Here is a 68265-nt window from a genome sequence, read left to right as displayed (position 1 = left end):
TGGCAGACAGGAGCAGGTCCCTTGGGGCTGCCTGCCTGTCTGTCTGCCTGGCCCAGACAGGAGTCTCTTTTGTGCCTTCCACGGTGTCTGAAATCTGAGCCCATCAAGCTGAGATAGAATTCTGGTTGCTGTGCTCCTGGAGGAAGGTCTTACACCTCTCTGAGTTCACTGAGAAGATGCAGGCAATGTGTGTGTTAGCTTTAAAGGCTGCTGAGGACTTGGAGGGGCATGTTTCTTCTTGGATGCTTCAGGCCAAACATCCAAGAAGAGACACACCTGGGGACCAGGGTGGGCACTTTGGGAATAGAAATTTCACAGATGCATTAAGGGTCTTGGAATGAGGTCATGCTACATTTTCCGAATGGGTCTCCAGTTCAGTGACAGAGTCCTACTAGACAGAGGGGAGTCGGGCTACGATACCTGTATCTGCAGCTCTTGGGATGTAGGTATAAGATCAGGGGTTCAAGCTGGGAGGTGGTGGAGCACGCCTTTAATCCCAACACTTGGGAGGCAGAGGCAGGCGGATCTCTGTGAGTTCGAGACCAGCCTGGTCTACAAGAGCTAGTTCCAGGACAGGCTCCAAAACCACAGAGAAACCTTGTCTCGAAAATCAAAAAAAAAAAAAAAAAAAAAAAAAAAAAAAAAAAAAAAGCCCCCCCACCACCCAGAAATAAAAAAAACAAATTTTAAAAAAATAAACAAAAAAAAAAAAAAAAAAAAAAAAAAAAAAAAAAAAAAAAAAAAAAAGATCAGGGGTTCAGGCTGGAGGGATGGCTGAGCGGTTGAGAGCACTGATGCTCTTCCAGAGGTCCTGAGTTCAACTCCCAGCAACCACATGGTGGCTCACAACCATCTATAGTGGGATCCGGAATGCAAGCAGACATACAGGCAGAATACTCTATACATATAAATAAATAAAATCTTTTTTAAAAAAAACATCAGGGGTTCAAGGTCATTCTCAGCCATACAGTGAATCTGAGGCCATCCTGGGCTGCATGAGAAATGGTCCAAAAACCCCAAACAAGATACAAAAAAACTAGGGCCTTTGGAAATGATTTTGTTGGTAAATTCCTTCCTTGTCTTGCAAGTTCGAAGCCCCAAGTCTCATCCCATGAAAATAATGCTCATAAAAACGGTGATCTTCACCTGTGATCCCAGCTCTGGGAAGCAGGGGCATGAGAACCCTGTGGCTCACAGGACAGTCAGTCTAGCCAACTCAGGAGCTAGTTTAGTCAGAATACCTGTCTTAAAAAAGAAAAGATGGAGGGTCGGGGGACTGTATGCTTGGCCTGTAAGCTTGAGGACCTGAATTTGGATCTTCAGAGCCTGTGTGCAGATGGTGCTCCTGTGCCCGCCCCCGTGACCCCGTGACCTCACAGCAGGATGGAAAATAGAGGCAGGAAGACCCATGGGACCTTGAGGACCAGCTTGCCTGTGCTCAGGAAGTAAGAAACCCTACCTCAAGTGCTAGGGAAATGGAGAACCACACCCAAGCCTGGCTTCCGACAGCCACAAGTGCACACAGAGACATGTAGTTACACGGACACACAGAGACACACAGCACATATAAGCACCCATATACACACCAACAAAATGTCATAGACATCCTGATACAGGCATGCATATACAGAGACATACACACAGAGAGACACAAAAACACAATCACACACAGACACACATTCACAGACACATATAGACACAGAAACATGCAGATACACACACATGCATACATATCTACACACTTAAAGAATAAATCTTTTTAAAAAGTTTTTTTTTTTTCAGTAAAAGTGGCCAGGGACACCTTGGAAGGCCGAGGGACAGCCTGGTGCGAGGCAGGTGTAGCAGGAGAGCCCAGGACTCGAGACAGGCACCACTGGAGGGAGGAGCATCCATGTGTCCCTGCGCTTGCTTCCCTCATCGCTGCTGTTGTTCATGACTGCAGAGTGCTCCCACCCAGACGACCTCTGTTCAAGCCAGGCCCAGGGAGAGATGTGTTCATCCATTAAGTTCCACTCGAACCGTGTCACACAACCCCATGGAACACCAGGTCACACAAACGCAAGCGTGTCTGTGCATGCCTTTCCCAGAGGTTTCTGACAGTCACAATTTGGACACTGCCAGAGCTCTCCCTTTCAGGGCTAAATCAACACACTCTCACACACCGGGTTAAGAATCTGTTTGCTTACAGCCTTATCAGCAGAGTGTCTCTCAAACACTGGCTGTTGGCCAGCACGGCAGGTGCCCGTGGGCCCAGAGGAGAGAGCACAGCCAGGCAGCGCCTCCTCAGTTCAGCATGGCTCACTGGGTCTCTCCTCTCTAGCCACCTCCCCTTGGGTGGGCTGGTTTTCGTTCTTGGTTTCCTGGCACTTGCCATCTGCCTAGGAAATGGGTTACAGAGAGCTCCTTCCAGTTCGCTCTTCCTCTGAATTACTTATCATTTCTTCTCCTGGTCTTGCTATGAACTCCAAAGTGACCTAAAATTCACAGCTCTGTCTTAGTCTTCCTCCCCAAGACCAGGATTAGAATCCCGAGCTTTGTCTGCAGGCGGCAAATGCCCAGCTGTGCCCAGCTCCAGCCCAGATGCACGGCTTTGTGGGCACCTGTGTTTGTCTGTGGACGTGTGCTGTAACCCGGGTCAAGCATTATATGGCTAAATCCTGACTGTATCCTCAGGCTGGCGCTATGCTGCTTCCATTTGTTTGTAGACAGAGCAGCACCAACTCACTTCTCTGCCCCCTTCCAGGCGAATTTGGCCTCTCTGGAGGGAAACAGGCACGGTTGACATGTGCAACCATGTGGGAATCCAAGCATCTCCCAGAGTCCAAACCTAGTGCAGCCATGTGGGAAGCCAAGCATCTCCCGGAGTCCAAACCTAGTGCAGCCCCTCCAAGGTGTTGGTGGTCCACTTTTCTCTGGAGATGGGGTCTATGTTGTCCATGCTGGTTCCAAACTTCTCAGCTTCCTACTCCTTCTGCCTCCACCTCCAGAATGCTGGGATTAGACTTGTGCCACCACGAAGCTTTTATATGATGCTGGGGAGTCATTCAACGTCTATGGCCAGATCTTATCCCTGGATATATCTGTCTATAAGCATATATACATACAATGTTTGCATTGATGGGATAGATCCCAGGGCCTCACAGGTGCTAGGCAGGGCTTTACCACTGAACCACAATCCCAGTCCCTCACTGAGGCATTCCAGGTAGGGGCACTGCCACTGAGCCAAATTTGTCCCCAGCCACAGCTATTGCCTAGCCTCCAAAAATCTGTCATATTTGTTATAGGGATCAGCCTGCAAATCAATGTTGGGCTTCTTATGCGATTAGCAGAAATGTTCTGGCTTCTGTGATGGGTACCACCTGGAAAGAATGTCTTGTTTACAGCCCTTCCATAGCCCAGGCTGGCCTCAGACTCACTATACAGCCAGGGATGGTCTTGAACTCCTAATCTTTCTTCCTTCACCTCCCAAATGCTGGCTCACAGGAGTCACCTTGAGGCCTGATGTGGGAGTGTCATATCAATCTGTTGATTTCATTGGCTGAGCAATAAAAGAAACTGCTTGGCTGGCCCTGATAGGTTAGAACATAGATGGGAGGAGTAAACAGAATAGAATTCCGGGCGGAAGAGGAAGTGAGGTCAGACTCTGCTCTGCTCCCGGAGAGACCCGACAGCTCTGCTGGAGCAGAGACACCATGCTCAGCTCTCCCAGGCAGATGCACGCAATGAAGCTCCTCCAATCCCGGATGGATGTAGGCTAGAATCTTCCCAGTAAGCGCACCTTGGGGTGCTTACACACATCATTAGAAATGGGCTAGTCCAGGTGCGAGAATTAGCCTGTAAGGGTTAGAGTTCATGGGCCAAGCAGTTCTTAAATGAATACAGTTTGTGTGTTGTTATTTCGGGCATGAGCTAGCCAAGCGGCCGGGGTGTTGGGAACACAGCCCCGCCACCGCTCATATTTCAACAGAGGCCTTGCTGTGAAATATTCTTTCTGTACACCGTGTGAGTACCTGTCACTATGATTGGTTTAATAAACAAGCTGAACAGGATGAAGTTAGGCAGGAAAGCCAAATGATGGGGTGAGAAATAGCGGAGTCAGAGGAGTCGCCAGCAGACACAGGAGATGATTGTGCCATGTCACCACGCAGCAGAGAGTAAATAAGGAAATATGGGTTAACGTAAAATATAAGAGCTAGTCAGTAATAAACCTGAGCTATTGGCCAAGCATTTGTAATTAATATTAAGCCTCTGAGTGATTATTTGAGAGCAACTGCAGGACAGGAAAACTCTGTCGACAAAGCCTGGTTTTTGAGATGCTGGCAATAGAACCCGTGGCTTTGTGTATGGAAGGCCAGCACCCTATCCCCTAGCCCAGTCTTTGTGAGTCCCAGTGCACCAAGAGCCAACTAACTTCAGGACTCACCTGAACGTGAGAGAGCCGTGGGTTCTGAATTCCTCTGCAGACCAAGTGTGAAGGCACTTCCTGGTCCCACAGTAGCCAGCAGCCTGCGCAGGATTGTGAGCTCCATGGCAAACTAGGGCCACACAATGGGAAACCTTGTCGGTCAAGGATCAGTTTCAATTTCGGGGAGCCCAGCTCCCTCTTCCACTTATCTCAGGGAGCACAGTTGCATTTGGTTAGGATCTGCAGGCTTTCCTTGTCCAGGAGCCTTAACTACATGTTTCTTCGTGGCTTGCACCAGGGACTTGGTGTTCTACCTAGAGGTCTTCCTATCTCATCTTTAAAAAAAAAAAACCTACGGGGCCAAGGAGGTAACTCAGTGGTGAAGGCACTTTCTGCCAAGGCTGACTACCTGAGTTCCTCCTCTGGATCCACATGGTGGAAGGAGCAAAGTGGCTCCCACACATGTCTTCTGACCTGCACACACGTGCCGAGGCATGTTCGCACCCACTTCCCAAGGCAGAAGAAAATAATTTTATTACATTTTTTTGTGTATGTACGGATACACATCTGCCACTGGGAATTGAACTTAGGTCGACAGATTTGGCAGTGAGCACCTTAACCCATGGTACCATCTCGATGGTCCTTTTTTTTCCTTTCTATTTAGTCCTTGCTGACCTGAAATTCACTATGTAGATAAGACTACCTTCAGATTCCTGCTTAACTGTGCCTTCTGAGTACTAAGATTAAAGACACGTGCCCCATGACCAGTTTTTGTTGTTGTTGTTGTTGTTGTTTTTCGAGACAGGGTTTCTCTGTGGTTTTGGAGCCTGTCCTGGAACTAGCTCTTGTAGACCAGGCTGGTCTCGAACTCACAGAGATCCGCCTGCCTCTGCCTCCCAAGTGCTGGGATTAAAGGCTTGCGCCACCACCGCCCGGCTCCCATGACCAGTTTTTATATCTCATTTATTGACCCAAGGGCATCTTACTCTAGAAATGAGCTCATTCTTAAAACATTTTTTGTATGTGTGTGTAGATTGTATATATAGGTGGATGTGACTGAATACTGCATGTGTATGATCAGAGGCCTGAGGAGGGTGCTGGATTCCCCTGGAGCTGGAGTCATAGGCCATCGTGAGTCCTCTTGCAGGAGCAAGTGCATGCTCTTAAGCACTGAGCAATCTCTCCAACGAATGATTACACTGCCAATTGCTTGTGTGTTTTTTAAATATTTATTTATTTATTATGTATACAGTGTTCTGCCTGCATGTATGCCTGCAGGCCAGAAGAGGGCACCAAACTTCATTATAGACAGCTGTGAGCCACCATATGGTTGCTGGGAATTGAACTCAGGACATCTGGAAGAGCAGTGAGTGCTTTAACCTCTGAGCCATCTCTCCAGCCCGTGGTCTTTTAAAAAAAATTATTATGTATACAGTGTTCTGTCTGAATGTTTGCCTGCACACCAGAAAAGGGCATCATGAAATGCCCACCCCAACATGAATTATAGCTTACAAAAGCTGGGGACCAAGAGCTCTGCAGTCTGCAGGACTTGCAAGAGGTGGAAAGCATCCTTTCAAGCAGCTCAGCGTCTCTCTGCTTCTGCTTCTTTCAGGTGGCTTAGATTTTTAATTCAGGGTTTCTCTGTGTACCCCTGGCTGTTCTGGAGCTTGCTCTGTAGACCAGGCTGGCCTGGAACTCAGAAATCTTCCTGCCTCTGAATCCCAAGAGCTGGGATTAAAGGTGTGTGTCACCACGCCTATCCAACGGTCTTGCACATTCAGTGTGTGCCTAACTGTATGTGTGTACACCATGGGGGCTGCAGGAACTCATGGAAGTCAGAAGAGAACATTAGAACTCTTGGGACTGGAGTTACAGGCATGTAGAACTATCACATGCGTGCTGGGAACTAAAACCATGTCCTCTGTAAGAGCAGCATATGCTCTTAACTGCTGAGCCATCTTGCCAGTCACTTCTTTAGTCTGAGAGTAGCTTGTAGCCATCTTTACTGCTTATATAAGGTTGGGGAGGTAAGAACCTCGTGAATCTGATTAGTTTTGGGGACTTCCTGAAGCCTCTGAATTGCTCATTTCTTAGAACACCCTGTTTGTTTCTTTTCTTTCTTTTTTAAACTTTCTTTTATTATACACACACACATACAGTGTGATGACTATTCTTGGTTACTAACTTGAATACATCTGGAATTGACTAAGACCCAAGTGCCTGAGTTTACAACTGTGAGGGATTTTTTTTTTAATTAAATCACATGAAGTGGGAAGATCCACTTTTTTTTTTCTTTTTTTGAGACAGGATCTTTCTACATAGTTCCAGGAACTTGCTCTGTAGACCAGGTGGGCCTCAAAACCACAGAGATCTGCCTGCCTCTGCCTCCTAAGTGCTCATATTAAAGTGTACAACTCCACACCTGGTCGGGCAGTGGTGGTGCACACCTTTAATCCCAGCACTCGGGAGGCAGAGGCAGGCGGATCTCTGTGAGTTCGAGGCCAGCCTAGTCTACAAGAGCTAGTACCAGGACAGGCTCCAAAGTTATACAGAGAAACCCTGTCTCGAGAAACCAAAAAAGAAACAAACAAACAAACAAAAACCAATTCCACACCTGACTGGGAAGACCCATTTTTTAAAAAACTTTTTATTAATTTTTTTGTGGATTTCATATCACGCATCCCAATCCCTCTTACTTCTGCTCTTTGCCCTTGCAAACCCCCAAAAACCAAAATCTAAAAGTAAATCCAAAAAAAGAACCAAACAAACAACAAAAATAAAAAAAATTCTCGTCAAGGAAGCTGCAGTGTGGCCTAGTGAGTCACACAGTGCACCCTTTAGTCCACACATCTTTACTTGTGAGGGTCCATTGCAATGAGCCATTGGTCTGGTTCAAGGCCTCTGGCTTCTGCTACACCGTCAATACTGGGCCCTCACTGGGGCTCTTCTCGGACATCCTGTTGTTGCCCTGTGTCGTGGAGATCCTGTGGCTTTGAAGTAGGCTCGGCCCCTCCACATGCTCCAGAAGTTCATAGACGAGGTGGGTGTGGGGTGGACTTCCTGGAATCCTGGTTCTGGGCCTGGGTGGTAGTTGGATTAGAAGACCTGCTCTTTTTGTTGCTTTTTATTTTTAAAATTTATTTATTTTTTCAATTTTATGTGCATTGATGTTTTACCATGTGTGTCAGGTGTCGTGGAACTGGAGTTACAGACAGTTGTGAGCTGACATGTGGGTGCTCGGAATTGAACCTGGGTCCTCTGGAAGAGGAGTCAGTGCTCTTACCCACTGAGCTATCTCTTTTTTTTTTAAATATTTATTTATTTGTTATGTATACAATAGTCTATCAGTGTGTATGCCTGCAGGCCAGAAGAGGGCACTAGACCTTATTACAGATGGTTGTGAGCCACCATGTGGTTGCTGGGAATTGAACTCAGGACCTTTGGAAGAGCAGGCAATGCTCTTAACCACTGAGCCATCTCTCCAGCCCCTGAATTATCTCTTTAGGCCCCAGAAATTCCACTTTTATCCCAGTCTTCTGAGGCGTACACCGTTAGTCCACTTTTCCCCCCTTTTCAGACAAGGTTTCTCTGTGTATCCCTAGTCTTGGAACTTGCTCTGTAGACTAGACTGGCTTTGAACTCACAGAGATCCACCTCTGCATCTTGCCTCCTGAGTACTGGGAATAAAGGTGTGGTGTACCACCACCGCCCAGTTTAATCCTGATTTTTTGAGGTGGAAAATCCCCTTTAATCTGGGCCACACCTTCGGAAGGCCACCTATGTGAAGGACACTCACACAGGAAGAGGAAGCTCATTCTTTGCCTGTTTGCCCTCCCGTTTGCTGGCAAGTCCACTCCTTCACTGAGTGCATTAGAGCCTCCTGGAAACTGGAGTCCACTAAAGACCGGTTGAAACTGACAACTACTGGATTCTTGCACCTTTTGTTGGTAGACAGCATTGTTGGATTAGTTGGACCACTGCCTATAAGCCATTCTAATAAACCCATATTCATAAAAATCCAATTCATTCTGCTTGTTAGGGTTCTATTGCTGTGAAGAGACACCATGATCACGGCAACTCTTACAAAGGAAACGTTAATTGCGATGGCTCGCTTACAGTTCAGAGGTTCAGTCCATCATGGTGGGGAGCGTGGCAGCGTGCAGGCAGAGGTGGTGCTGGACTGAGACCGATACATCTTGCAGGCAACAGGAAATCAACTGCCACAGGTTGAAAACCCTGTCTCAGGGTGGTATCCTGAGTATATGAAACCTCAAAGGCCGCCCCCACAGTGACACACTTCCTCCAACAAAGCATAGCACTCCAACAAAGCCACACCTCCTAAGAGTACCACTCCCTATGAGATTATGGGGGACCAGTTACATTCAAACTACCACACTGCTCCTTTAGAGAACCCTAACACAGTCAGGGTCTCACGGTGTAGCTAGCCCTATCCTGATACTCCCCATGTAGATCAGGCTGGCCTTGAATTGAACCTGGAGATCTGCCTGCCTCTGCCTCTCACTTGCTGGGATGCTGGGATTAATGGTGTGCACCTGCACACCAGGTTATAAAATCATATTGCTTCACCTCTCTTTTAACATTCTGTGTCTTAAAAAGCTTTCCTCCAAGATACAAGGCTGTGATCTGCTACACAACAGCGTGCACATGCAGGAAGTGTGCGTGCGCAAACGAAGAGCAGAGAACAACATGGGCTGTCAGTGCCCGGGCACACCTTCACTGACTTGGCTGGCTACAGGTATGCACCAGCCTGCCAGCTTCTGTGGTTCTGGAGTTCTGCTCAGATCCTTGTATTTGCAAGGCAAGCAGTGTCCCCACCAAGACTTCTGCCTAGACCCTTTTTTCCAGGGATGGAGATAAACCCAGTCCTCAAGGATGCCAGGCAAGCACTCTGCCACTGACACAAGCTCCAGCCCCGTGGCTTCTCACCATTCTCTAATTGACACCTCCACCCTTTCCACTTCCTGTGAACTGGTGCCCTGGCTGTGTGGGCACTAGGGTTGAACCAGGTTGGTGTTCTAGTCAGCTGTGTCCCCAGAAAGTTTCTGTGAACTTCCTTCTTCAGTGCTGAGGAAATTCTGGCCTTGGTCCTGCCTATCTCAGGGTTCAGGGTCCTCTGTGAGTTGGGAACGGTAGGAAGTACAAATAAGGCTTCTAGATGCCTCTACACATGAGGAGTCTTCCTCTAAGCCAGAACCCTAAAGTCTTCACAGAAGCTGCAGTTAGGCATGAGTGAGACTCCTTTGCTGGAGTCTGCTTTTGTGACCCCTGGCCTGGATGTCTTTCAGTTCTTGGGGGGCTCTCAGGGCTGGGTCCAGCTGTTATTTCTAGATAGACTGGAGGAGCCATGTTCTAGGAAGTCATGGAGTAGCTTTTATTGAAGTTCACACATGGGAAAGCCTAATTAGGGATGCAGGCAGCTGGATGCTGCGTTTCCAGATGCAGGTGGAACACCTGTGCTGTTCATCTGTCACCAGGGAGACTGCTTCACTTGCCCGCGATGTTGCATTTTTGCAGATTTACCTGGCAACCGGGGCATCAGCCAGCTACGGGCATCCTCCTCTGTCTCTGCAATCTGCTTTGCCTGACCTGTTTTGTGGTGATGGAGACAGAGCTCAGAGCCTCAGCGACACATTCTACCACCAAACCACACCCCCAGCCTGAGCCTGTACTGGAGTTGAGTCATATCTAAACTCTTTATTGGTGGATTTTAGCCAGGTGCTCTATTGGTGAGCTACGTATCTTCCCACCTCTTTTCCTTCTTTTTAATTGTTAAAAACGTTTTAAGAGCAATTACAAGTTGGGTGTGGTGGGCACACACCTTTGATCTCAGCACTCAGGAGGCAGAGACTGGCAGATTCCTGAGTTCGAGACCAGCCTGGTCTACAAAGTGAGTTCTAGGACAGCCAGGGCTATACAGAGAAACCCTGTCTCAAAAAAAAAAAAAAAAAAAAAAAAAAAAAACAGAGAGAGAGAGAAACGTGCATGGATATTTTGCCTGCATGTTTGTCTGTGCAGCATGCAACATGTCCATGTCTGGTTCCCTCATCACATTCCCTGAAACTGGAGTTCCAGGTGGTTGTGTTATCTCTCCAGCCCTCTTTTTACTTTTGACAACTGGTCTCGTCAGTTGCCTAGTCTGGCCTAAACATTCGCTCTTCCTGCCTTAGACTACAGAGCAGCCCAGGCCTTCCTTCTACTAAGTTTTATGGTGCTTCTCCCTCTCCCCCCCCTTTTTTTTTTTTTTTTTTTTTGGTTTTTCGAGACAGGGTTTCTCTGTGGTTTTGGAGCCTGTCCTGGAACTAGCTCTTGTAGACCAGGCTGGTCTCGAACTCAAAGAGATCCGCCTGCCTCTGCCTCCCGAGTGCTGGGATTAAAGGTGTGCGCCACCACCGCCCGGCCAACACACCCATTATTTTGAGGGGTTCTTCTCCTCAGAGAACACTATTTACAGAAGTCTCTCTCTTCCTTCTCCCCTCTCTTCCATTGCTGGGGCAGCTACAGGACTTGTCTTATTTGTGACTGTTTATTGGCGTTCTGATATTATAGACAAGACAAAGGCAAGAAACTTATGTTTTACACTTCCAATTCAGGACCTTGCAGAGGAGAAGTATGGGAAACAGAGCTCAAAGAGGTGGAGCCATTTTGCCCATATATCACAGCAGAGCTAAATGAAGGCTCCAATTTCTAGATCTTTCTCCACCCTCAACTCCACGTGAAGTGGCAAAACTTAAAGGTGTGATGATAAACCCCTGTCAGTTAGTTCAAGGTCATCCTCAGCTCTAGAGGGGGTCTGAAGTCAACTGTGGGCTTCAGACCCCTGTCTAAAGAAAAAAAAAGACCATTTTTTGAGCTGGGACTTGCGGTATAGCTCAGCTCCAGCAATCATCCTGCCTCAGCCTGCAAAGTAGCTGTGTCTACAGGGCCACCTTACCCAACTTGGCCATTTTTGTACATTTTGAGGTAGACAATCAATACGTTATGCACAACTGGTATAGCAACATGATTACTATAAAGGAACTAACTAATCACTGTTACTCATGCTCTCCTGTGGAAAGAAAGAGCAGTTTGAATTTCATTTAGTAAAAAAATCTTGAGTCAGTAAACAAAAAATGTGGGCACAAGATGCAGCCCTGAGCTTGCAGGACTCACCCTAATCTCGGTGCCAGCAGAATGACTGCATTTAACATTTGACATTTTGTTCACCGCGGGTCTACTTTTTCCATTGGTCTTTTAAAATACTGCATTAGAATATTATCTTGATGATTAATTTCTGAGCTCGAGGAACTCACTCCCTCCAGGGCTGTTTCTGTTTTAACGTCCCGGCTGGAGCTGACCTATCTCTTGGGGAAACTGAGATCCGGAGCTGCCGGGCGCTCTGGGGACAGGCTTGTCGCTGACCTTTGCTTATCGTCCGTCCTCTCATTAAATCCCTGTCTGCCAGAGACCTTTCTGCCGCCTGCGTGGTCGAGATAGCGGCGCGGCCAGGCCGTGACATTTTAGAGGCTCCGACTCCCCTGCCTCGCCACCCTCTAAGGCTGGGAGAACGCGCCTGTAACGTCATCGAATTCCGAGTCCGGCCTCCGCCGCTGACGTCACAGAAGGGCAGCGCTGAGTCGCAGCGTTCCTTAGGGGACGTGAGCACGAGAGGCCAGAAAGAGGCCCAGCAAGGAGGAAGTCTTGCGGTTCCCATCAGTACGTAGGAGCAGAACTACAACTCCCGACGCTCCCTGCACCTGTGCAAGAAGGCGCGACAAACTTTTGGACGAGATTGCTATCTCCTTGGTCCAACCAGAAGGCCGACTTTAGAGCGTCATCCCACCCCTCTGTAATTCTCAGGGCTGCTTCCTCGCGCGAGTGACGGGCTTCGCTGCCTTCTAGGGTTCAGATTCCTCTGACGGACGTCCGAACCGAGGAATCCGAGCTCGGAGAAGTCCAGAGGGTGTTAAAAAGCGTGGACGGTAGCCAATAGCATTCTGCAACCGTCCGGCGCCGTCCAATCGCTGCTCTGGAGCCCCGCCCCGACGCGTGACGCAGTAGGGTGGGTAGCAACAGTTGCCCCGGTGAGGGAAACGGAGGCGCCATAGCCACGGTAGTCGTGGCGACCAAGCAACCCAGCAACGCCAGTCAACAACAACAACCGAGGCCGCCCCCCGCCCCCACGCCCCCGGCCCGGCCTGGGGACCCCGGCGCGCTCGGTCCCCTCTGCACAGCGCCCACGCACCTCCTCAAAGCCTTCCGCGGACACAAGTGCGGAGAAGCCGAGGTAACCGGGGCAGCGCCTGGCAAGCTGGGCGCGCCGGGGCGGGCAGTGGGGCCCGCGCGGCGCCTGTCGCTTGAGTACAGTCCTGAGGGAAGGGGCGGGCGGTCAAAATGGCGGCGCCGACTGTCGGGACCGTGGGGGAGGGGGCCGGGGTTCGGGCCCCGGCGACACTACCCGCCCCCGGTCCTGCAGTCCGGCCCCCGCGAGGGCGGGTGCTCGCAGGCCGCGGGCGAGTGGAGGTCGGGCGGCTGGGGCGGGGGGCAGGGGGGGCGCTTTTATGTGTCGGGAGGTGCGGCGAGGCGGGCCTATGGAGGCTGGACCAATGACGGCGTGCGGAGGCGGGGCCTGACCGGAGGTAGGCGGAGTCTAGCGTCCCTCCGCCCTCGGAGTCGGGTGCGGCCGCCGCCGCCAGGACAGTCCGTAGAGGAGAGGCCGCTTGGTAGCGTACCTGCCTAAGATTTAGAACTTGGCCGTTCAACGATTCCAGTTTAGGCCTTTGTTTTCCTTCCTATAAAATGGGGAGAAGTGTCGCCATCCCCTTCTTCATTATAGAAATTCCTAATTCCTTCTGGGCTCATCCTTGAATCTCTCATACACACACACACACACACACACACACACACACACGTCTACTGTTTCTCAGTAAGATTTGATAAATTGTTAGTATTGATTGCAGAATGACCTCCACTTCTAAACCCGGGAGGAGGTGGAGATGGTCAACTTCCAGTCAGACTGTCTTTAGCCTGGAGGATTTAGTTGTCAGAAGTTGAAGCTCCGGCTGGAGAGAAGTGATCTTAGACCACAAATTTAGAGGATCTGAAATTGTCTGCGGTGTCATCTCAGCTGTGCGGTGGCGCAGTTGTGGGGCTCGTGTTTCTGGAGACTGGATTTTTCTCCCTAGCCATTAAGGTCTTGTGGAAATAGCAGAGCCAATGGAGCTGTCGTAGATTCCTTAAGTCACATCTCCTGACCCGCCACATGTTTCTGTCAAGTCAATATCCAGAGCTCAGAGGTTATAAGGTGGTACCGTCCCACATGGGCAGGAGCAGATGCCATGTCAGAGCCAATGGGACACACAGTCAGTGCACGGCCTTTGCAGCTGCTTTTTCGGGGGTGGGTGCGGAAGTAGACCAGCCACGGCAATTCTTACTGGCTGTGTGCTTGTTCCTTGCTTTGCATTTCAGTTGGCACTGGTGTACACTGCAGCCAATAAGAAGACTGACTTTTCCATTGGAAATTAAGCAGGGAAGTGTGAGCTCCCTCTTAGGGGGACTTTTCCTAGTCTCTTCAAAGTTAAGATTGTGCACATTAACTTTCAGGAAGATGCTGGGGTTTGCTAGGTTGGTTTAAAAAAAAAAAGAAAAGTAAAAAAAAGTCTTCAGTTTTTCAAGACAGGGTTTCTCTGTGTAACAGCCCTAGCTGTCCTGGAACTGTAGACCAGGCCGCCCTGGAACTCACAGAGATCCTCTCCCTCCCAAGTGCTGGGATTAAAGGCGTGTGCCACCAAGGCCCAGCTTTGATTCTGGTTTCATCAACTGTTTGGACATCCTTCCCAGCTGTTCTCGCAGTTGTTGGTCCCGGAAGAGCCTTTTGACTGGGGAAGGCTGGTACTGCCTCAGTTTCTCTTTACCTAAAACTGTTTCTCTCTAGCTTTGTGTTCTTGGGTAAATAATGTCACATTTTTTAGACCTCCATGTGCCCTCATCTAGGGACACACCTCATTTGAGCTTCATAGATTACTGTATATGGATCCCATGAAATGTATCACACGTCAAATACAGAGTAGTGCTCAAATGATATCACTTCCTGTTTACCCTCGGAATTAGCTGGTGTTTTATTTTTATCGTTTTGTAAGAGAGAGAAGGCTGATGCTATGAGTTGGCAACAGGAAGCTGGAGACCAGGGATGCAGCTTTTTTTTTCTCTTTTCTCTTGGGGGATTGAACCTAAGTCACCCCCAAACTAGGAGATTGCTCTGCATTGTGCTATACACCCAGCCCTATTTTTTCTTTTTCAAGTTTTTAAATGTTTACTTTTTATTGATTTGTGTGTGCACACATGAGCACTCGCGTGTTAAAGCATGCACGTGCAGGCAGAGGACTGCCAGAGGGAACGAGTTCTGTCCTTTTACCAGGTAGATCCGTGGGCTTGAACGCGTCATCAGGCTTGATAGCAGGCCTTTACATGATAAGTCACCTTAATGGTCCATTTTACTTTATTTTGAGACATGGCCTTGCTGAGTTGACCAGGCAGGCCTTGAACTTGTGAGCCCCCTTGGTTAGCTTCCTGAGTAGCTGAGATGACCAGCCTGTGCCACCAGGCCAGACTAAGAGCTCCACGTTCTGTGAAATGTTGCCCATTTTGTTTGCACACGAGTGGCTTTTGTTTCTGAGAGTATCCAGGAAAAAAAAAGTGCTGTCTGAGTAGAGACCTTGGCTCAGCTGCAGCTCTCGAGGACTGAGCAGCGCTGTGGAGAAGATAGGAAGAGTATTTTTTAACAAGGACTCGCGTTTTTCCATGAGCCCTGAACTAGGGAGGGTCTCGTGTACAGTCCATCAGGGTCAGCTGGCACCTGCTATTGCAGAGACTGTAACCTCCACCCAGAAGTAAGCAGTCAGTGGAGTGCAGCCGGCCCGCCTTCCACGCTTGCTAGCCCTGTCTTTATTCAGCTGCATATGTCCAATACACCGTGACAGCTGAGTTCCTTGGGGGCTTGGAACTCAGTGTAGAACACCTGCCTAGTGAGTGTAAGACCCTGCCTTCCAGCCCTAGCACTGCAGAAAAGAAAAAAAAAAAGGTTGAACTCCCAACATAGGCCCATCAGTGCTCTAGGATTGGGGTAAAAGGGAACCCTTATGAGCTTACCCAGGAGGGAGGAGAAACTGGGGAGTAAACCAGTGGCTATACAGTGGAGAGAACATGGAAGGAGTACTGAGGTGGCGGACACACCGTGACCAGGGGAAGTGGTCTGAAGTTAAGGAGCTGGGATTGGGACAGGGTCAGAAGCAAGTATATAAGTTGGGGGTGGGTGCAAAGGCCGAGGCAGGAGGGAATGGGAGCATTATTAGACCAAGAGCCAGGGGACAGGACACACAGGGTCTGAGGGGACGGGTACTGAAGGCCCCACAGTCATGAGAAGGACCGTGAGTGGTATATGTTCTCTGAGGAGACATGGGACAGGCCAGGCGCTCAACGGATCCTGAGGACAGTGCTCCAGGGCTCCATGTGAAGGTGGAGAAGTGGCCAGCCCAGAAGATGTGTCAAATGCCAAGGGCGGGGTGCACCAGTGCTGACCTTTCCTACCGCCTTCCACACTGTTCCCTTACCAGTGCGGCTCCACAGAGGAGCTGAGTAGAAGACGCGTTCTCTCCCTTTCTTGTGAACCATTTGGTTCTGGAGTCTGACCTTTGTGACCTGCTCTACCGGCTGTTGCCTGTGTTTGATAATGGGTCTACTTCTCCTTACAGAGGCTAGGCTGCTTTCTGTGGCCTGGAACCTCCTGCCCTGCTGACTGTGTATGGGTGAGAGCTAAGAATGATTTTTTGGGATGACTGGAAAAATTCAAAAGAATACTTTATCATATGAATATTTTATAAATTTCATGACATGAAAAATCACAAAGTGCAAGTCTGTGTCTCCCGTCGCTTTTCTTGCCCCTCGTCTGCACATCTGCTCACCTGTTGTACCACCACTGTATTGGCAAAGTCAGGTGGATACCAACAGACACTGTCTGCCCACAGAACCAGTCACTCTCATCCCAGGGAATGGGTTCAGACGCTGGTTCAGCAGATCACTGACAGAAAGCAGGTGGGCTTCCTGCAGGTACCTTTTCCTTCTACTATCTTCCATGAAACACGTGCATGGGAAATGGGCATACCACATCTAGGTGTGTGATTCGTTCCCCTGCAGAGAGCCCCTAGCTTGACCCTTGCTCATGTGGGAGGGATGGGTGAGTCCTCAGAGAAGGCACCAGGAGCACGGACTTTTGCAACAGCCTCTGCAGCAGCCCAGGCAAGAGAGGTGGTCCTGGACATGGGGGACTAGCTAAAATATATTTGGGGCCACCCCAGACTCTGAGCAGTTAAACTCATGGATCTGCATGTTAGCCCCCTCCCCAGGGGCTGCTGTGAAGTGCATGCATAGCTGGGAATGAATGGTAGTGGCAGCTCACGTGATCATGTTGGATTTTTACAGTGATCCCGTGAACCCAGGTTACAGATGGACAGATGGGTAAACTAAGACACAGAAGACAGTCAGTAACAAATGTTTATGAAAAGGTTCACATGGGGCAGATGCTGATGGCTACAAACCCTGAGCCAGGTTGGCTCAGATGCAGCCCTTTAACAATGGCAGGAAGCTGGGGTCAGTGGAAGATGAGCTGCCCTCACTGTGGTGGACTATGGCCTCTTCCTTCCCTTGATGCCTAAGTCCTTGGCAGGGGTGGAGTAGGGTGGCATTGAGTCTGGTGGTGCTTGGGTCCTGTAGTCTGAATCAGTGTTCATCCTTTGGGCTCTCACAAGATGGCCCAGCACCAGGTAGTTCCAGGGCTACACTGGCTGTTGTGCGCGCGCGCGCGCGCACACACACACACACACACACACACACACACACACACACACAAGGAGTGGTGGAAGCCCTGTTCCTTGGAATCACTTTTGTCTCTGGGGACTGTGCTACAGATGTCCTTAGTGCTTTGCCCAGGCTTCCCTTCCTCTCTCTCTCTTCTGTTGTTTTATTGGGGTGGGGTGGGTGCTGTTGAGGGTAGAACCCAGGGCCTGTTGTGCAGGCATGGCCACAGCTCAACAGGGGGGACTGCTCTCCTCCACTCCACAGGCAAACAGTGGAGGAGCTCCCGCAAAGCCACCCAGTGCCTGAGTTTACCACCTGAGGGTGAAGCCCGGATCCCTGGAGAGGCAGGCGCGGGGAGAGAGAAGCATGTTGAGGCTGCGCTGTCAGTGGTCCCTGTTGGGTGCTAGGCTGACTCCCTGGATCTGGCTTAGGTCGGTAGCGGGACCTCTGGTGGAAAGCACAGGGAAGGTGTTGTCTACTGAGTGTTAGAAGTAATTAACGTCCAAGCTGGGGTTCTGGGCTAGTGTTCACTGGTGCTGAGAGCACCCAGCAGTGTTAGCACGAGCCTCAGGACTGAGTCAAGTTGGTGACGGACGGATACATGGGTTTGTAGTGCTAAGGCTGGGGCAGTAGCTCAGTCTGGCTCCCAGCCTTCCGCTTGGAGACCTCACTCTAGGTCAGCCTGCTGATAATGGCGTGTGTGGCACAGTGGTGCCAGAGGTCACGACCGAAGAGCCTCCCGGTTGGCAGGCTCCCAGCCTGGGTGTTGTGTGATTCAGAATCACAGCTAGCCTCCAGAGCACAGAGCAGGAAAATACTGGGAACGGGCACCCTCCCAAGGCATTGCCCATCTCATGCTAGGATAAGCCCAGTACCAGCCAGGAAAGCTGCACTGGCCAGCGAGACCAGCCACTCCTGCCTCAGAAGCATCCCCACCCTGAGCTTGCAGTTTCTGCCAGGACCTGTGAATGGCATCCTGCTGTTACACAGGGCTCTGAGAGGCAGATTTCTGTGTGTGTGTGTGTGTGTGTGTGTGTGTGTGTGTGTTTTGGTTTTTCGAGACAGGGTTTCTCTGTGGCTTTGGTTCCTGTCCTGGAACTAGCTCTGTAGACCAGGCTGGTCTCGAACTCACGGAGATCCGCCTGCCTCTGCCTCCCGAGTGCTGGGATTAAAGGCGTGCGCCACCACCGCCCGGCTAGATTTCTCTGTAACTTGCCTTTTTACCCAGGAGCTGTCAAGGGCTTAGCCTGCCCGCGGTTCAGACAGCCCTGCCACTTCCCTGCTGTGTGGCCTGGGGCCAGCACCTTATCCTCTCTGAACTTCAGCTCAGCTGGCAAACTCAGTCTGATTTACTGTGGTGGTTGCAGATCTAAAATGGGTGTGTGATGGATGTCAGCTTGACTGATCTGGAATGTGCATGTGCAGCAGGAGGCCAGGAGATGCCCAGTTAAAGGTAGTATAGTAGCAAATGCTATTCCAGAGGCTAGGCAGAGGGTTACAAACTCACGGTTAGCGTGGACTACACAGGGAGGGCCTGTTGCAAAGGACAAGTGCTAAAGATTGGATGGCTTCAGGGTAGAATGCTTATCGTGTGCAAGGTCCTGGGTCCTATCCTCAGACACCAAAAGAAAAGAGATCCTAGCACTAGGAAGGCAGAGCCAGGCAGATCTCTGTGAGTTCAAAGCCAGCCTGGTCTACTATGTGAGTTCAGCACAGCCAGGGTTACATAGTGAGATCCTGTCTCAAAGGGGAGAGGTGTTCACTGGGCTTGATGGTGAGGGGAATAACACAGGTGCTCTAGAGTGTAGCACGAGCAATAAAAACCCAGGGACAGATATTGGGGTTCAACCTGAAGGTCAGAAAAGCAAAACAGCCTGCCACTGGCTTTTACCTCTACCTCAGTCTGAAATGGCAATCCTGCCTCCAGGAATCTCAGAATGAGACTGAATGAGAGCTGTCTCCTCCCACTTTATATTCCTCTCTAGGGCTGGGATTAAAGGCATGCACCACTACCCCTGGTTTCTGTGGCAAACTAGTGTGGCTACTGGGATTAAAGGTGTGTGTCACTACTGTCTGGTCTGTAAAGCTGACTAGTGGGGCTGTTGTTTTACTCTCTGATCTTCAGGCAAGCTTTATTTATTAAAATACAAATGAAATATCACTACATTTCCCCTTTTTGTCTAAATAAAAAAGGCTATAACTAATATAAGTATAAGAAAACTATATACAATAAACACAATGACTATATACAATATACACAGGCAATAAATACATCAACAATGGCTAGGAAACAACAGCGCAGTTTCCGTCTACAGTAGAGGCCACTGACATTCCCAAGCCTGACCCAGGGACAGTCGTGCCATTTGTGGAGAGGAACACAGACTCTCTTGCAGTCTGGAGAGTTGTCCCAAGCATAACCTGAGGCACTGTGGGCATGCTCAGATGGCAGGGGGTGGAGGGCAAGGGCAACAGCCACAGCTCAGGATGAGGGCGGGGAATCCTGACTCTCTCCTCCCAGATCCCCTACAGGGATGGTCCATTGTATCTAGCCAGAGATTTAATCAAGTTAACCCAAAGACATCTCCAGGGAGCTGGGAGCTGGCCCTGTTTTCCACTGCTGGTAGATTAATTCTTTTCTTCTTTTGTTTTTTTTTTTTCTCTCTCCCCCACTTTTCTTCTCAAGGAAGAGGAAAACCGCCTTATTTATTATCACTCACTGTTGGCATGGCAACACAGTCCTATGTTACTGAGCTACAGGCAGCCCCACAAGCGACCCAGCCGCCACAAGCCCCACCCCAGGCCCTGCCCCAGCCACCACCCCCAGCAGCACCCCAGCCTCCTGCTGCAGCGACTCCCCAGCCCCAGTATGTCACCGAGCTGCAGAGCCCCCCACCGCAGACGCAGCCTCCGGGCAGCCAGAAGCAGTATGTGGCCGAGCTTCCAGCTGCCCCAGCGCCCTCACAGCCTGCCACGCCTGCCCCATCCCCTGTGGCTCAGCAGTACATCGTGGTCACCGTCTCGGGTAAGTTCACACCCACATTCATGGAGAACGCTTGGAAAATCTCTGGGAGGAGTTCTGAGGAGCATCCAGGGATCTTCTCTGGGGCTTCCTGTGGGATTTGGGGCATCTTTGGGCAAAGGCAGTCAGGTCAAGCAGAGATACTTCTGTATCCCACTGGGATGTTCCTGTTTTTAATCTGTCCCCAGAAAAGATGGGATGATGAAATTCAATTTGCACACACCTGCAAGAGTTGGGATGCCTACCAGCCCTGGGCCTCTCTGCCTAGGTTTTCTTGCTGATACAGGGACCATTATGGCTTCTCTGTCTAGGGCCATGTGAGAGGTGCTTAAAAGGCTGGTCTAGAGGGGTCCTTGAGAGGACTGTCTAGATGGCTGTGATGTGTTCCCTCTCCTTCCTGGGGGCCAAGCAAGCTCCTGTGTCCATGACCCTTGTACCATGGAGAAAGTCTAATGCCGCAGCATGAGAATGGGGAAAAGGGAAGGCTAGAATCAAGAGAAAACCCAACCACTGCAGGTGGCCCATCCTGGTCAGGCGCCCTAGGTCTGCTTTGTACGTCTGGGGTGTCACTACAGGTCCCCATCCTCTGTTCCTTTCCCCCTTCCCTTCTTGGGAAACAGGGGAAGGAGGAAGGTGCTGCACTCACACATGCCCAGTGTGTACTTTATCCTCCCTGCGCTCTTTCTGCAGTGCCTGAGCGTGCAGCTGACCTTAGTGGGATCAGGTACTGGCCCGGCTGCCCCAGCCTCTCCTGCAGAGTCCGCAGCTCCTGCCAGACATGACCCTTTGTACACATCCCTCCTGCAGCTAAGTTAGACAAACAGCATGTTCACCAGGACCCCTCAGGCTGCCCTCTGCCTGCACCTGCAGTCTGCTTCTCAGCCTCTTTTATACACAGATATTCTCAGAATACTAGCTCTTTCCCTCCTGCTTCCTCGTCCACACGCTCTAGCTGGGGTCCCCATCCTCTCACCACATCAGACTCATTAGTCACTCCGGACTCTTGTTATCCTTGGCCTCTCTAGGCAGTGACAGGCACGCCTACTCCTCTCCGACTGCAGACCTGCCCCGCACACCTGCCCAGATTTCACTCACTCCTCTCATCTTCTTGGTCGCCTCACCTCTCTGAGCCATAGGCAGATCTCAGGCTCAGGCTGGGCCCCTCTCTGCTCCAGCAATCATGCTCTCATGACCTGAGAGGTGTCATGGCTCCTATTCCCTTCCTTCTTCCCAGAGCTCCACAGACTCTAGACCAGTGCTCTACCAGTGAACTACACCCCCAGCCCTCTTTTTACTTTTTATTTTGAGACAGGGTCTCAGTAAGTAGCCCACACTGGTCCTGAAACTACTCTGTAACCCAGGCAGGCCTGAGCCTTGTCATCCTTTTGCCTGAGCCTCGTCAGAAGCTGATGGCAGGGTATGCCACCAGGTCCAACAGTGGCACAGCGAGGGAGGCCAGGCCACAGAGTGGCTTTTAGGTTAGACAGACCTAGGCCACTCTCACTAGCTGCGGGGTGGGGACGGCACGGCACGTGTCAGGCTAGGCTCCAGTATCTCTACAGTATCACTGCCAGGCTCTCACCCCTGGCTCAGACAGTGGCTTGTTGCCTGCTTTGCACAGTGGTCCTAGGGAATGTCTTCCCATGATCTCACTTCTGGCAGGAGAGAGCCCATCCCTACAAAGGACCCCCGCTGCCTCCTGAGCTCTGAGGAAGAGGAGAGGCTGCTACCTTCTAGCTTCTGTGTCAGGGTCTTCCTAATCCCTTTCCCAGGTTGCCCTTGTGAGACAGTCCTTTGAGGAAAGAGAAGCTGAAACAGGGAAGTACCTAGGCCAGCCCCTGGGCCAAGAGCAATCTGGGCTGACCAGGAATCCTGCAAGTTCACTGCAGGGGGAAGGCTGCCCCTTGCCCCTGGAAGCCAGAAGGCAGAAGTAAGCTGAGACCTCCAGCCTGGGCCTGCCATGCTCTGCCCTCAAGTGACTTTGGTGACAATAGGAAGGAAGCTCAGATTTCCCTGGCCAGCCGGTACACATCCATAATCCCTGTCCTCCCCTGAGAGGCCTCCAGAATTTAAGGTGGAAGGTGATGCAGTCTGGGAGGATGAGGCTGGACTCCTGCTTAGCCTGCAGGAGGCGCTGCAGCCACCCAGGCTTCTCTGCCTCCTTCAGCTCCTGTTTTTCCAGAGCTCAAGAGGGCTGTGCCCACAAGAGGGAAATAGGGCTGCTTGTCAGCATCTTCAGTGAAGATGGGGAAACTGAGGTCCAAGAAGACACAAGACCCTGGAACAGCAGGGGCCCAGAACCTTGCCCTGAACTTTCAGAAGAGAGGCAGATAGGTCTGTCTACCCTTGGGGGAGAGGGGCCTGGCTGGTGAGGATGCCAGGGTTCAGCCTCCTGAGCCTGCCTTCAGTTTCCTGAAGAGCTAGCTTGCTCTCTAAGCTGAGAGGTGGCCAGGTAGACAGGTGGGAGAGCCAGGTGCCTGGAGGAAGTAGTGACCACATGGACGAGACAGACTGAGCCAAGCAGGAGGTGAGCTCTGGCTCCTAACCGTAGCTTCCAGGGCCTCCATGCCTATGCACATGCCCAGAAGAGAGTCCCAGCTGTCCCTTGACTCCATCTTTTCCCTTACTCTCCTCCCAGCTCCCCTTCCAAAACACAACTAGGAAGCCCTTTGCCCATTCACCCTCCTGGTGTTGATGGGTAGGGGAAAGCCTGGGGCCGTAAGGGCCACCCCAAGGCAGGTGATGACAAGGTGGATAACTGGTTGGAGCAGATCCCCAGATGTGCAGCTGCGGGGGGTCTGGATCAATGTCCTGTGTAGCTTCCCACCCTGAGCAACAGCAAGTCCATGGGTCTCAGGTCAGCACCCATCCTTGGGCCAGGCCTGACTCCCTGTATTCCATACAGTGCAGGTATGTGGGGATGGGGAGCCTCTGACTCTAGGCCAGTTTAAATCTCATTCAGATAGGCTGAAGACGAGGTCCTTCTCAGGGGTCCAGAGACACCTAAAGCAGTTTTAAGGGAAGATTCCAGCAAAATCTAATTACTACTGCTTAGAATTGGTGTAGCTACCCGAGTAGATCTGGGGAGAGCCACAGGAAGTTTGTCCTGACAATGTCTCCACATCTGGCCACATCTGGTGCATACTCAGATGCTTTGAGGCAGACTGGGCCAATCTCCTGGCCTCACCAGGCCCCTTTCCTGTGTCCCTTATGGAGAATGAGCTCTATAATTGAAACCTCAACCTTGAAGTGTCTCTAAGGGCCCCAGCTTCCTAAGCCAGTCTGTGATCCTACCTAATAAGACCAGCAACTTGAGATTGGTATGTGGGGTTGGGCCATGTAGGCATTCAGGGAGACCTGGGAGCCAGGCCAGGCCCCCCAGCTGGGTGATACAAAGTCTCTGCCACATGCAAATGAGTGAGAAAGGCAAGTACTGGCTCCAAGGGCCCAGAATCTATTAGAGCAGCACCTGGTACACCAGAAACAGTATCAGTACCCACAGCCCTCTCTTTGATAACCCTTGTTGCCATGTAACCCTTCAGCCCTGTGGGGGGCTAGGTAACCTCTCTGGACTCCTACCCCTTGCCCACTGCCAGATCCCAGGAAGATAGACCTGAGGCCTTGGTTCCTTTAGGCTCTACTGGAGACTGAGAACATGGCCGCCCCAACCTGAACTGCTGAGGAACAAGCTAGGCAACATATAGGGGTAGGCCAGATGACAGCCCAGCTTGGGTGAGACTCTTAGCTAGTGTGTCCTCTCCACTTCCCTGCTGCCCCATGAATCACTTAGCAGTATGTGTACGAAACATGACCTGCCTCTGACTGATAGCATCCCTGGGTACCAGCCTTCCTTCTGCGCTGCCACAGCCCCCTCGCAGCTTGCACGAAGCAGATTGCTTACCTGAGGGCATGAAGGCGGTCTGAGCTCATGGCAGGGATTAGCTCCCCAAGGCTGCAGGTATAAAGCCACCTGCATGCTCTACTGCTCCCGCAGTGCTGGCCTCCTGGGCCTGCTGGACAGCAGGGTTGGGAGCAGGCAGGGGCACCATGTTCTATGATCCTCTCTTCTTGGCTGCCCGCCAACATAAGTACCTGCACTTTGGGCTCTAAGCGCCTTGCTACCTCCCCTCCATTTGGGTAGGGGAGGAAGGCTTGGGGCACTTTTGACCACCTGTCTCCTAAGAAGCCAGGAGAAGCCCAGTGCCTTGGCCCCTCCTGAGCTGTCAGGTTTTGAGCCAGGGAGAGGGGGTTTAGTCCACTCCCTGTCCATATCCATGGTTCTGTTTGTGTGGGAAACAGGCTCCTCAGACATACAACTTCAGAACAAAGAAAATCAGGGGCCTCACTCCAGATATCAAAGATCCTGGGTCCTCTGGGTCCTCATCCCATCCTGCCACGTTCCTCTGATGGATGCTAGGAAAGGCCAGGCCGTCAGAGAGACTTACCTAGATCTAATCTCCATGGGAAGTAGAAAAAGACCAGATCTCCCGAGTAAACTGGGAGCATGGGGGCCTTGGGGGAGGAGAGAGGCAGCGAGGGGAGCAGAGAAAAATGTAAAGCTCAATAAAAACCAATTAAAGAAAAGAAAAGACCAGGCTGGACTTGGAGAGGCCAGGTCCCATTGAGGGTGGACTACAGGCTGCATCGTCCTCTACTGCTGGACTCACTGTTGGAGAGGCAGAGGCAGCACTGACTTCCCAACCTCTTCCCACAGAAGGTGCCCTGCGAGCTAGTGAGACTGTGTCAGAGGCCAGCCCCAGTTCCACAGCAAGCCAGACCGGTGTCCCCACCCAGGTGGTACAGCAGGTGCAGGGCAGCCAGCAGGTAGGACATGGCCTTCGCTGGGGAGAGGGGAGGCAATCTCCCCATTTTTCCCGCCATGAACATCTGTTTACCTGTCTCATCAGGGTATGGCAGTAGCCACCCTCTTGGTAAGCAACCCTAGTTCAGCCCCTTTCTTCTGCCTCCACAGCGGCTGCTGGTCCAGGCCAGTGTGCAGGCCAAGCCAGGCCACGTGTCACCCCTGCAGCTTACCAACATCCAGGTGCCACAGCAGGTAAGGCTTCTGCTCTAGCCTCCCAGGGTAGAGAGCCAGTGCCCGGCTGCCAGCCTGCCTAGCTTTGGGCAGTGCTCTCTGCAGACAAGATCAGATACCCTAGGGGCTGATGTCCAAGCAGCCTCAGGAGTATTGTACTTATACTGAGAACTGGGGAGGATTGATAGCAGGGAACCTGTGGGTCCAGCCCCAGCCTCTCACAGTCAAGTCCAAGAAGGCCACAGTCTGGTACTGGGGCCTTTGACCATTTCTAGTTTGTCAGCTCCTATTTGAATTGTGCTAGAATACTGACGCTGCAGCCCAGCAGGGGGCATATTACATGTGCTCTACCACGAAGCCACACCCCAGCCCAGGAAAAATATGTGTTCCTCTCTCTCTCTTTTTTGTTTTAGGGGGGTGTTTTGAGATAGGGTCTCATGTGACCTGAAACTCTGTACGTTGTAGAGTATGACCTTGAACTCCTGATCTTAGGATTGCAGGCATGCACCCCACACTGGGCTCTAGATCACATTCCACTTGCCTTCTGAGCCAGGAACCAACTCTGGCTTGGCTGATTGGTTTCAGGGCTCAACAAGCCCTTCACCACACATGAGCTTGGGTGTCACCTGCTATAGAGTAGAGCCATAATTGTGCTGTGTTGGGATGAGGGGCAGTTCCTGAGCGCCTAGAACGTTCCTAGTGCTTAGGTGCTCAGTGAGGTTGCTAGGGACTGGCATGGGGCTCAGAGGTGGCAGTGGTGTCTGTGAGGTCCAGGTTCTATTCCTAGCACAGGAAAACAACACCAGAAGCTTGGCTGTGGCTGGTAATGCTGGTGACCATGCTTGTTTTTCTCCCGACTCCAGGCTCTCCCCACACAGCACCTGGTGGTGCAGAGCACAGCACCGGGCACAAAGGGTGGCCAGGTCTCCCTGACGGTGCACAGTGCCCAGCAGGTGCACTCCGCCCCTGAGGTAGGTGGTGCCACATTGACATCTTCCCCTGTTCTAGCCATGCACCCCATATTTGCCTCCTCTACTGGTTTTTGAGACAGATCTCACAATGTCATTCAGGCGGATACAAAACTCCTGGCTCTTTTGTTTGCTTGTTTGTTTGTTTGTTTTCTTTCTTTTTTTTTTTCTTTTTGGTTTTTTAAGACAGGGTTTCACTGTAGCTTTGGAGCCTGTCCTAGATCTAGCTCTTGTAGACCAGGCTGGCCTTGAACTCACAGAGATCCACCTGCCTCTGCCTCTGAGTGCTGGGATTAGATTAAAGGCTTGTGCCACCACCACCCGGCCTCAAAACTCCTATGTAGAGCAGGCTGACTCCTAACTTTGGATCCTCCTGTCTCAATCCTGATTGCTGGGTTGCAGGTGTACACCACAGTGCCTGGCCTCACATGAAGAACTGAATTTACTTGTAGCTCCTGAGTCCTAGCTCCCCTGCTCCATGGACCCTGGGTGGGATTATCTAGCCAGTGCCTGGCCCTGCAGCTGAGCTAAGGTTGAGAGAACTGTAGTCCAGAAAGAAAAGGAGTCTCCTCTTCCACCTTCAGGGTGGATAGAGTCCTTCATTGGGGCCTTGAAACACACACACACACCCCAGTAAGAGTTTGGAGGTCACAGGCTGGAGGCAGAGGCAGGTAGATCTCTGTTAGTTTGGGGCCAATTTGGTCTACACAGTGAGTGGTCTACACAGAGGTCACCAGTGCAGGCCAACAACTCCACCAGCAAGACAGCCTGACCTATTACATAGTGAGATGTCTTCAAAACAACAACCTAAAAAAAAAAAAAAGAATACAGGGCCAGATGCCAGGCTTAGCTGAGTCTTCTGGCCTTGCAGCCAGTATTTTCTGTGTCTAACAGAGCCTTGCATGTGTGGCCACATACTCACATTCGAGAGGCTGAAGCAGGAGGATTTCAGATGGGATGCTAACAAGTTTGATACCGAGACCCTGTCTCAGAAAAAGCTGATGAAATCCGCCATTCATCTGCACCCTCTTATCAGAATTACAGTTTATCCTAGCACTGCATGCCCCAGATCAACACAAGCCCACCCACTTGTGTGGCCCAGGGACATGGGGATCAGAAGTGCCCACTGCACTGCAGCACATGGTGGGGCAGATGTGACGGTAGAGACCACGTTGTTACTCCTGTACTGGAGGAAAGCTCCCAGCCCCTTCCTTCTCACCTTCTCTGCACCCCTTCTGATTATGGAAGCCACAAGTGGACTTTGATCCCCGTGGGAGGATTGGAAACCCTGCCGCTCCTCCCTACAGAGGCTTATGCTTACGGCTGCTGTGGGATGTTTCACCCTCTCCAAGGGGTCCTTCTCAGGCAGGTTTGTTAGGGCCTAGGTGCTCCAAATAGAACCCAGGCCAGCCCTGACACTGTTTCTGTTTGTTCTCTTACAGAGGTCACCAGTGCAGGCCAACAACTCCACCAGCAAGACAGCTGGGGCTCCTGCGGGCTCTGTGCAGCAACTACAGGTCCACAGCGTCCAGCAGAGCGTCCCTGTCACCCAAGAGGTGCCTGGCCAGGGCGGGTAGTAGCTAGGGCTAGGGGTTTAGGCCACGTAGCCATCTCTGTCTATGTTCCTGACCTGTTAGAGCCAAGCACATGGTCCAGTTCCAGCCTACCATGTGGGCATGTGACAAGAGTCTCTGCTCTATCTAGATTCAGTGTCCCTGGCTGTGACACTTGTAAAAGTACCTCAGAGGTCACGTTCTGGCTTTGAAAACTCACACTGGTAGGCCAGGGAGACGGCTCAGTGGGGAAAGGACATTGGCTTCCAAGCCTGACAGCCTGAATTCCATCCTTGAGCCCTGAATGACAACAGGACAGCCAACTCCTACAAGTTATTCTCTGACTTCCACACATGCCACACACACACTAAAGAAAGAGAAAAGAAAACCCACCTCGGGATGGCTGGGGGTGTACTAGGTAGAGCACTTACCCATCATGCCAAGGCCCTGGGTTCCATCTTGATTCTGCCACACCAATGTGTGCAAGAACACACATTGGCCCCTTTATGCCAGTTTACTGGGGGGGAGGGGGGTGTTTACCAAGGCCAAGTACTTGTTTATTCTTGAGGTGTCAGGGTGAGGCCTTGGGTTTTTAATTTTGTTTTTAATGTGTATGGGTGTTTTGTTTGCATGCATGTCTGTACCATGTGTGTACCCAGAAGTGGAGCTAAAGACAGTTGTGAGCTGCCATGTGGGTGCTAGGAATTGAACTTGGGTCCTTGGGAAGAACAGCCAGTTCTCTTAACCATTGAGCCATCTCTCAAGTCTACCATGCTCAGGATGTGCCCAACCTTCCAGAGGAAGCCAAATTCCCCAGTGCCAGCCACAGTGGCCCGAGCAGACCAAGAGGCAAGGGTGGTCTTGTTTGTCCTTGTTAACTGCTTAACTTTTGGGATTTTTGGCCTCAAAAAACAGGATGAGACAGATTTTGTGTGCCCTCATAGTTTAAGCTACTTGAGAGGCTGAGGCCAGGAGAGCTCAACTTCAAGGCCATCTGGGCAATGTAGTCAGACCCGGATTCAGAACAAAAATTGAAAAAAAGTGCTGGGGATTTAGCTTAGTGGTAAAGGGCTTGTCTAGCATGCATAAGGCCCCAAGTTCCCCACTAGTAGGCTGAAAAATCGGCCAAAGACATAGAGACTCTTCCCTAGAGGAAACAGAAACCGCCCAACCCAAAGGATTTACAGATCTTCCCTGGGGCTAGACTCACTGAACCTCCAGATAGCCAAGAGTCAGGCAGTAAGGAACCTGGAAGGCCTGTGTTGCTGGACCCCACAGGGAAAGGCTGCCCTCTGCCTGGGGAAATGGCAGCCTTTTCCCTAGAGGGCTGATCTGAGGTTCCCAAACACGCATGGGACTTGCTGCCATGGTTACCATGGTTACCATAGTCCGACTTGCCTCTTTTTTTCCCAGAGGTCAGTAGTCCAGGCCACTCCACAGACCAAAGCTGGCCCGGTACAGCAGCTGACCGTGCAGGGACTGCAGCCAGTTCACGTTGCTCAAGAGGTGCGTGTCCCATCTCTCTGTGTCGGGGCAATCAGACTGGTGCTGGGCTGTGGTTGGGGGTACAGGCACCAAATCCCGAGGGAGGAATGGAGCCATCTTGGGGCCCGGAAGGGCGGAGACAAATGGGAGATTTGAAGGCCTGCGCAAGTCAGGCTTCCCTCGGGCCCTGGGCTCCATTCTGAATCCCCATCCCGGCACCTGACCGCTCAGGACAAGGGGCTTGTTAAGAGAGGTCTGGATTTGAATCCCGCTTCTTTCTGATCCTGCCCAGTCCATTCCTCACGTCCCTAACAAGACACCAGGTGGGGAATCTTCAGCCGGGTGGCCGTGTGCACACAGCCCGGTGACCCCCCAGTGTCTCTGTTTGTCCTCCAGAGCTCAGGCAGTCAGTTTCCCGCTAGGAAGGCAGAGCAGCGAGAACCCCGGCCCACGCCGCCGCCGGAGCCGCCGCCCCGGCCTCCCGGGCCCGGGCCAGCGTGCTGTGGCAAGGCCTCGCAGCTAGGCAGCCCTGAGCAGCCGCCGCCCCATTACGAGCCGGGCGTGGAGCAGTGGGTGGAGCTGGTGGGCGTGCTGCCCCCACACCTGCTCCTGCCGCAGCAGAGGGTAGTCTTCGAGCCACTGCCGGGGCTCTCGGCCCGAGCCAGCCCCGACCTGAGGGTCAGGATCCACAGAATACCCCAGGTGCTAGTGTTTGGCACCGCCCTCAAAGTAGGTGGCGGCGAACCGCGGACGCACAGCGGGGGGTCGGAGGGCGGTCGGGGCGGGGCGTCCTGCCCGCCTCTAAGCCAAGTCCAGGCCTCAGGCTCCGCCCCTGCAGTTGAAGGAGGGAGGGGTGAGACATCTGTCCCGCCCTCCAAACTGCTGTCAGTCATTCCAGGTTCTGCCTCAGGAACTGAGTCCCAGGCTGCGCCCCTGCAAATCAGGGTTGGGGGGTGGAGGTGGGCTATCCAGTACCCGCCCCTAAGGTGGTGTCGGTTATTTCCGATTCAGTCCCGTAAACCGATCCCTCCAGGCTCCACCCTGAATATTCTGCTTGGGAAACTTTCAGGTTTCCAGAAGCCCCTCAGGCCCTGTTTTTAATTAAACAACACACACATGTGCCTGTGTTTTCCACCTTCCAAATCCATTGTAGAATCCTATCTCGCGTCCCTTCCCTTGCCCATCAGCATCTGCAACCTCTTTGTTGTTCCCAACCAAAGCAGAGAATCCCAGCACCTCCCATTTCTCAGCCATAGCTGAGGCCAAGGCCCGAGCCTTCCCTCTTCAGTTGGCACCTCTGGCCCATACTGTTCAGAGAACCCTGATGCGCACCCTTCCACCTGGGGTTTATCTCGGGGTCAGGGAGACTGGATGTGGCCAGCGCTGACCCACTGCCCCGCTCTTCCTCCTGCTTCAGGTACAGCAGCTGCAGCAGGTGCCTGTCCCACATGTGTACCCCAGCCAGGTGCAGTATGTGGAGGGTGGCGACGCCAGCTACTCAGCCAGCGCCATGTAAGTGGACAGAATGACGGAGGGAGAGCGCAGATCTGCTTAGAGCGCCAGACCACAGCTCTAGCTCCCAACTGGCCTTCAAGGCTCCGGTGGTAGCCTTACCCACCTCCATGGGAACTTCCCAGGGGCAGCCACCTACCTGGAATATAAGCTGCTGGTAGCAGAATGGACACTGGCCAGCTGGGAAGGCTCCTCCGCTAATTACAGGCTGTGTGGTTAGATGGCTTTCTGTTTTAGAAGGAAAAAGGAAAAGAACATACATGTATGTATACATATGATATATATATATATTTATACATATATTTTTACAATATAAGTTTTCTTTTTTGCTAGGGGGTGGCACACACCTTTAATCCCAGCACTCAGGAGCAGAGACAGGCAGATCTTCGTCTTCTGCTCCCTCCCGAAGTACTGGGATTAAAGGCGTTCACCACCACTGCCTGGCTAGATTTATCTATATTAATCAGGAAAAAGCACTGGGGAGACAGGATTTTTTTTTTAACATTGATTTATTTATGTGCAAGGGGAAGGCATGTGTGTGTCATGGTGCACATGGAGCTCAAAGAACAACCCAAGGAGTCTGTTTTCTCTCCATCCCATGGGGTGCCAGGGGTCAAACATAGTTCCTCAGGCTTAGTAACAGACACCCTACCTCCTGAGCCATCCTGCTGGTCTCCAGGAAGATCTTGAGTTGAAGGCTAGTTCACACAATTAGGTCCTGTCTCCAGAAAGCCAAAATATAAAAGAAATGATCCATTTCTTTTTTCAGAAACACAGGCTGACTATTCTGTCTCAAAATTTTCCTTGGGGGCTGGGGAGATGACCCTGAGGTCAGATCTCAAACCTACATAAGAGCCTGGCATGGTGGCTGGCATGCATCTGTCACCCCAGAGCCATCTTCCTGGCCCGTGTGTGTGTGTGTGTGTGTGTGTGTGTGTGTGTGTGTGTGTGTGTGTGTATGTATGGACAGGGTGTATGTGTGCGTGCGTGTGTGTGCATGCACCATGTAGTAAATGCAGTGTAGAGACCAACATTGGAGTCTGTTTGCTATGTGGGATTTGGGACTCAAAACCAGGTCTTCAGGCTTGTTGGGTGGCACCCCTGCCTACTGAGCCATCCGCCTGACTCAAATTTTCATGTCTTAATCACTGACATTTTGAGAGGGCTCCAAGATTGAAACAGGTGGCTCTGCCTGTCCCCTCTCCACAGAGCCCTCTACCTGCATTTAGGGTGGTCTTTTGCTGCCATCCAAACCTCTTGTCTCTGCTTGTCCACTGGTGCCTGGTTTAGGAGGACGGCCAGGCAGCCATCTTCATTCCCCTCACCCCACCCTAGCCCTCTTTAGTTTGCAGCCTGCTAAGATGGGCCAGGTGTTATTGATGTCTTCCTGCGGTTGCAGTTGAGCTGCAGCTTGTGTTACAGGGCAGTGTCTCAGTACATGCTCTAGGTTGAAGGGCAGCTCCCTGCTAGGAAGAGGTAGGCGGCACAGGCGCTCCTCTGCCTGCCCACAGTCCTCTGGGTTTCCCTCCCCTGAACCCAGAGCTTACTTGTTGCTGGAGGCAGCATGTGTGTATTGTACTTGGCACTCTGGACCCCACCGTATCTCCTCCACTTCCGCAGTAAGGGAAGTGACACTTGTTCCCGACTGCTGCCGCATAGGCCAGGGTAAGTCACCCACAGAGGGCCCGTGAGGTGGCTCAGCAGGCACATGCCTCCAGACCTACGACCTGAGGTAAAGCTCCTGGACCCACGTGGTGACAGGAGAGATGCAGCTCCCACAAGTTGTCCTGTGACCTCTACACATATACCATGGTTCGTGTGTGCCCCCTCCAAGTGATAAATAAATATAAAGAAATAGTCTTTAGAAAATAAACAAGAAATGGTTGCTCATTCAGTGCTCAGGCCATCCCCATCCCTTTTATGTGAAGGTGGCCACCCTGGTGCTCTGTGGCTTCTCTGGTCCTCCCCTGGAACTCCTACTTCCTGTGCAGGGCTCACTGATCATGGCCTCATGTCTGATTCTTGCAGCCGCTCTAGCACCTACCCCTACCCTGAGACGCCGATCTACACACAGCCAGCAGGCACCAGCTACTATGAGGCTTCAGGCGCAGCCCCCCAGGTCAGCACACCGGCCACTTCCCAGACTGTGGCCAGCAGCGGCTCAGTGCCCATGTATGTGTCCGGCAGCCCGATTGTTGCCAGCTCCTCCAGCAGCGAGGCTGGGGCCAGCAATAGCAGCGTGGGTGCAGGAGGCAGCGGGGGAGGTGGCAGCAGTGGCAGCGGCAGTGGCAGCGGCGGCGGCAGTGGAGCAGGCACCTATGTGATCCAAGGCGGCTACATGCTAGGCAACGCCAGCCAGTCTTACTCCCACACCACCCGTGCCTCACCAGCCACAGTAAGTGATGCAGCCCTACTTAGAGGAAACAGGAGGTGAGCACTCGGGGGTGGGGCGGAGGGGGCCCTGGCTATAATCAGGGTCGTGGTCCAGTGCTCATCTGACCCGGGAGTCCCGATGTCCCATACAGTGTAACCTTAGGTGATGCTCATGAGCTGTGTGACACTCTGGGGACAACTCCCGAAATGTCCTTAATCGGAATTGGTGGTGAGATGTGGGCTCCTAGAATTAGTGTTGGTGGTGCTGAATTCCAGCCCCAGTCAGGCCAGCCAATAGGAACCGTGAGTTGGGTCAGAACACCTGTCGTCGTCTCCCCCACCCTCCACAGACACATCCCCTACATACCAGGGCACCCTGGTTGCTAGTCTTCACTAGTTTGTTTAGTCTGTTTTGGAAGACTCTGCTATGAACCATGTGATTTCACAGCCCTGTGGGTCCTCAGGTGCTGCTGCTTAAAATGCACAAGTCACTGGGTGAGGTGGCGCACGCCTTTAATCCCAGCACTTGGGAGGCAGAGCAGACCGATCTCTGTAAGTTTGAGGCCAGCTACAGAACAAGTTCCAGGACAGCCAGGGCTACACAGAGATACCCTATCTTGAAATACCAAACCAACCAAAAAACAAAAACGAAACCCCACACATGCCAGTAGAATGAGCAGGTTCTGAGGAGGCAGAGTTCTTCGAGCCTGGGGCAGACGTCCCTTGCCCTGTGTGCCGTTGGCCCACATGACTAAGGGCACTGAGAAACTGTGTTGTGTGGTTTTTTGGTTTCTTTTTCTTTTTCCAGGTACTTGTTTTGAAAGAATTTAGATTCGCAGGAAGCTATAAAAAGTACACCATGCACTGACTGGGTGGCATGGGCCACGATCCCAGCACTGGGCAGTCAGGAGCAGGCTGGGAACACGTGGGAAGCCAGCCGGGGACACAGAGCATGGGTTTCTTTCTGTAGACACACAGATTGCCGAGGCGGCTCGGCAGATAAAGGCACTGACTGCCTGAGTTCAGTTCCTGGAACTGATGTGGTAGGAGAGAACCGGCTCCCCTGACCTTCACATGCATCCCGTCCTCACAGAATAAATAAAGGAACATTTAACAAGAACAGTGAACAGAAAGGGGCTAGGAAATGGCCCTGTAATCAAGGGCTTGCTGTGAAAGCGGGAGGTTCTGAGTTCGAGTCCCCAGCACCTCTGCAGGGTTATAACCCAAATGCGAGGATGGCAGAGGCAGGGAGGTGCCTCATAGCCAGCCAGACTTTAGTGAGAGATGCTTTCTCAAAAAACACAAGGTGGGGTGGGGCTGGAGAGATGGTTCAGTGGTTAGGAACACTGGCTGCTCTTCTGGAGGACCTGGGTTCAATTCCCAACACCCACATGACAGTTCTCAATTGTCTGTAACTCTAATTCCAGGAGATCTGACACCCCCCTTCTGGCTCCTACGGGGGGCCAGGCATATATGGTATACAGATATACATGTAGGCAAAACACTCATACATATAAAATAAAAACAATAGCAGAAACAAAGCAGACAGCAACTGGGGAAGACAGCAGCTGTCAGCCTTTGGCCTGTGCACACATGCTCCTGCCCCGCACCTCTTCCTGTGTGTCCGCTCATACGAACCCTTAAACGCACACATAAATAAAAAGTTCTAATAAAATGCGCTGAGAAGTGCACACTGCACACTTTCCTGGGCTCCCTGCTCAGTCCCACTTCCCTAACGGACAGCATCCAATCCAGAAATCTTAGTTTGCTACCAGGGGTGGTTTCTGTCTACTGTTTTTTAAGACAGATCCCCCTTTGTAGCCCAGGATGGCCCTGAATTTGTGATCCTTCTGCCTCAGTTCCCCAATGCTGGGAGTACCACGCTTGCTCTATGTGATTGTAAATGTGGAGAGAAACCTGCCACAGCAGGATACATAAATAAAGCAGGAAGGCTTGCCTGCCTGTGTGAAGTGCTAGGTTCTGTCGGAGCATTGTGGGAAGAATGCAGGCTGTTTTACCCTCAGAGATCTCATCACTTCTTATCTGCCCTCTTGCATCTCCCCAGGAACCACGGATCTCGTACCTGTCTCTATGTCATTTCTAGATGAACTCCTAGTCTGTGACCTCGGGAGACTGGTTCTCATTCCTCGTATATTAACAGCTTTGTCTTTAAGTAGCTGCAGGTGGCGAGTGTATTGGTCAGTGCTGTTCTAGAAACTTTGAAAGACTGTAGTTCCCAGGAATACTGTGACAGGATGTGTGCCTTACAGCCGGCCAGGGTGGCTGTCCAAACCACAGTGAACGTAGTTTCAGAGCACACAGCCACACGGTCTCAGAGGATGCCAAGGACTGTCAGCACTGCCCTGTCCTCTCGTGTACCCCAGGTCCAGTGGCTCCTGGACAATTATGAGACCGCCGAGGGCGTGAGCCTGCCGCGGAGCACCCTCTACTGCCACTACCTACTGCACTGCCAGGAGCAGAAGCTGGAGCCAGTTAATGCCGCCTCTTTCGGCAAGCTCATCCGCTCGGTATTCATGGGTCTGCGCACGCGCCGCCTGGGCACCAGGTTTGCCCCACCCCTACCCTTAGCTGCCCTGGGCCCCAAGGGCATATACTCTCTACCCATATGACCCACCTCAACTCCAAGTGGTCTCGAACCACAGGGCCAGAACCCCTTGCTCACTCCACGCAGCCCTACTTCTTGTGCCTGCCTCCAGCATGTTGCTCCTGCGGCATCTTCCTGTACTTCCTCCATCTCCTTACTCGGTTACCCCTTGGCCTGCTCATCACTCTTCCAGTTAGTAGCTCAGGCATTGTTACATGCATTCATCCATTCGTTCATACTGTCCTTGGTGATGTACTTGATCTTTGTCTCAGCTTTCTCATGTCTGTCCAAGCTTTCAGGAACACCCTCCGAAGGGTCGGGGTAAACTAAGGCCTCACATGCCCTTACGACCAACAGCCATGCGCTTGCTTGGTGTCAGAGTTGGCAGTAAGCGGTGACTCCTACTGCCCTGTCCTCAGTCCTGGTACCTGATGTCCTTCCTTCTTCAGCTCAGCAGGGTACCTTTTTCTGCCCAGGCCCCTAAGTGAGAGGAAAGCTGTGTGAGAACCCCAGTATCTTGCCCAGCTGGTAAAGCACCTCACCTCTTCTTCCCAGGGGCAACTCTAAGTACCATTATTATGGCTTGCGGATCAAAGCCAGCTCGCCCCTGCTGCGGCTGATGGAAGACCAGCAACACATGGCCATGCGAGGCCAGCCCTTCTCCCAGAAACAGAGGTAGGAGCCTCCTGCTCTGGAACTGAGCAGGAGCTGCCAAGGCGGCTATACCATACCACTTGACCATACCCTAGGCGATTCTCATCAGCCTGCCCATCCCCCCACCAGGTGACTTTTCCCTTCCAGGTGACCCATCACTTACTACCAACCACCCTCCATCAGTCCTCACTGCTCCCCATCCCCACCCAGCCCATTCCCTCAAGAACCTCATCCCCACACAGCTGGGCTTACCCCCCCCCCCCAATCAGGTGGCTTAACCCCCTCATCCCAGCTGGCCCATCACCCCACCAGCCACCCCACTACCCCTTCCCCTCCAGGCTCAAGCCCATCCAGAAGATGGAGGGCGTGGCCAACGGTGTTGCCGTGGGGCAGCAGAGCACAGGGCTGTCAGACATCAGCGCCCAGGTGCAGCAGTACCAGCAGTTCCTGGGTGAGAGCCGATGGGCAGGGCAGTGCAGCCTGCCCCGGGGACTCAGGAGGGCCCACAGGGGGAGTCTGTCTTTGTGGGATTGTTCTATCCCCAGAAACCTTCTCTAAGATCTCCCAACCCCATTTTGTGGGTGGGCGTTTAGACAGGGTTTCACTGTATAGTCCTGGCTAGTCTGAAATTCACGATGTAGACCAGGTTGGTCTCCAGCTCACAGAGATCCACTTGCCTCTGCTTCCTCAGAGCTGGGATTAAAGGTATGCGCCACCGTGCCTAGCCCACCCTGTACTTTGGAGACGAGGTCTCACTGTCTAATCAGGGCTGACCTAGAATTTGTGAGTCTTCTCTTCAGCCTCCACAGAGCTGGGATCCCAGGGTGTGTACCATCCCGTTCCTTTCTGTCATGTTTCTGTCTGTGCACCCAGCGCAGCCTGGTAATGCTGAATCCCACACCAGCAGGTAATGCCTTGGATGGCCCAACAGTGGTCCCCTAACATGACAGGCGCTCCATCCACCCTTGTTGGTCTTCAGCTCTGTGTCATGTGACTAGTAGTAACTGAGGGCGCAAGTGTAGGCCAGGGTGTGTGTTCAGTTTCTACATGCACAAAAGATGCAACAAGGGGAAAACAAGGCCTACTGGTGACACTGTCACATGGCCACACGCTGACACATGCTAACCCTGACCAGGGTCCCTGTGGTATTAATAGGGCCTTTAGACACCTGCTTGCTTGGCAGGGAGGCTGCCTGGCACTTGGTGTCTAAGGACCAGTCAGAAGCAACACTCAGCAGGACAAGCATGTCATATGCTCTGTGGAGGAGGCTATGGGGCCTTGGGCCAGTAGCTCACCCTACTTGAGCCTCATCATCCACTGCATACATGGGGATGACACATTGGGAGGAAGACAGGTGACTAGGACCCCGAGGCAGAAGGAGAGGTTGGCAGGTGGACATGGCCTCATGTTGCTCCTACCCCTAGATGCCTCCAGGAGTCTCCCTGATTTTGTTGAGCTGGATCTCCAGGGCAAAGTGCTGCCTGAGGGCGTCGGCCCTGGGGATGTCAAGGCCTTCCAGGTCCTGTACCGGGAACACTGTGAGGTAGGGCAGTCAGATGGTGAGTGAGTGGGTGGGTGGGTGCACCAGCCTTGAATGCAGCTGGCTTCTTGACAGGAAGCCCCATGCTGGCCCTGCCCCATTCCCATTGTGAAGTCCTATCCCTGCAGGCCATTGTGGATGTCATGGTAAATCTCCAGTTCACACTGGTGGAAACGCTGTGGAAGACCTTCTGGAGATATAACCTTAGCCAGCCTAACGAGGCACCACCGCTGGCCGTGTGAGTCCCCAGGGCTTGGAAGGGGGTGACCCCCACATGTAGGGGTTACATATGCCCTTGACTGGACTTTGGGTGGGCTCCTACAGGCATGACGAGGCAGAGAAGCGGCTGCCCAGAGCCAGTCTGGTGCTCCTCTCCAAGTTCCAGCCCGTGCTGCAGTGGACCAAGCGCTGTGACAACGTGCTGTACCAGGGCCTGGTGGAGATCCTCATCCCTGACGTTCTGCGGCCCATCCCCAGTGAGTGCCAGTGGCTGTACCTCTTCCCAGAAGGCGCCCCTATCCACCCTGACCAGCACCCCCATCCTCCACAGGTGCCTTGACCCAAGCAATCCGGAACTTTGCCAAGAGCCTGGAGAGCTGGCTCACCCATGCCATGGTGAACATCCCTGAGGAGATGCTGCGGGTGAAGGTGAGGGCTGGACTGGGCAGACGGGCATTGTCCTGTACTGTACACCTTCTGGACCCATTGCTGAGAGGCTCCTAGGGTTTCAGCACTTAAAACATTATTGATTGATTGATTGACTGACTGACTGATTGGTTGAGGCAGAGTCTTATTTACTATGTGGCCCTGACTGGTCTAGAACTCAGTGCTGGGATTAAAGGTGTGCCCCACCATGAATGGTGGCCACACCTGTAGCTCCCGTGCAAGGCCAGAGACCCCATCTCGAAACAGTAAAACCATATGAACAAGCTGGGCGGTGGTGGGCACGCCTTTAATCCCAGCACTTGAGAGGCAGAGGCAGGCAGATCTCTGTGAGTTTGAGGCCAGCGTGGTCTACAGAGCAAGTTCCAAGACAGGCTCCTGTCTCAAAAAAAAAAAAAAAAAAACCCAAAAAAAAAAAAAAAAAAAAAAACCCAAAAAAAAAAAAAAAAAAAAAAACCCAAAAAAAAAAAAAAAAAAAAAAACCCCAAAAAAGAAAAAAAAAAAAAAAAAAAAACCCAACAACAAATGGAAGCTCTGCACCTCCAGCCCGGAGCTGGGTGTCTGTGTCACCCTCACCTAGACAGAAAGACAGGGAGAGCTGGCGAGCGTAGCAGGTACAGAAGGAAGGCCTTCAGATTGGTGTGCGTTCTTTAAGGGCTGATGGCAGAGTGGGGTTCATGGTGACGGGCACCATCATGGAGCAGGGGTCCAAGGCTGCTCTGATTGAAGCAGTAATTTATGCTTGCATATAGAGCTCAGTGGGACAGCATCTGCCTTGTTTGTGCAGGGCCTTGGGTTCCAGCCTCAGCACCAGAGGGGCAGGGCTTTGTGTTATGCCATTGAAAGTGGCATGAGGTGACATGAAGAGGCATAGCTGTAATCCCAGCACAGAGGATAAGACAGAAGGAACACCAAGGGTCTGAGCCTGCCTCAGAGGGGGAAAACCAAAAACACCCCAGTTACTTTGTGCTTGGCAGTGAATCTCAGTGCTGGAATACAGACTTCGTATGAACATGGATCCACCACACACACACACACACACACACACACACAGTAAAAAATGCCAGGGCCAGGGAGATGGCTCTGAGCGTAAAGGTGCTTGCCTTCCCTGCCTGATAACCTGAACTTGTTCCCAGACCCTCATGGTAGACGAAGAGGTCGACAACCTCAAGTTGCCCTCTGACTTTCATACATGGGCCATCACACAAACACAAAATAAATAAATAGAAAAATAGCTGGTGGTGGTGGTGCACGCCTTTAATTCCAGCACTCAGGGGGCAGAGGCAGGCGAATCACTGAGTTCAAAGCCAACCTGGTCCAGAATGGCCAGGGCTACGCAGAGAAGCCCTGTCTCGAAAAACCAAAAAATAAATAGAAAAATAATAGTCCCAGTGGGCACAGCGTGTTTGACCCACACCAGTACTGGAAGTCCACCCTTGGTCTCCAAACAGAAGCGGTAATGCAACCCTTCTGGCTTTAAGAAAGGGTTTGGGTAGCAACAGGTGAGTCTGGGCCAGGCAAGGTTTGTGTGGAAGCCACTAGCCTACTGTCTCCCGTGCAGGTGGCAGCAGCCGGCGCCTTTGCACAGACGCTGCGGCGCTACACGTCACTCAACCACTTGGCACAGGCAGCGCGGGCCGTGTTGCAGAATACAGCGCAGATCAACCAGATGCTGAGCGACCTCAACCGTGTGGACTTCGCAAATGTGCAGGTGAGCGAGTACCAATGGGGCTGGGACGGGGCAGGGTAGAGGGGCACCGGGCGAGAAAGCTGAGCAGCTGCTGCTATGCTCCAGGAGCAGGCCTCGTGGGTGTGCCGCTGCGAGGACCGTGTGGTGCAGCGTCTGGAGCAGGACTTCAAGGTGACGCTGCAGCAGCAGAACTCACTGGAGCAATGGGCAGCCTGGCTGGACGGCGTCGTGAGCCAGGTGCTCAAGCCCTACCAGGGCAGTTCAGGCTTCCCCAAGGCGGCCAAGCTCTTCCTCCTCAAGTGGTCCTTCTACAGGTGCGCGCCTGTCCTGCGGGCTTCTGGCCGGGGGCGGGGTGGGAATAGGGGTGGGAATCCCAGTATGTGTATGAGAAAGCCTTCCTATAACGGTGTGCTTGTAAAGAGTTGTGAGCGGGTTAGGGAAAGCCCTGTAGCTCATAAAAAGACATTGGGAAAACAGCCCTGCAGGCCTGACAGTCTCTTGGTCACTTCCCCCAGCTCCATGGTAATCCGGGACCTGACCCTGCGTAGCGCTGCCAGTTTCGGCTCCTTCCATCTTATCCGGCTGCTCTATGATGAGTACATGTACTATCTGATCGAGCACCGTGTGGCCCAGGCCAAGGGCGAGACCCCAATCGCGGTCATGGGAGAGGTGCGCCCGATGAGGTACTGGGTGCATGGGTAGGCTCCAGGCAGTGGAATCCTAACCTTTTTCTTTTTCTTCCAGTTTGCAAACCTGACCTCCTCGCTGAATCCCTTGGATCCTGACAAAGGTAATAATGCATGTCCCCACCTAGGACCTGGGATCCAGGGGTGGGGACGCTGACAGGGAGGCCAGGTGTCCCTAGAATTTCACAAGTCTTTCGCTGAGCTGGGCTTGCTCCCTGTCCTCCAGACGAGGAGGAAGAGGAGGAAGAGGAAAGTGAAGATGAACTGCCACAAGACATCTCGCTGGCAGCCGGCAGCGAGTCCCCCGCGCTGGGCCCAGAAGCCCTAGAGCCACCTGCGAAGCTGGCACGGACTGACACACGTGGCCTCTTCGTGCAGGCCCTGCCCTCCAGCTAAGCCCGAGACATCCCTGCCCCATCCACCCACCCACCCACCCGCAGCTACCGTCCCTCCAAGGGTCAGGGTCAGTCCCTCCAAGCCAGGGTCCGGTCCCTCAGCTTTTGTGGCTTCACTGTCACCCTTCCAGCCCACACCAGAGCTGGAGAGGGTCCCTGTGACAGGGAAGGCCAGGGGAGCCTCCCCTCACTTGGAGCTGATACAATCATGGGCTGGGCTGGGCAGAACTGAAGCTGCAAACCCTGACACAAAGACGTGCCTTAAGGAACCTGCCCAGGTGCCCTCTCTCCTGCCCCAGCTCGTAGCCCTGTCCCCCTACACCACCCCAGAGGGCAGCAGGCTGGCTCCTCCCCTGCGAACTGTTAACTTATTCTGCTCTCTGGCTTTGCACAGCCTGCCCGGGCAGACCCGAGCCTGGTCAGGCGCAGGTGGGTGGCACTCGGGGACCCCCCACTGTCAGCAGCAGCAGTCCCACTGCTCCCCTTTCTTGGTATAAGTGCAATTAAAGCTGTGGGTGTCGCACCTTCTCCAGAGCTGGGTTCTCCTGGCCCCGCAGCCCAGAGAGGGGCATATTGTGAAGGGCCCGGCCTCCAGCTTCCAAAGAGGGGCATCCGGCTGGCTGCAGGGCCAGGTGCTCCAGACCAGAGGCCGTGCCCTGCGCCTTCCACCCTACCGGCTTGTGACCGAAACCTGCTCCCAGAGATGCTTCTCCTGTGCCGTGCCCCTGACCCCTGTAACTATTGTGATTAGTGAGTGCCGCTTGAGCGGAGTCAGTAACTCGTTGGGTTTTTTTCCAACCATCATGGCCTTATCCGTTCCCGTTTTCTCAGTGTCTTCAATCTGTGATAGATGTTTATGAAAAAAAAAAGGAAATCCGGCCTATTGTATAGAAATCACTATTTTGTGTGCTCCGCGTGCTACAGCTTTTGGGGTGGTCCTGCACACGCCCCATGGGGCCTCCCTTCCCAGTGGTGAAAGTATCCACGCGCGTGGTAGTTTAGTGTGCTGTTTTCTACCTTTTTGTAGTCTTTCTTAAAACAATAAATACTGCTGTGATCTTTGTCTACTGATGACTATCAAGGTGGGGTGTGTGTGTGTTGAGGACAGAAAGAGGACACCAGCCAGGCTCAGAAATAAAGCATTTATTTAGTACATGAAGAACAAGGCCAAGTGGCCACAGGGTTCCCACCCCAGGTAAGGGAGGCTGGAACCACTGGGTCTCCCTAAGGGGCTACACCTGCAGCCAAGGAAAGAGGCCAGAGCACAGGAAGCAGGACTGGGCTTTGCTGGGGCAGGCCAAGCCTAAGAGGCCCCTCCCTCTGCCCTTTCCCAACTTAAATAGGCATAAATAAAGACACATCCAGACTCTCGGGGCCACCAGAGGCTGCTGTACCAGTCCCATCCCGCAACCTAACACTAGTGCCAATTGTGGCCCCTGTAGGGCCAGCCCAGGAAGGCGGTCCTCTCCCGGGCCCGCGGAGGTAGTTGGAGTCAGGGTCCAGGGCGGTCAGCCCTCACAGCACAATCCACGTGTACCGCTCACTGTCTGCCAGAACCTTCAGTGAGCACCCTGCAGAGGAGGACACAGAACCATGATCGACTTGTCCAGCCCTGCAGAAAACCTCCATGGCCTAACTGGACCCAGAAAGTCCCAAAACAGGCTCCCTTTTCCAGCTATGGTTATACCCTGAGTAAGCCCCCAGCTGGATGGCACTCTGTCTATGACATCCCTGGCACGTCCAGCATGCCCTCGAATCCAGGGTAAGACAAGAGTAGTGCCCAATCCCTACCTTTATGCAGCGCCTCGTTCGTCATCCTGTTCACATAGCGGCCGCTGCTCTCCGGCACCAGCCATTTCATGACCATGTCTACACAGCTCTTTCGGTAGGAGCTCCAGACACTGCCACTGGGGGCCAGGGAAATGAGTGAAGAGGAGCCTTTCCTGCCAACCAGCCAAGCCTCCCTGGCACCCACTCTTGTCCTGCCTCACCTGGTCTGCCCTTTGACCTCGGTTAGGTCACCCACGCTGACTGTCTCAAAGATGCCCGTGCTGAGGTCCCAGGCCACCTTTAGGCTGGTGTGATAGGTCTTTGGTCTGTGGTGGTGGAGGACAAGAGGATAGGCCAGTGAGATCCTGCACTGCCTTGCCAATGCACCAGTGCCAGGATGGGCATCCAGGTCTTGTCTGCTCACTCTTTACCCCTGTCCTGAAGGGTCTGTGTATGACCACCATGTGAGAGTTAGCCAAGGGCCCTGCCACTTACCGGAGCTGGCCCTCCTCAGTGGGGGCTGGGAAGGCTAGGAGCAGCAGGCCAATGTTGATCAGGACCTGGTTGGTTTCTGGGCAGACCTGGGAGCAGGCAGTGACAGTTATAGACGAGATCAGAGAGTGGGAACACCCCAGCCTCCTGCTGTGCCCTAGTCTCACCTCCAGGATGACTATATCATAGTCACTGAAAGAGCAGAACTGGTGACCCCAGGTGGCATCGTGGCGGATGACCTCATTGATGACATACTCAAAGTCCAATGTGAGCTGCTCCACTGTCAGGTACTGGCCCTGGTGACAGACGTCAGAGAGCCAGGGGTAGGTAGTGCCAACCACCCCACAGATACTGGGTCACCTATGGCCTACACCATGGCTACCCACCTGCATGTCTGTCCGCTCTCGCATGGGCCGTAAATTGCGGCCACGGAGGTCAGTCACCACAAAGGGCAGGGAGATCTTGTCATCCTCAAACTCTGGGGAGGCAGGAAGAGGGTAGGAGCAGGCCAAGGGTCCTCCTGGGACTGCCCCATCCCAGAGCCTGTCCCAGGAAACCCCCTCACCATCCTCAGGTTCTGTCCCTTCCCCAGACCGCAACACATAGTGCAACTTGGTGTAGTTGATGTAGCCAGGCTCGGGGGCAGATGCCTCTGAAGCAGGAGGACTGTCCCTGGGCACCACTTCCCCACTTGGGGCTGGTGGCTCTGAGGATGGGCGGCAGCAGCTACTTGAGGGCCCCAGGCCTGAGGGCAGCCGAGCTTCCTCCAAGGTACCACCCTTGGCCTCTTTGGCCCTGCGGAAGATGTCAGCCACAAACTCCTTGGCCTTGGCAATAGCTGGTGAGGGCTCAGGAGCTCCAGAGGGCCGAGCTGGGACCACCTCAAGGCCAGGGCTGGGGAAGGCAGGGGCTGCCTCAGGGCTCCAAGGTCCTGGGGAGCTGGGTGGAGCTGGGGGCAAAGCTGTGTGGTCGTACAGGATTTGGCAGAAACTGCTGTCACCTGCAAGAAGCAAAGCGTGAAGGAATGTGTCATCACAGTCCAAGCTTACTCTGGCCTGCCTCAAACCTGGGTTATTAGAAACCCTCCTGAAAGAGCCCCCTGGAACCTTTCCTGTCCTGAAATCAGTGTTAAACTCTGGAGTTCAGAAACCACACATACTCTGAACACAAAGACATGCATGAATTCAAGACTTTTAAAGAATATGCTGGGCTAGAACCCAGAGCCTTCACTCTCCCGCTGAGCCACCTGCAGCCTCAAACCTCACCTCTGAACAAGTGTTGTGTTACTCAGAAAGGACACTGCAAATGAGATGCCCTTGGGGTGCAGATCACAGTGAGGACCAGCAAGAGTCACCTAGGTGAATTCTCACTGTGCGACCAGATCAGCATAGGCAGACAGGCCACAGGAGTGGGGGTCAGCAGAGGAGTGCCATGCCTCTCCCTCTAAGCAGCACCATGCCCCTCGGAGAGGCTACTACCTAACAGGCCATGGTGGGACACTTTCAGGAAAGAAGGTATTGAAAATGGCTTGGCATACACTTATATGCTGAACACCAGTTAGGGACAAAGCTAATACTGATCTCCAGGCTAAGAGTCTTCAGTCCTGCCTTCAGCCTTGTGTGGGAGGCTCATGGCCAACAGTCAGGTGGCAAAACATTGGTAAGGGTTATGTCTCTCTCCCAGAATGGCAGAGGTGTCCAGGGCAGGGCTGACTCTGAGGACTGAGTGCCCCATCCTCTGCTGGCCAGGCTGGTCACATGCACTTTCCTCTGCCTCGTCCTTCCCCTGCCCCAGAACAGTCATTTTAATGAGAATAGTCCTCCCCAGATCAAAACATGTCATCAGTTTATCCAAAAAGCCACACACAGCTATTGATCTCTCTTCTGTGTCTGTGTCCAGCTGTGTTACATGGATGCCATGTCCTTTCTGTGGACAGGAAAGGAAGGCATCAGGAGGCCCCTGGACCTGAACACACACCTGAAGAATTCAGCCTTTCTCAGAGGAGGGGAGTCAGCAGGGCAGAGCTGTGGGCTCAGACTCACGGACCCTCACTCTATTCCTGCCAGACAGTGACATCATACCACTTCCTATTATGCCACTCTGTCAAGACACGGAGAAATGGCTTAGCAGGTCAAGGTACCTATCACTAGGTATGCGGACCTGGGTTCAAATTCCTGAACCCACATGGCAGAAGAGAATCAACTCCTGAAAGTTATCCTGACGTACATGACATATGCATGTGTACACACTCATGCACAGAGACACACAAAAATTTTTTAAGTAATAAAAAGTTAAAATGCACTAGGCATGGTGGCACATGCTTTTAATCATAGCACTTGGGAGGCAGAAGCAGGCAGAACTCTGTGAGTTCGAGGCCTGGTTTACAAAGCTAGTTCTAGGATAGTCAGGGCCGTTACATAGAGAAACTGACTCAAAAAACAAAAAAAGTAAATAAAATGCAACTTAAAAATTAAAAAATAGAGAACACACCACAAGACCCAGGTGTGGTAATACACACCTTTAATTCTAGCACTCAGTAGGCAGAGGCAGGGATCTTTGTGAGTCTGAGGCCAGCCTGGTCTATATGGTGAGTTCCTTCCAGGACAGCCTGGGCTACACAGACATTGTCTAACAAGAGGCACCACGCCATTTGTTACTGGCATTCCCTGACACCAAGGCTGCAGGGAAGGCACCACTGGCTATGGAGGCCTCGGAGCACTACCCGATGTCAGACCACCAACACTCTATGAACATGGTCTCTCTCTCACCACCAACACTGTATGAACATGGTCTCTCTCTCACCACCAACACTGTATGAACATGGTCTCTCTCACCATAAACACTGTATGAACATGGTCTCTCTCACCGTCAACACTGTATGAACATGGTCTCTCTCACCGTCAACACTGTATGAACATGGTCTCCCTCTCACACAAACTGCCCAAGGGAGCACTGCTTAGGACAGCTCCCTGTCCTCAGAGCACAGTAGCTGAAGCGCACTCCATCATGCCAGGAAGGAACATAGCCCTGCATGTATGTGCTCAGGGTCTCCAAGCGGAGCTGCCACAGCAGTGCATCCTAACAGCAGCAGGCTACCTGCCCAGCGCAATAACCTCTAGCCCCACTACTGCTGAAGCAGCTCCTGGGCTGACAGACTACACTCAGGCAGTCACTGAACATGTCAGCCCCTTGGAAAGTTCTAGTGCACAGTACTGAGGTGATGGCACCAGCTTCCCCACCTCCCAGCTCTGGAGCCCTCTCAGCCAGGTCTCCTGGTCCACCCTGTGAATAGAAATGGGCCTACCTGCTGAGTGGACAGAGACAGCGCAGGCCACCAGCGAGTAGCTGGTGTTGAGCAGCACCACCTGATCCTTCTTGAGTTGGAAGGCGGGTTGGAAGGTGGGAAAAGGGTACACCACCTGGTACTTGGTATGCAGCATGAAGCCATGCCGCAGACACTGTGCGCTCGGGTCCCCTGCAGCAAGACACACTATAGCTCACTTGATGCCCTGGCAGGGGTCCAGCGGCCACGTACCCCTCCAGGGCCCCTGACGCCTCACCTGGGTGGGCACGACTGACATCCTGGCAGGCAGCACAGCGACCCCGAGGCGGCACAGCCACAGTGCTGATGTAGATGTCACGATGGTTCTCATCACTCATCATCATCATATTCATGAGCATCCCATTGGCTGAGCGGGTGCTAGGGGTGGCACACCCTCAGCCTGAAGCCCATCTAGGGGCTACCAGCCCACCCTGCCTGCCCCGCAGCCACCCTGCCTGCCCCCAGTCTCACTTGAAACCGAACACGATGACCTTGGAAGCGTCGCTAGGCCACTCACACACAGTCAGGTACAGGTCACTGTAGATCTCCTCATCCTGGAAGAGCCGCACCTGCCGGACCTGAGCGGCACGCTCAGTCAGTGTGAGGTTAAGCAGGGATAGACAGGGATGGAAGGAAGATCTACACCAGAACCAGGCTACAAAAGAATTCCCTTCACAAGTGGCCCAGGGAGACCTGGGCCAAGAGATCCCTGCCAGCTGGAGAGAACCTGACTGAATATATTACCTCCCTGCTCCCTCTAGGTAATGAAGCCCACATGCAACAGAAACTGAAGTAATAAGGGGCAGGTGTCAAGGATAACGCTTATGCCACTGCATCAACCTGTGTAGCTGTAAGAAATTTGCCTGCATCCTGACCCAGGCCAAGGGTGTCAGAGGCTATACATGTTCCTTGAGCCAAATGAAATGACCAGTTTAACTGCAAAGTCAGCAATTCCACAAGGGTCGCCCCACTGGTACATCACTGCCATATCATACACAGGATACAGGCTGAATGATGCAGGAGCTGCTGAGACCTTGCTGTCTGAAGGGTCAGCCCAGTGCAGGGCCTCCTGAAAGGGAAGGCCTAGTCCTACCAGCTTGAGCTTGCTGTGGACGTTGAACTCCCACCAGTAGAGGTGGTATATGTAGAAGGAGAAGTCGTCATCCCCGCTGCTGCTGGTGTAGGAGAGGACGTAGCGGCCACACTTGGAAAATCCCAGGAAGATATGGCTGTGGGGCAGAATGGGCATGGGGGGCAGATGAGGGTAAGCTCGCGGCCCAACCTGCCGCCCCCCAGCCTGACCACAACCTCACCCTGCATAGAGAAAATCCTCATCTACGATGCTCTTGAGGGACACGCAGACCCTGGGGGGCAGCTTCCGGAAAAGCCGAGGTGAAAGCTGCCCACTGATCTGGGGAAGAGACAGCCAGAGCTCGTCAGTCAAGTGGCTCCCTACCTCCTTACCAGAGGCAGGCTGGGCAGCCTCCACAGACCACTGAAGGGGCAGAGGGAGACACAAAGGCCACGTGACCATACAAAGCACCCTCCCCCCACGGAGGACTCCTGCACCCCAGTCCTACCCTGTGGATCCAAAGCCCTCCCAGCCTAAGCCCAACATCCCCTCCCTGTGGAAAGATCCCCTCCCTGGGCCACCTGGCTCCTTCCTGAAAGCTGACATGAAAGAGTAGAGACCAGGATGTAGGGCCATTTGCCTGTTCTCAGCCCACACGGGGACCCATTTCTTTTTCACATGTATTTATCGTGCAAGCTACAACCCACGTGTAGAGGTGAGGACAATCTGCAGGACTGGGCTATCTCCTTTCACCATGGGAGTCCAGGGGATCACCCACGTCATTGTCATCGCATGACACGGAGCCATCTCACTGGTCCCTGAGCCTAAAGCACCCAGTATTCCCAAACTGTCTCCAATCCATTATTAACCAAATCCTTTTCTTAACTAACTGCAAACTGTCACACCCTAAAACATCGCCAAGGAAGGATTTGAGGAAACTGACAGGCATGAGCTGACCACGGGGGAGCTATTTTGGCCTGCCTTCAAGAAGATAGCCATCTAGTGGGAAAAGAGCTACAAGGGAAGGGCTGGCGCCCTGCCCTCAGTTCATCTCAACCCACAAAGGGAATGGTTTTCTGTCGGCCAAGTCTTCCAGAAAGGATATAACCCTTGCCCAGGGAGCGCCCAGGCTGAGTCCTGCCCAGGGAGCACCAGTTAAAAAGGTGGAGGCACGGTTTTGCCCTCACCCGGCTCCTAATTTCTAGTGCACGTAGACAATCTTGTTCCACTGCTGCCCACTTAACAGGATATTCCCATTCCTGTCCTTCCAGGTGCCCAACTCTGGCGAGGGAGACAGAGCCCTGATCCAGGGGCTTCCACTACCCTGGAAACACTCCTCCAATCAATGAGCGAGGCAGACCCAGGTGCACGAACTCCGAGACGGTCAGAGCTGGGACAGAGGGGGCACCAGGCACTAGACGCCCAGAGCCGGCAGCAGGAACCTCGGCAAGGGAGCTGGGGAGTGGGGCGGCAAGCTCCAGTAAGGGGCAGCGCTTCCCTTCCTCCAGATTCCTCGGGCGGCCTCAACAGTATCCCGCCCAGCCGCCTCCATCCCTGCTGCTTCCTCCATGATTCGCCCCGGCCTCCTCCACCCGAGCCCCTTCCCCGATGCTCTGGCCCAGCCGCTTTCATCCAAGGCCCCCTGCAGGTGACCCGCCCAGTCTGCTCCATCCATGTCACCAACCTTCGCCACCCCAGCCCGCGCCTCGGCACCAGCCGCAACCCCGCCATCCCCTCCTCATCCCCACCGCCCGGCCCGCCCAGCCCCCTCCCGGCCCCGCCCCCCACCCCGCCGCGCCGCCCTCCCTCGGTCGCCTCCCGCGTCCCCTCCTCCTCACCACCGGGCGCGCTCGCCTCAGGCTCCAAGCCTCACCTTGACCCGCTCCAGCTGCTTGAGGACGTGTTCCCGCCGCCGCCCCGCCGCCCGCTTCCCCCCGGTTCCCCCAGGGCCGCCGCCGCCGCTCCCGGCCCCGCTGTTCCGCTCCGATTTCGAGCTGGGCGCCATTTTCACCCCCTCCCTCCACTTCCGGAGCAACCGGTCCCTTGGCCCCGCCCCCTCCGCTTTCTGATTGGCCGTTCTTCATCACAGAGGCCAGCCGGTTGGGTGACAACCGGCGTTCCTGGCCTCTTCCCGCTACGCTTGTCCATCAAAGCTATCTCGGCTTTTGGTTGGTAGAGATGGTAACAGCTCCCGCCTTATCCCCGCCCTTCATTAAGGATAAACCACTCAGAAGCCATTCTGATGCTCCTCGGCCAGAAAACTTTAACTGAATAGGCGAAGATTCCTGTCAGGCGTGACGTTGACCCGCCCCTGAGTGGGTTTCCGTGGAGACCACAGCAGTACAGGCCTGTGGGCGGGGCGATGGGAACCAGTGGTCCACAGGACCTGAATCCTCACTCTGGCTCTGGCTCAAGCGGGGAGGGCAGAGGCCTGAAAAGCATCCTTGGGCGGTCAGGGAGACCAGGAAACGACGGTGGGAAAAAAAAATAATGGCTGCTATTATATCATCTTCCAGACGACAGTGGCAGTGATAGCATCGGTCACATATCAGGCTGTTTAAAAAAAAAAAAATGCTCTGCATGGGTCAGGCATGGTTCTGAGTTTGCACGTCCTTGGGGAAGCTCTGTTAAGCCTACCATACTGATAATGATAGTAATAAACATTACTGGACACGCCTGCTTCGTGCACAAGTTTTGCGTGCATCCACTCAGTCTCTGCAACGATCCTTTATTTTACACATGAAACAGACATAAAACGAGCTCTCCTGAATACACGGCACTTGTGTTCCGAGGCTGCTGGCTGTTCTTATTACAGCGGCAGACGAGCCAACATACGCCATAGGGTTTATTGAGAACCCAACGAGCTGGGCAGGCCATAAACAAGGAAATGAGCATCTGTCCTTGAATTCCAGGTAAGGGGAGAAAAACAATTCGAAAACAGATTTATGCAGTGTAAGAGCAAAGACAAGGGCTTCTGGGGAGCTTCAAGACTGCGACTAAACCGGAGTGAGGTATTGATTATTGATGGAGACATGCTGAAATACTGTCATTAGGTGATTTCATCTTAGTGCAAAGCCCAGAGTCCTCACTAAAAGCCCTCCAGCGTGAGGAGCCGACATAGCCTTGCATGTGTGGACCCACAGCCTCACGTCAGCTGAGTTGTAGGCTGATGAGGCCAAGGCAGGAATTATCAAGAGGGAAGGGGCACGTGTGCACATACGTAAGATTGTGTGTTTACACGTGTGCAGGCGTGCTTTACCCATGAGTGTGTATGCAGAGACCAGAAGGCAATGTTGGTCTATCCTTCTCCACCTTAATTTGGGGGTGGGATTTTTTCTTTTCTTTTCTTTCCTTTTTTTTTTTTTTTTTTTTTTTAAAGCAGGATCTCACTGTATAGTCTTGGCTGGCCTGGAACTTTCTATGTAGATGAAGCTGTCCTCAAACTCAGGGAGACCGCACCCCCCCACCTCCTGAGTCTTTCACCGAGCCTGAAGTTTATGATTTCAGCCAGGAGGCAAGACCCACTCAAGGATGCTAAAGTTGGGAATGAAACTTTAATGAGGAGTCTGGCTTTGCCAACCTTCTGTATTCGTCCGTGGAGCTTTGTACTACAGTCTCGCCTCCCTCCAGGAGGTGAGGCTTAGCTCCTCCTTGGCTTAGGGACTAGAATAGTGTCTTTACAGAGAGTGAAACTATACATGGTGCTGCCTGCGTTTCATTCCAGTCCTAGAGAAGCAGAGGCAGGGGGATCTCTGGGAGTTCCAGGTCAGTCTGGTCTACAGAGAGAGTTCCAGGCCTACCAGAGTTACTTTGTGAGAACTTGCCTCAAAATAAATAAATAAACAAATGGACAAATAAAAGGGAAAGTGGAAGAAAAGTGGTCTGGCGGAAATTCCTTAACCAAGAGGCCAAGGTCAAAGCCATCAGATGTGATCCATAGATGTGTGACGGGTCTGAGGAAAAACACTTTTTTCCCCTTTTTTTCTTTCTTCTTATTTCATTTGTTACCGTTGATATGTGTGTACGTGTGCAAGGACATCGTGGCACTCTTGTGGAGGTCAGAGGGTAACGTTCATGACTTGTTCTTATCCTACTTCAGATTCCTAAGTCTTTGTTTGTTTATGTTTTTAAAAGCAGGGTCCCTCTACATAGCTCTAGCTCTGTAGAACTCACTATGTAGCCCAGGCTGGCCTCAAACTCACAGAGATCCTCCTGTCTCTGCCTCCTGAGTCCTAGGAATGAAAATGTTTGCTACTATGCCTGGCCCTGTATTGAATTCATTTGGAAGGCTTGTATGACAAACACCCCACCTTTTTTTTGAGGGTTTCAAAAACTGGAACTGTCTGTGTAGACCAGGTTGATCTTGAACTCACACCTGCCTTTACCTCCCAAATGCTGGGGTTAAAGCTGTGTGCCACCATGCCCAAGCCCCTTTTCTTCTTTTCTTTCTTCCCTTTTGTTTTCTTTCCTTTTCTTTCCTTGAGATCCCAGCACTCGGGAGGCAGAGGCAGGCGGATCTCTGTGAGTTCGAGACCAGCCTGGTCTACAGAGCTAGTGCCAGGATAGGCTCCAAAGCCACAGAGAAACCCTGTCTCGAAAAACCAAAAAAACAAAACAAAAAAAAGAGAAATGGTCTTGTTATATAATGCTGGCCTTCAACTCTGGGCCTTCCTTCCTGCCTTTGCCTCTTCGGTGCTAGAATGACAGGTAAAGCCACTACTCTTGGCTTCTGAGAACATTTACCCTAATCTGATAACCTCAATCTAACCCCAAGAACACACCATTTCCCTTATTCAAGAGCATCCTATAATAAAATAACTGAGGACCAAGGAGTCTGAGTCTGACAGAGCAGGCCTTTGCTGAGCCCTCCTCCTAGGCAAAGGGGTGGAGAAGGCAGCCCTGATTGGAGGAAACCAGAGGGTTGGTTGAGTTACGAGCCAGCATTTTCCAGCATTATCTTAGTGCTCTTTTTAAGTTACACATCAATTGAAGAGCAAAGAAATAATAAATCAACTATGAGTAGAGGCTGGGTATGGTAGCATAGGACCGTAATCCCAGCATTTAAGAAATTAAAATAGCGGCAAGGAGACAGTTTGCTGGCTGTTTGCTGCTCTTACAGAGGAACTGAGCGGCTCCCAGTACCCATGTCAGGAGGCTCACGCTGCCTGGAAACCCAGCTCCGGGGAAATCCATCGCCCTCTTCTGGCCTCTGAGGGTACCTACACTCACAGCACATCCCCACATACACATAGAGGTAATTAAAAATAAGTCGTTTTCTTTTTATTTTAAAAAGAAGCCAAAACAAAAAGATTGCTTTGAGTTGGATCCTGGGTTGAATTACAGAGAGACACCCTGAAGGAAAATAGCAAGCTGAGCAAGGTGGCACACACTTACGGTCTCAGTCCTCAGGCAGTGGAGGGAAGAGGATTGTGAGTTCTGGGTCACTCATGGTCCTGTAGCGAGTCAAGACCAGCCAGAGCTACTTGCAACCGAGGGGGAAAAGAGAGAAAAAAGAAGAATATCTCCAGATAAAAATATTTATATATGAATAAATAAAAACAGCCAGACAGTGGTGGCATACACATTTAATATTAGAACTCCAGAGGCAGAGACAGGCAGATCTCTGAGTTCGAGGCCAACCTGATCTACAGAATGAGTTCCAGGACAGCCAGGGCTATACAGAGAAACCCTGTCTCAAAATAATTAATTAAAATTAAAAAAAAAAATCAGGTCTAAGCAACAAGTTTGAGCATGAGGACTGAGTCTGAGTCCCCGGAACCCATGTTAGGAAAGGAAGGCCTAGAGTGTTTTCCAGTCCTAGCACCAGAGAGGGAAAAGCCAACCGTGCAATATATCCACACCCCATCTCAGGGGGTGAAGGTGTCTGGGGCCAACTACAGTGACCTGAGTTTAATCTGCAAAGCACCCACAGAAGACGGAGTAAAGTGTCTCCCAGAGTTGGCTTCTGGTCTCTGTGTGCCCCATCACAGGAACACTGAACTTCCAGGGTGTCAAGGACGTAAAACTGAGTGAAACTATGTAGATTGTCAGCAAGCAAATGCGACTTTTCTGGGTGGAATCCTGGACCAGAGAAGGGAAAACTGATGAAATTTAAGCAATCTGTGGCTCAGTGAATGTGGTCCCACGGTTACCAACGATTCTCTGGAAGTGGTAAAGGCTCCATGGTCGTACATGACGCTGACAGAGGAAGCTGGGAGACTGCAGACTTGGCATACTATACAGTGGTGACCAGCTTGAGCTGTAGCTGCCGTCTCTGCTGGAAAGGGATGCTGTGGGTCTCTCCTGTGCAACTCCCCAGCAACCACCATGGGCAGCCTTGAGAGGTGTGTGGATTCTGCTCAGGGATGAGCCTCCGGCTTTTACTTAAAATAACCAGGTGTGGGGGTGGGGCAGGAGAAATGGCTCAGAGGTTAAGAGCTCTGGCTGCTCTCCCAGAGGTCCTGAATTCAATTCCCAGCAACCACATGGTGGCTCATAACGAGATCTGGCGCCCTCTTCTGGCCTGCAGGTGTACATGCAGACAGAACACTGTACACTTAAATTAACAACAGGAGGGATCTGTTCATACGCCCATCTTTCTAACCCAAATGATAGGGGTCTGTAGGAGGCACAGAGGTCTTGGTGCTCACGGATATGCACTTATAGGAACAGGGTCGCTCCTTCAAGGGGAGGAATAAAAAGCCTGTTTTCCATCCAGAAGGCCTGGTGACCTGTGCACAGTCTGTGTGACCGGAGACATCCCGGCACCAGACCCTTCTCATACACTTCTCAGTCAGTCTGTGGAACCTGTCTTTATGGAAGGCGTCACATGTTACAGAGACTTGATGTAGTCACATCTGTTCTGGGTGTAGCTTCCTTTGCTCCTCAAAGAGATTTAGGCACATTTTGCTGTGCATGAGAGACTGAGTTAGACATCACGAGTAGTTTTCACTAGATGTTGCTGTGCTTAAATAAAACACTCAGGGTCAGACTCCCCAACAGTGGCTACTGAGTTGTGTGCTGAGCTGCCTTTTTGCCTCCTGAAGCTCCTCACTCTGCTGCCAATGAAGGTCACAGAGGCTTCCCCTGCTCCCCACACTGCCACAACCCCACCCCCTCCAGCTGAGCTCTCCAAGCCTTGTTGTTTTGGTTTTGGGTTTTTGATGGTGAATTTGAATTCTTCCGCTTCCACCCACTTCCAAGTGCTGGGATTGCAGGCATCGCCGCCATGAAATACTTAGTTTTGGGTTTTTTGTTTTGTTTTGTTTTGAGACAGAATCTTATGGATCTCAGGCTGAACTCTAACTCACTGTGAGGACAAGGCTGGCTTTGAGCTTCTGATCCTCCAGACTCTACTTCCAATATATCTAGACTGCAAGTGTGTTATGGCAGAGACAGCTTCCAACTGGTCTTGCTGCTGCCAGAACCTCAATGCCAGGCAGCCTCTTCACAAACAGCTTCCTGAGGTGCTAAATGCTTGGTCTCACTTTGATGCCTGGGTCCTTGGGCTTTGAGCTGGTATTTACACACTGACAGCATCCTCCGCGTGTGCATACATGCATCTACCACACATACCACAAAAAAAAAATTCTCTAATCCCCTCCCTCTCCTTCTTGAGACTCAAACTCACAGCCATCCTCTATCTCAGCCTTCTGAGCATTGTGATTCAGGTGGCTCCCACTGAGTTCAGCACAAGAATGCCTTTCAACATCTTTGCAAATTTTAGATAAAATAAACTGGTTTCCAAATAAGACCTTGAGGACTGTGGGGCATGGTGGTGCATGCCTTTAATCCCAGCAAAGACAGGTGGATTTCTGTGAGTTCAAGGCCAGCCTGGTCTACATAGTGAGTCCCAGGACAGCCAGGACTACAATAGCCTTTAGACTCTGTCTAAAGAAAAGAAAACCACTTTTAGAGCCTTTGATGTGCCCCACTGGGTAAAAGTGCTTGCCACCAAGCCTGCTAACAACCTACATTTGACCTCTGGAACCAACATGATGAGAGAAAAGAACTGACTCCTACAAATTTCCCTCCAAGTTTCACAAGCCCACGCTATGGCACACACATGCACACACACATGTACGCACACTATTTTGCAAATAGAAATGTATATAACAAGAGAAAAACAACCCAGAGGTTGACTTACCAGGCAATTCTAGCTTCTAAGGGCATCTGGCTATGGCCTTTGTATGAGTGAGTTCATTAAGTATATAACAAGTCATAGTGAAATAATAAATAGTAAGTGATGTTAGTGTGATGATAGATACACAGATGTTAGCCAGGTAGATGGGTGGATGGATGGATGGATGGGTGTATGTATGTATGTATGTATTGATGGATGGATGGTGGGTGTTTGTATGTATGTATGCATGTATTGGTGGATGGGTGGGTGAATGGATGGATGAATGGATTGGTGGATGGGTGGGGGGTGGGTGGGTGGATGAATGGATGGATTGGTAGATAGGTGGGTGTATGTATGTATTAATGGGTGGATGGGTGGGTGGATGTATGTATGTATGCATGTATTGGTGGATGGGTGGGTGGGTGGATGGTTGAGTGGGTGAATGGATGGATGGATAGATGGATGGATTGGTGGATGGGTGGGTAGATGAATGGATGGATGGATGGATGGATGGATCAGTGGGTGGGTGTGTGGATGAATGGGTGGATAGATGGATGGGTGGATAGGTGGGTAGATGGATGGATGTGTTGCGGGAATCTTTCTGGAATAAACACCCCGATATCATTGAGAGTGGAAGAGGAGAGATGTCACTAATGGACCAAAGCTAGGACAGCTCCTGAAAGCTGTGGGCCCAGGACCAGTGAGCATTCTCTACTCTAAAGTGAGCATTTATACTCTAAAGCTGGAGACTGGGTAAGCAAGCCAGAAAGTTCTTACAGAGTCATACATGGCCGTTAGCCTTTTCTTCTCAAAGGCATGTTTCTAAGTTTCTGTGTGCTAGGTTATTAAGGTGTAAGCTGTGGTGCTCAGGTGAGTAAGGGCCAGGACCTATTGTATCAGCTATTTCTCCAGGTCATTCTGATCCAGGCAGCAAGTTCCGTGCTTGGAAATGACCAGTACAAGCAATGCTTTAAGCAAATCTAACACCCTGTCTTGAAAAACAAAACAAAACAAAAACCAAACAAACAAAAGGAAGTAAGTCTGATCTTTCTACCTTATTCTACCTCAGATGGGGTTCCGGCTGAGCTTCTCTCCAGGGCTAAACTGAGCTCTCTCTCGCTCGGCTCTTCTGGATTGTGGGGTGAACAGTGTGAACGGCAGGGCAGTCGGCCCTGCGGCAAGTGCTTCACCTGCCAGCTGCTCCCGAGGACGTGGCCTTTTCACCTGGGTTGTTTTGCTGCTCTTTCCTTGCAAGCACCAGCTTGGGGAAGAGAGCAGCCCATCCCTAGACAAGGAGTCTTCGAGGACACTAAACACAGAAGTATTTGGGCCTGAATTAAGGGTGGCAGCCTCGCTTCCAAGGCCAGCTCCTCTGTGAGCTCACACAGCAGTGATAATTCACCAGTACAAGATATGCTGCCTCTGGGGAGCTGGCAACACGGGCTTCTTTATAAAAATGTTTATGACATTTATTTGTGTGTTCATGTGCATGCCTGTGTATGGCACCTGTGTGGAGGTTACAGGACAGCCTGTGAGGTTTTCTTCTCTGATGTGTGGGTCCCCCTCAAACCTTCCTGAAAATGCCTTCACAGACACACCCAGGGGCCTCTTAGTTGATCTCAGACCGAGTCAAGTTAACAACTAATATTGAGCTTCACGGAGTTCAGTCGGTAGACTGTCACATAAATGTGAGAAACTGAGTTTGGTCCTCAGAATTCATGTGTTAAAAAAAAGTCAGGTGGGAGCCAGGCATGGTGGCGCACGCCTTTAATCCCAGCACTTGGGAGGTAGAGGCAGGTGGATCTTGATGCATTTGATGAGTTTGAGGACAGCTTAGTCTACATAGCAAATTCCAGGCCAGCCAGATATTCTTAATGAAACCATGTCAAAAAAAGAAAGAAAGAAAGAAAGAAAGAAAGAAAGAAAGAAAGAAAGATAGATAGATAGATAGATAGATAGATAGATAGATAGATAGATAGATAGATACAGACATTGATAGTGCCAGTCTGGTCTGTGTAATGAGTTCCAAGACAGCCAGGGCTACACAGGGAAACCCTACCTCAAAAAACCAAACAAAACAAAGTTAGGTACAGGGGTACAGGGGTACACTTCATCAGCCCAGCCCTGGAAAGGCACAGATAGGTAGATTCTAGGATGCTGGGGCTCACTGACCAGTCGGTCTAACCTAGTTTCTGAGTTCCAGGTCCCACAGAAAGACCTGTTTAAAAAATAAGGTGGGAGGTTTTTGAGAAATGGTACCCGAGAGTGTCCTCTAGTTTCCACACACATGTGCACACTCATCCATGTAAGTACAGTAGTGGGGGCACTACTTTAAACTCAGCACTCAGGAAGCAAATGGATCTCTGAGAGTTCGAGGCCAGCCTGGTCTACAGAGCTAGTTCTAGGACAGCCAAGGCTACATAGTGAGACATTGTCTCAAAAAAAAAAAAAAGATTATATTTCTACTATCTTAGAGTTGCCCGTGGAGACCAACACTGGCCAGTGAGATAGGAACTATTGGTAAAAGCGCCTGTCCAGAGCCTGATGACCTGAGCTGGATCTGCAGGCCCCGTGTGATGGTGGGAGAGGCCTGATTGCTTACGTTTCTTTGACCTTCACATAAGCATCTTGCAAGAATGTGTACACATGTGCACACACAATAAATTAACAGCATGTAATTTTAAACATTAACAAATTTTTAGCAGCCAAGCAGTGACAGCACACACTTTTAATCCCAGCACTTGGGAGGCAGAGTCAGGCAGATCTCTGCGAGTGTGAGGTCAGCCTGGTCTACAAAGTGAGTTCTAGGATAGCCAGGGTTGTCACACAGTGAAACTCTGTCTCAGAAAAACAAAACAAACCCACAAAAAATTAGCACATAAGCTCTTAAAGTATAAATTCTAGCTGTAGTTGATGTAGAGTACACACTAAGCTACTGGGTTCCTTACAGTCCAAGTTCATGTCCACAGCTAGTTTATAATACAATCTGCTTGGGTGCAGCACCATATCCCACCAGCTAAGGGCTTAGTCCCACAAGACTGCCATAGTTCTCAATGCTAATTGCAAGTACATGTTGCTACATGTATTTCTGATTAGTCATTGTCTTTGGGTTTCTGTTGCTGTGATAAACAACACTACCAAGCGTAACTTGAGGAAGAAAGGGTTTATTTCATCTTTCAACTCTCTGGACGCATCCTGTCACTGAAAAAGAAGTCGGGGCAGGAACTCTAGGCAGAAGCCTGGAGGCAGGAACTGAACCTGCCCTTTGTATACTGAAGACCACTGGTGTGTAACAACCTAAGCACAGTATAAAAGAGCCACAGGGGACTAGGGTGTGCCTCAGTGATAAAGCATGTGCCTGGAGAGCATGAGACGGATGGGTCCCCCAGAACCACTGTGGCTGCTGTCTGTTCACACACACGTACACACACTTGCACACACACACTCATGTGAGTAATTTACCTTGCTTTTAGGTTCGCGTCCAGATAAATCTATCATAAATTGAAGCTAATTGAGTTGACAGCGCATTGAGCATGTCTAACCCACTGGGTATTGGGTCACAACCCATCCACTGTGCACTGCAATGGGGCCCTCTGTGCACTCCAGGAGCTGTCCACATCCCCGCCTGTAACGTGGTCTGAGTTGTCCCCTGCATGCTTCTTCACTTCTCCGTGCATGCTTGACACAGGCAGCCTTCTTTAGATGCGCTCTTTGCCGGTCAGTGCACAGCATCACCCGAACTACAAATGTCCCCTAGTTATCAAGAAGATGCACCCCGCGTGTGTCAGTAGAGATTGCTGCAGCTGCAGCACTCGGACACTGCATGTGTTCTGGTGTATTCTCCTGTGTTCTGGCACACGACTCCCAAACCCTTTTGTGGATCTTGGAACATGGCTTGCGACTCAATGCTTGGGGTGGCTCAGTAGTCAAAGCCCGTGTAATACAAAGACAAAGACCTGAGTTCAGTCCTCAAACCACCAGGTGTGGTCATTTAAATCTGCCAGCCTAGAACTTGGGAGGCAGAGACAGATGGGTCCCTGGGGCTGCCTGGTCGGCCAGCCTAGCATAATCAATGAGCTGCAAGCCAATGATGAGACCTGGGAAACAACAGTCGAGGTGAACGAGCCTCTACATGCACACATATGTATACCTCTCCATGCATCCCAATACACATGCATATACCTCACATACACACATGCATGAATACACACATACATATACGTGCATACTCACACATATACCCATACACATGCATAACCACATACATACACATATACACATGCATATCCACATGCACACAATGCGTGCACATATGCACACATGCATGCATGCATGAACCATGCCTGCACGGCTCCAGGGATTGACCTCTGGGGTGGCAAGGGAATGAAGAGACAGAGACACGAAGAGAGAAAAAAGTGACGTAAAGTGGTCTGGGCTCTCAGATGAAGAAGTACTCTAGAAGCTCAGCATGTTATTAGGAACAGATAAACCAGGAGGTGGGGTTATTATATGAGGCTGAACAAGAAGGCGGAGTTGACTAACATTAGCAGAAGCAGGCTCCGTAGGGGAGAAGTCTTCAGGTTGTCAACCTCTAGGGAAGAAAACCGCAGTGCAGGACCCTGAAACGTAATGATCCTACAACAGCTCCTGGAGCGAGGCCCCCCAAGTCGGGACCCACGGGCCACCACTGGGGTGGCTCGCGGCCTGGATGCCAGGGAGCCCTTGCACAAGCAGTTTCTTTCCGAGGAGAACATGGCCACCCACTTCTCTCGATTCAGCCTACATAATGACCACCCCTACTGCAGTCCCTCTGTGACTTTCCCCCAGGTCCTGCCACCACTCTGGAGCTCTTGCCCAGAGCTGCTTCTGTGGCGCTATCCTGGGAGCCTGATCCCTGAGGCCCTCAGGCTACTGAGGCTGGGGGATACCCCCAGTCCCTTCTACCCTGCATCCCCATCTGGGGACATCATGGAGCTCTAAGTGCTGACGGCCAGTGTCCCTCCCCACCTTGTTCCCGGACAACAAAGACCAGCAACCACCCCCCAACTCCCCCAGAAGGAAGAGATCCTTCCCCCTGTAACAGGAGAGATGATACTGAACTCAGAGAAACCCTGAATGGGAGGGGCAGCAGCTTGGGAAGGGGAAAGTGTCACCCTATTAGAGAATAAAGATTTCTGAGCAGTTTAAAAAAAGAAAAAGAAAAAGAAAACCACAGTGGACGCTTTCCGCATAAACTCTCAGCGTCCGCACTGGAGCAGAGGAAGGATTTGCTGTCTCTCCCATTCTCACCAAGGAAAGGTTTTGCCACGCCCATGGCTCTGAGGCATGAACAAGGTTCATGGCACCTTGTCAAAGAACAAACATTCACTCTGGGCTTCACTTCTTACTCCTACACACATGGACACACATGAACTCCTACACACATGTATGCTCTCTCAGTTTCTTTGCAATTGGTGTGATAAGACACCAGGACCAAGGCAGCTTATAAAAGAAAGAGCTGAGTTGCGCTTACGGTTCCAGTTAGAGTTTGTAAGAGGCAGAGCAGGACATGGTGGCAGCAGCTGGAGCAGCAGCTGAGAGCTCACGTCTCAATCCACAAACAGGAGGCAGAGGGCACTGAGCATCTTGGACTCTCAAAGCCCACCTCAGTGACACACCTCCTCCAAAAAGGCCACACCTCCTAACCCTTCCCAAACAGTTCCACCAACTGAGGACCAAAGATTCAAACATAGAGCCTAAAAGGACCACTCTCATTCAAACTACACACATACTCACACAAATGTATATACACACGACTACACATGTATGTGCACACATGCATGCTTGGTCTCCAGAATCAGTGCTGAGCTGTTGGGAACTTTAAGAGGTTTGTAAGGAGAAAGGGGTTATTGTCATGACTGTTTTACTCATAAGAACTGTCAAGCTACCTTGGGTATCCAACCTCCCTTTTCTGTTGTCCTTCTGCCATCCACCAGAACTTAACGTGCACAAGGCTCTCACTCAAAGCCCAGCAGATGAACTGCCTGATCTTAGACTTTCAGCATCCAGGATCTCTTCCTCTAGAAATAACCCAGCCTCTGGTGTTCTGTGGTAGCAATGAAATGAACTTGGTCAGCGCCTGGATAAACAGGACCCTGAGGAGGTCATTTGACCCTCCCGGCCATCTGTGAGCCTGGAGGTGGATCCTCACTATAACCAATCTACCTGGAACCCAGTTCTCCCAGCCCTCAGCTCTTCTCACTGGGACACAGTATTTAAAAATCGAGAAGACTCTATTGTGTGGCTGTGATGTGTGTCAGTCCTCAGACTGGGCCAGGAGGATCAGGAGTTACACACCAGGATGGATTCCACAGTGAGACCCTGTCTCAGTCAACTGAGCAACCAGTCCAAGAGCCCAATGTTAGGTGTGTTCAATACTATCGTAACGTCATAAAGGGTACACTCTATTCTATGGTTCTGGGGATGGAACAAATCCCCCTGCTGAACTGCACCCCAGTCCTATGAAAGAAGAAACTTTTTTTCTAATTATTTATTTATTTATTATGTATACAATATTCTGTCTGTGTGTATGTCTGCAGGCCAGAAGAGGGCACCAGACCTCTTTACAGATGGTTGTGAGCCACCATGTGGTTGCCGGGAATTGAACTCAGGACCTTTGGAAGAGCAGGCAATGCTCTTAACCACTGAGCCATCTCTCCAGCCCCGAAACTTTTTTTTTTTAACTTGGCAAACCACTTTAATTTACAACTTTAAATATGAAGGCTGTAATTTCTTGAAACTTCTCACCTTGCTCTTGTACAGAGTTGAGTTTATACTTTCAGGCCTCATCATCAGGAGGGACCCCCAGTTCTTCATCTGTCCACTGTGAAGGATCTGGATATGAAAAGTGGCCCAGCACAGCGTCTGAGTCGCGCCAAAAGCGCCAGAGAATCCAGAACCACATGAGTGAGCTGAAGAACTCCCCCTGGATCACCTGTTTCCGGGTAAGCTGGAGAAATTCCCTGTACTTGGGCGGAATATGCACCCCACCACCAGCATGACGGACTCCACTGTCTCCAGCAGCCCTTGCTCGGCAGCCCCCAGCAGGCAGCCTCCGAGGCGACAGACCAAAAGGTGTCAGCGCAGACATAGTAGTGGCGAATGGAGAGCGATCTGAAAGAACAAACTTTTTTTTTTAAAAAATATTTATTTATTTATTATGTATACAATATTCTGTTTGTGTGTCTGCCTGCAGGCCAGAAGAGGGCACCAGACCTCATTACAGATGACTTGTAAGCCACCATGTGGTTGCTGGGAAATGAACTCAGGACCTTTGGAAGAGCAGGCAATGCTCTTAACCTCTGAGCCATCTCTCCAGCCCAAGAACAAACTTTTATAAACTTTTTTAGTGTATATTTATTTTGAGCTGGGTGCGATGGTATATCCCTTAATTCCTAGCACTCAGGAGGCAGAGGCAGGTGGATCTCTACATTCAAGGCCAGCCTGGTCTATAGAACACATTCTAGGATAGCCAGGACTACACAGAGAAACCCTGTCGTGAAAAACAAACAAACAACAACAAAGCTTTATTTATTTGAGTGTTTTGTCTGCATATGTGTACTATGTGTGTGTCTGGCACAGGTGAGCTCAGAAGACATTGGGTTCTTGGGAGCTGGAATTACAGATGGCTGTGAGCTACTTCTTGGGTCGTCTGGAAAACCCAAGTGCTCTAACTGTGGAACCATATCTCTAGCCCCTAGAAAACATTTTTAAAAAATGTATTATTACATTTGTGTGTGTGTGTGTGCACATATGCCAGGGCATGTGTATGGTCAGAGGACAATTTTGGGGTCATTTCTCTCCTTCCATCACGTGAACCCCAGGGACTGAACTCTAGTCTTCAGGTTTTGTGTAAGGGCCTTGACTCGGAGACATCTTGCCAATACAGAATACATTGTATTCAATACCTCATTCTATCTGTAATGTTTCCCCTCGGACCTCCCCAGGAGGCCTCTGAGATACCAAAGGCCGGCCTAGATCTACCCACCTCTTCTGTCTCCTCTTTCACATCTGCCTTCTTCAATTAGGTGACCCTCTCCCTTTGCCAACATTCTCCCCTCTTCCCTGGAGGCTTTCCTCCCTTTCTTGTGCAAACCACCGAGTGTGGGGAGCTGGAGAGATGACTCAGGTTAACAGTCTGTATTGCTCTTCCAGAAGACCCCAGGTGACTTCCAACAATCAGGTCAGGTGGCTAAGAACCGCCTGTAACTCTAAACTCCATGCCAGAGCCCCTGTGGGCACCTACATACATGCACATACATCTATATAGTTAAAATCAATTAAAAAAAAACTCAAAAAAGAAAAAAAAAGGTGGGGCAGTGGTGGTGCTCTCCTTTAATCTCAGCACTTGGGAGGCAAAGGTAGGCTGGTCTCTGTGAGTTCAAGGTCAGCCTGGTCTACAGTGTGAGTTTCAGGACAGTCAGAGCTACACAGAGAAATCCTGTCTTAAAAAAAAAAAAAAGAAAAGAAAGGAAGGAAGGAAGAAAGAGAGAGAAAGAAAGAAAAGTAAAAATTCTACAGAGCACAGGCTTTGTTTGTTATTATTATTATTATTGTTATTATTATTATGCATATGTGGCTTCATTAGGGTTTCTATTGCTGTGAAGAGACTCCATGAGCAAAGCAACTCTTACAAAGGTAAACATTTAATTGGGTGTCTTACAGTTCAGAGGTTCAGTCCATTACCATCATGATGGGTCATGGCACTTTACAGGCAGACAAAGGACTGAAGAGGTAGCTGAGAGTTCCACATCTTGTGCAGGGAACAGGAAGTGAACTGAGACACTGGATGCAACTTGAGCATATGAGACCTTAAAGCTTGCCCTCCTCCAACAAAGCCACAACCTCCTAATAGTGCCACTCCCTTATGAGCTTACGGGGGGGGGGGGGGGGCAATTACACTCAAACTACCCCAGTGTGTTTGTACCATGGCGCGTGTGGAGGCCTAAGGACAACTTGCAGGCGTCAGCTGTCTTCACCATGTGGGGCCCAGGGATTGAACTCAAATTATCAGGCCTGACAGTAAGTGCCTTTACCCACTGAACCATCTTGCCAACCTGGTGTGTTTTTTGTTTTGTTTTAGTTGGGGTCTCATATAGCTCAGAGTAGTCTGAAATTCATGATTCCCCTGCTTCCTCCTCTTGTGCTGGGCTCACAGGTGTTATCATAGAAGGCTCCCCATGTGTCTGGTCACAAGACACATTCCAGAAGACAGCTGTCAGCACGTCCCAGTGACGTGGGTTTAGATGGAAATTACAGCAGTGTACAGTATGGCAGACCACACTTTCTGTCCTCTGAATCACTAACCAGACACGGAAAACAGGCCCAGGGCACAAGAGAAAAAGCACATGGAATTAGAAATTATGTAACCCAATGTCTTGGTTAAGGCTTCTATTGCTGTGATAAAACACCATGATCGAAAGCAACTTTAGAAAGTATTTCATCTTACAACTATCAGGTCGCATTCCATCACTGAGGGAACTCAGCACAGGAACTCAGGGCAGGAACTGGAGGCAGGAACTGGTATAGGGTCCATGGAGAATGCTGTTTCCTAACCTAAGCCTCAGGTTTGCTCAGCTGTTGTTCCTAACCCAAGCCTCATGGTTTGCTCAGCTGCTGCTTCCTAACCTAAGCCTCAGGTTTGCTCAGCTGTTTTCTCATATATCCTACAGCCTCCTCCCCAGGTTGGACCCACCATCAGCTGGCTTCAGCTTCCCCTTTTGTCAAGGTTGTTCCAGAAATGCTGTAGAGTTCAATAAGCTCCTGCAGCTAGGTGGGCGCCGTTTAGCACAGCCCATTGTCCCAGTTGAGGGAGACTAAGGCAGAAAGATCATAGTTGAGGCCAATGCCTGCTGCATAAGACCCTGTCTCAAAAACAAGCAAGGTGTCAAAAGTATGTAAAAAAAGACCCCTTCCTCAAAGGGCTGGCAAATAAAACTGCCAAGCTTTAATCCCAGTACTCGGGAGGCAAAGGCCGGCGGATCTCTGGGAGTTTGAGGCCAGCCTGGTCTACAAGAGCTAGTTCCGGGACAGGCACCAAAGCTACAGAGAAACCCTGTCTCGAAAAACAAACAAACAAACAAACAAAAACAACAAATAAAACTGCCAAGTTAGAGAGCTGGTTCAGAGCTCTTGATGCAATCCCAGAGGACAGACCACGGTTCCCGGCACTCATGGAACACCTGGAGATCTGAGCAGGTGGGGAAGCTTGAGCCAGTCAGAGAGGAGGCTAGCACGCAGCCTTCCCCTGCACGAAGCCCCTGCGAGTGCCTGCCCCACTGTCCCTCAGCAGCAGGACTGTGAGCTACAAGTGTTAGACGAAATGAACCTTTTTCTGCCGTAAGTAGCATTGGTCAGTGATAGAAAAGAAACTAGAACTCCCAAGCAGCTCTAAAGGTGCTGTGGGGTATTTGTACACTGTGGGAAAATGTATTGCTGTGATTGGTGGAATAAAGAGCTGAATGGCTAATAGCTAGGCAGGAGAAGATAGGCCGATTTTGGGGGAGAAAGAGAAGAAGTCCAGGTGCACAGATTCGCCAGCAGACTTGGATGAAGTCGGATGTGCCTTACTAAGAAGAGGTCACAGAGTTACATCGTGGAACATACGTAAAAAAAATATGGGTTTGTTAAGTTGGGGGAAAGCCTAAGTTAATGCCAAGCTTTCATAATTAAAAATAAGTCTCTGGGTCATTATTGGGGAGCTGATGGTCCCATAAAAGATAGTCCTACAAGAAAGTTTGCTATGTAAAGGAGGCTCTTTGGCTGAGCAGTGGTGGCGCACGCCTTTAATCCCAGCACTTGGGAGGCAGAGGCAGGTGGATCTCATTGAGTTCGAGGCCAGCCTGGTCTACAAGAGCTAGTTCCAGGACAGCTAGGACTGTTGCACAAGGAAACCCTGTCTTTGAAAAAAAAAAAACAAAAAAAACTCAACAACAACAAAAAGGGAAGTCGAGGCACAGAAACCCGGTTCAAACAGGCTGACCAGCCGCTGGCTTACATGGATAACTACCAGCCTCTGCTTTCCTTACATTTATTTCCCTCCAAGGGCCATGACTGTTTTGGGGGTGGGCTGTGGCTGCCAGCCAGGCATGAGAAGGGAAGCCCAAACCTCCCTTGAGCCCCCCCTGGTTGACTTCATCTCCTTGGGGACCCTCCACTGCCTCCCCCATCCACTGGCATCCCACTCCTGCCTGTGGTCAGCCCAAATACCAGATAGGGTGAGTCTCAGCCATTCTCAAACATTCCTCATCACTGTGGCTCAATTTAGGCTGGCTGAGGTTATGAAAATAGAGCGGGGCGGTTGGAGCAGGAGGGAACCGGAGGGATGGGCTAGATGAGCCTTGCCACCCTATCCAGCCCTCTGCCTGCCCTGTTCAGGGAGGGGATGGTCATCCCCTCAGGCCCTGTGGTGTAGCTGTGTGTGCATGTGTGTGTGTGCGCGCGTGCGCGTGTCCTATGTTGAGAGATGGAGGGCAGCTGTAGTTACAGGGGAAGTTGGAGGAAGTGAATGCTGGACTGGAGCTTGAGGAGAGGCAGCACTGAGCTGATTATGGTAAGATGGGCAGGGAGGGTCTGGAGCGGTCTGCCCACCCATGACTGGCTCTGGTTGCTGGTTAGGTGGCCAAGCCTACCCTGCATGGGGGAACCCCTCACCAGACTGGCCTGTTGATCCCTTGCTTTACCCCAGAGGCCTCAAGAGCTGCTGCTGCTCCTGATGCTGAGGTGGGCTATTGCATACATGGAAGACCCTGCCTTCCCACACTTGGGTGACAGCTCACAGCCCCTGCCGAGGGCCTGTCCTTGGCGCTGCTCGTGTCCCCGAGATGACACAGTGGACTGTGCTGGCCTGGGCCTGAGTGTATTCCCGGACAATATCACCAAGGCTGCTAGGCACCTGTCCTTGCAGGTGAGGGCCCAGGTAGGATCCAGGTGGGAGGTCCACATGCCAGAGCTGAGCCTGACCTTGTTCTGGGTCTGCTAAGCCAGGCCAAGGCCAGACATAGAAGCACTGTGTCCC

At 51.6% G+C, this 68265-nt stretch overlaps 5 protein-coding genes and 1 non-coding gene across 9 annotated transcripts in view; 4 read left to right on the top strand and 2 right to left on the bottom strand.

Annotated features, from left to right (window-relative positions):
• Nucleotides 1-12485: 12485 nt before the first annotated feature.
• Rfx1 (regulatory factor X1) lies at nt 12486-42499 on the top strand. Of its 3 annotated transcripts, XM_050120736.1 has the most exons (22): nt 12487-12689; nt 19938-20276; nt 24988-25097; nt 25246-25329; nt 26172-26279; nt 27719-27832; nt 29243-29335; nt 29711-30043; nt 30732-30826; nt 32855-33221; nt 35584-35765; nt 36360-36479; nt 36797-36909; nt 37883-38001; nt 38127-38236; nt 38323-38474; nt 38549-38646; nt 40223-40372; nt 40457-40665; nt 40867-41020; nt 41096-41141; nt 41264-42499. In XM_050120736.1, exons 2-22 carry the CDS (start codon nt 19979-19981, stop codon nt 41431-41433), a joined length of 3225 nt encoding a protein of 1074 aa, XP_049976693.1. In that variant the 5' UTR covers nt 12487-12689; nt 19938-19978; the 3' UTR covers nt 41434-42499. The 3 variants fall into 3 exon arrangements, with proteins under 3 accessions (XP_049976695.1, XP_049976693.1, XP_049976696.1); XM_050120738.1 differs by lacking the exon at nt 24988-25097 and having other exon boundaries at nt 12486-12689; XM_050120739.1 differs by lacking the exon at nt 29711-30043 and having other exon boundaries at nt 12491-12689.
• A 61-nt stretch (nt 42500-42560) lies between these two features.
• On the bottom strand, nt 42561-50093 carry Dcaf15 (DDB1 and CUL4 associated factor 15). Its single transcript, XM_050120740.1, has 13 exons — nt 49962-50093; nt 48330-48427; nt 48110-48245; nt 47488-47594; nt 47255-47394; nt 46999-47169; nt 44260-44694; nt 44081-44172; nt 43862-43990; nt 43698-43783; nt 43424-43528; nt 43224-43339; nt 42561-43003 (listed from the first exon to the last, which is right to left on the bottom strand). The coding sequence occupies exons 1-13, from the start codon at nt 50091-50093 to the stop codon at nt 42948-42950; spliced, it is 1803 nt and encodes a 600-aa protein (XP_049976697.1). The 3' UTR covers nt 42561-42947.
• A 2812-nt stretch (nt 50094-52905) lies between these two features.
• LOC126487808 (small Cajal body-specific RNA 4) lies at nt 52906-53034 on the top strand. Its single transcript, XR_007588502.1, has one exon. It is a non-coding gene; the product is annotated as a small Cajal body-specific RNA 4 (non-coding RNA).
• A 7792-nt stretch (nt 53035-60826) lies between these two features.
• LOC126487780 (host cell factor C1 regulator 1-like) lies at nt 60827-61282 on the top strand. The gene has a single exon (XM_050120786.1). The coding sequence runs from the start codon at nt 60840-60842 to the stop codon at nt 61188-61190; it is 351 nt and encodes a 116-aa protein (XP_049976743.1). The 5' UTR covers nt 60827-60839; the 3' UTR covers nt 61191-61282.
• Nucleotides 61283-63027: 1745 nt separating this feature from the next.
• On the bottom strand, nt 63028-63339 carry LOC126487768 (NADH dehydrogenase [ubiquinone] 1 beta subcomplex subunit 2, mitochondrial-like). Its single transcript, XM_050120761.1, has one exon. It carries the CDS (start codon nt 63337-63339, stop codon nt 63028-63030), a length of 312 nt encoding a protein of 103 aa, XP_049976718.1.
• A 4332-nt stretch (nt 63340-67671) lies between these two features.
• Podnl1 (podocan like 1) overlaps nt 67672-68265 on the top strand; it is a 7093-nt gene continuing 6499 nt past the window's right edge. For both annotated transcript variants that reach the window (XM_050120794.1, XM_050120793.1), the window contains exons 1-2: nt 67672-67800; nt 67936-68154. In XM_050120794.1, coding sequence (XP_049976751.1) covers nt 67756-67800; nt 67936-68154 — 264 coding nt within the window. In that variant the 5' untranslated portion in view covers nt 67672-67755. The remainder of the gene's footprint in view (nt 67801-67935; nt 68155-68265) is intronic.

This window comes from Alexandromys fortis, unplaced genomic scaffold (assembly GCF_014885135.2).
Source record: "Alexandromys fortis isolate MF-2015 unplaced genomic scaffold, M_Fortis_MF-2015_v1.1 scaffold_186, whole genome shotgun sequence".
NCBI lineage: Eukaryota > Metazoa > Chordata > Mammalia > Rodentia > Cricetidae > Alexandromys > Alexandromys fortis.
Note: the sequence above shows the minus strand (reverse complement) of the source record. Positions and strands in the feature narration are given on the sequence as shown.

What these genes read in the sequence shown, in the direction of transcription:
- Rfx1 (XM_050120736.1), top strand. Translation starts at nt 19,979, where the DNA reads ATGGCAACACAGTCCTATGTTACTGAGCTACAGGCAGCCCCACAAGCG. An exon ending in AGGAGATGCTGCGGGTGAAG is followed by an intron (nt 38,647 to 40,222) that starts GTGAGGGCTGGA and finishes TCTCCCGTGCAG; the next exon opens with GTGGCAGCAGCCGGCGCCTT. An exon ending in TCCCTTGGATCCTGACAAAG is followed by an intron (nt 41,142 to 41,263) that starts GTAATAATGCAT and finishes CCTGTCCTCCAG; the next exon opens with ACGAGGAGGAAGAGGAGGAA.
- Dcaf15 (XM_050120740.1), bottom strand. Translation starts at nt 50,093, where the DNA reads ATGGCGCCCAGCTCGAAATCGGAGCGGAACAGCGGGGCCGGGAGCGGC. An exon ending in AGGGACAGAACCTGAGGATG is followed by an intron (nt 44,173 to 44,259) that starts GTGAGGGGGTTT and finishes CTGCCTCCCCAG; the next exon opens with AGTTTGAGGATGACAAGATC. An exon ending in ACTGAGGAGGGCCAGCTCCG is followed by an intron (nt 43,529 to 43,697) that starts GTAAGTGGCAGG and finishes CCACCACCACAG; the next exon opens with ACCAAAGACCTATCACACCA.
- LOC126487780 (XM_050120786.1), top strand. Translation starts at nt 60,840, where the DNA reads ATGATCCTACAACAGCTCCTGGAGCGAGGCCCCCCAAGTCGGGACCCA.
- LOC126487768 (XM_050120761.1), bottom strand. Translation starts at nt 63,339, where the DNA reads ATGTCTGCGCTGACACCTTTTGGTCTGTCGCCTCGGAGGCTGCCTGCT.